Source organism: Leucoraja erinacea, chromosome 1 (assembly GCF_028641065.1).
Source record: "Leucoraja erinacea ecotype New England chromosome 1, Leri_hhj_1, whole genome shotgun sequence".
Classification (NCBI taxonomy): Eukaryota; Metazoa; Chordata; class Chondrichthyes; order Rajiformes; family Rajidae; genus Leucoraja; species Leucoraja erinaceus.
The window spans coordinates 6,956,700-7,028,788 of record NC_073377.1 but is presented as its reverse complement, the minus strand read 5'-3'; the positions used below and the strand labels follow the sequence as shown (position 1 = coordinate 7,028,788).

General features: G+C 45.9%; 1 protein-coding gene across 2 annotated transcripts; it reads left to right on the top strand.

The window, feature by feature from the left end:
- The first annotated feature begins 21,031 nt into the window (after positions 1–21,031).
- On the top strand, positions 21,032–70,143 carry smox (spermine oxidase). Of its 2 annotated transcripts, XR_008724518.1 has the most exons (8): positions 21,032–21,189; positions 29,311–29,545; positions 40,175–40,401; positions 43,824–43,997; positions 52,698–53,415; positions 61,525–61,651; positions 65,356–65,516; positions 69,304–69,443. XR_008724518.1 is itself a non-coding variant. In XM_055645298.1 (7 exons), the coding sequence occupies exons 2-7, from the start codon at positions 29,338–29,340 to the stop codon at positions 69,442–69,444; spliced, it is 1,629 nt and encodes a 542-aa protein (XP_055501273.1). In that variant the 5' UTR covers positions 21,032–21,189; positions 29,311–29,337; the 3' UTR covers positions 69,445–70,143. The 2 variants fall into 2 exon arrangements, 1 of the variants encoding a protein (XP_055501273.1); XM_055645298.1 differs by lacking the exon at positions 61,525–61,651 and having other exon boundaries at positions 69,304–70,143.
- Positions 70,144–72,089: the final 1,946 nt, after the last annotated feature.

The window sequence follows — 72,089 nt, the reverse complement described above, 5'->3', positions numbered from 1 at the left end:
GAGATTCTTGATTAGTACAGGTGCCAGAGGTTATGGGGAGAAGGCAGGAGAATGGGGTTAGGAGGGAGAGATAGATCAGCCACGATTGAATGGTGGAGTTGACTTGTTGGGCCGAATGGCCTAATTCTACTCATATTCCTTATGGCCTTACAATACTAGGTTGGCTCCAGTGGATTTATCTACCTTAGTGCACTTTAAGACCGCCAACTCCTGCTCTTTGGTAATTCGTACGTGGTCCAGGACATCATTACCAATTTGCTGCAATTCCTTTGTTCAGAGTGGAAACGTAAAGTGCAAAGTGGCATACCCAGTAGAGACATTGCCTCATTGATCTAGTGACTCAGGTTCATTCCTGACCACCAATGATGTCAGTGTAGAACTTGCACACTCTCTCTGTTTTGCTCTGCGTACTCTGGTTGTTTTTCCCCACATGATAAAGTTGTGTGGTAACAATGCTGAACTTTTCCTTAGTGAGTCGAGAACTAGATTCAAGGTCATTGACAAAGGAGCCTAAATTTCTGTTGGAACCAGAGTGCATCATTGCTTATGGAAGAGATCTGGACAAGCACTAGAGTCCAAGGGATATTATTGTGGATTTTCTCTATAGTTAGAGATTAGAAATTGTCTCTAATTAGAAACTATCTCTAAATTGTTACTGTAAATTGCCCCGAATGTGTGTGAGTGGATGGTAAAAGTAAGTGGGCTTTGATGTGAATGGAGAGAGAGTAAAATAGGTTGGGGTAAGATACGTATAAGAAAGGATGCTAGAAGATGGGTGCGGACTCGGTGGGCTGAAGGCCTGTTTCTGTGCTGTGTCTCAATCTGACTATGATAAAGGGACGGGTGGAAAGGTGGTGAGCGGAACAGAGACTGAATGACACGTGTCCATAGTCCCTGAAGGAAGAGGATGGTAAAGGCCAGTGAAAAAAAGTGACATATGTGGAGATGGTGTTTGTGGGAGGAAGCAAATAAGATCTGAAATTACAGAGGAAGAAAGTTTTTTTTGCATGGAAACAGGATCTTCGGCCTACTGAATTCATTATTATGGCGACAATAGACAATAGACAATAGACACTAGGTGCAGGAGTAGGCCATTTGGCCCTTCGAGCCAGCACCCCATTCCTGCCTTCTCCCCATATCCCCTGACTCCGTTATTTTTAAGAGCCCTATCTAGCTCTCTCTTGAAAGCATCCAGAGAACCTGCCTCCACCACCCTCTGATGCAGAGAATTCCACAGACTCATCACTCTCTGTGAGAAAAAGTGTTCCCTCGTCTCCGTTCTAAATGGCTTACTCCTTACTGTGGCCCCTGGTTCTGGACTCCCCCAACATCGGGAACATGTTTCCTGCCTCTAACTTTTAAATCTCTTCCCTGCATGGAGACCTGACCTTTTCCCTGTCGGGTCTCCATTGCCGTTGGGGCCTAGCGCCGTGGAGCGGCCTCCGCCGGAATGACCTGGAGGCTCAAGTCACGGAGCCTGTGGACCTGTGGAGCTGTGGAGCTGCGGACCTACCTCAGTGGAGCTGGCCAGCTTTGGAACTTGGAGAGCTGCAGTGGAGTGCTGCTGCGACCTGACTCCGGTGGATGGTGACACCGGGAGCTCGCGGGTCCCCGGTGGGAGACTGCTTCGCGGGGCACCGGCAACGGCGACTTCTCCCGCCCAAATTGCGGGGTTGCGAGTGACCTGGAGCGGGGCCTTACAACGCCCGGCGCGGCTTTGATTTGCCGCGGACTTGCTAGCGCCCGCCGGGGGCTCCAACACCAAGTCCCGGGGCACGGCCTTACATCGCCCGGAGTGGCTTTGAGTGGCCGCGGACTTGCTAGCGCCCGCCGGGGGCTTTGACCTCGACTTCGGGAGAGGAATGGAGAGCAGGGGAGAGACAAGACTTTGCCTTCCATCACAGTGAGGAGGAGATTCACTGTGATAGATGTCTGTGTAAATTGTGTTGGTGTGTGTCTTGGTTCTTTTCTTGTATGGCTGCAGAAACCAAATTTCATTTGAACCTCATGTGAGGTTCAAATGACAAATAAAAGGTATTGTATTGGATTGTATTATTGGGATGTGGAAGGAAACCAATGCACCTGGAGGAAACTCTTGTAGCCATAGAGAGGCATAGAATCATAGAGTGGTACAGTGTGGAAGCAGGCCCTTCGGCCCAACTTGCCCACACTAACCAACATGTCCCAACTACACTAGTCCCACCTGCCAGCATTTTGTCCAAATCCCTACAGACCTGTCTTATTCATGTACCTGTATAACTGTTTCTTAAATGTTGGGATAGGCTCTGCCTCAACCACCTACTCTAGCAGTTTGTTCCATCCTTTGTGTGAAAAGGTTACCACTCCGATTCCTATTAAATCTTTTTCAATTTACCTTAAACCAATGGAACACCATTCACTTTAAGAAAACAGACAGGGTTGGTTGTGGGGATTATAAGGACAACTAGACCAAGTGCAGAGCCATTGGGCTCACTCCCCCAACGCAAAATTCCACCAAACTGCGCATGTGAGACTGCCGCGTTCAAAGTTGTGCCGTTGACGGCTGAAATTAAGTTAATGTTAATAAAGTGAATAGAGGATCCATGGTGGTGTTTGTAAAGTAGAAGGAAACTTACCCGTGCAGCCGTTGGGTCCCCTTTGTGAGGCCAGGCAAGTACACGCAAAAAATAACATAGCGATTAAAAAAATATGAAATCTGAAATCCCATTGTGACATCATTGTGACGTCGAACGCGGCTGATGTGTGGGGCAAATGGAAAAGTGGTTTGAAAAGTGATTTTTATAAAGTTTAAAATGTCAATAACTTGTTAAATATAACATCAATCTGAACAAAAATTGCTACAGCACATCACAGGACAATGCTAGGTAATGTGGGCCAAAAATTGTAGCGCTGTCGTTTACAGTTTTTGCAGAGTTTTGGGATCTCATGCACACACACATATATGTACAAACAAACAAGAAAAGAGTTAAGATGAGAGTTTTAGTAATATATAGATAATTTGATGATGTAACATGAACATAAAACAGTTATAATGGGTGACTTCAATCTACATATAGATTGGGTGAATCAAATTGGCAGGGGTGCTGAGGAAGAGGATTTCTTGGAATGTATGCGGGATAGTTATCTAAATCAACATGTAGAGGAACCAACGAGAGAGCAGGCTATTCTAGACTGGGTATTGTGTAATGAGGAAGGGTTAGTTAGCAGTCTTGTTGTACGTGCCCCCTTGGGCAAGAGTGACCATAATATGATTGAGTTCTTCATTAGGATGGAGAGTAACATTGTTAATTCAGAAACAATGGTTCTGAACTTAAAGAAAGGTAACTTTGAGGGTATGAAGCGTGAATTGGCCAAGATTGACTGGCAATTAATTCTAAAAGGGTTGACCAGTGGATGTGGTGTATCTGGACTTCCAGAAGGCTTTCGACAAGGTCCCACATAAGAGATTAGTATACAAACTTAAAGCACACGGCATTGGGGGTTCAGAGGCTTGGCCATAACGAGATTGTGATGTGGATACCATGATGAACTTCCAGAAGCTGGCACAAAGAGGACACGGCATTGGGGGTTCAGTATTGATGTGGATAGAGAACTGGCTGGCAAACAGGAAGCAAAGAGTAGGAGTAAACGGGTCCTTTTCACAATGACGGGCAGTGACTAGTGGGGTACCGCAAGGCTCAGTGCTGGGACCCCAGCTATTTACAATATGATCTGGATGAGGGAATTGAAGGCAATATCTCCAAGTTTGCGGATGACACTAAGCTGGGGGGCAGTGTTAGCTGTGAGGAGGATGCTAGGAGACTGCAAGGTGACTTGGATAGGCTGGGTGAGTGGGCAAATGTTTGGCAGATGCAGTATAATGTGGATAAATGTGAGGTTATCCATTTTGGTGGCAAAAACAGGAATGCAGACTATTATCTAAATGGTGGCCGACTAGGAAAAGGGGAGATGCAGCGAGACCTGGGTGTCATGGTACACCAGTCATTGAAAGTAGGCATGCAGGTGCAGCAGGCAGTGAAGAAAGTGAATGGTATGTTAGCTTTCATAGCAAAAGGATTTGAGTATAGGAGCAGGGAGGTTCTACTGCAGTTGTACAGGGTCTTGGTGAGACCACACCTGGAGTATTGCGTACAGTTTTGGTCTCCAAATCTGAGGAAGGACATTATTGCCATAGAGGGAGTGCAGAGAAAGTTCACCAGACTGATTCCTGGGATGTCAGGACTGTCTTATGAAGAAAGACTGGATAGACTTGGTTTATACTCTCTAGAATTTAGGAGATTGAGAGGGGATCTTATAGAAATTTACAAAATTCTTAAGGGGTTGGACAGGCTAGATGCAGGAAGATTGTTCCCGATGTTGGGGAAGTCCAGGACAAGGGGTCACAGCTTAAGGATAAGGGGGCAATCCTTTAAAACCGAGATGAGAAGAACTGGAACTCTCTGCCGCAGAGGGTACTCGAGGCCAGTTCATTGGCTATATTTAAGAGGGAGTTAGATGTGGCCCTTGTGGCTAAGGGGTGGATCAGAGGGTATGGAGAGAAGGCAGGTACGGGATACTGAGTTGGATGATCAGCCATGATCATATTGAATGGCGGTGCAGGCTCGAAGGGCCGAATGGCCTACTCCTGCACCTAATTTCTATGTTTCAATGTTTCTATGAACTGGCCATTTGATGTCTTACCTTTGGACTGTGGTGACTCTGTGGCTGTTGGAAAATAATTAACGTCTGGATGAGCCTTCATTTCACTCAGAGTTTATCACCTTCACGTGACATTACACTCATCTGACATTGAAAGTTACACTTTCGAAATGTCACGATTACACCAAATGTATGATGATGGGGAAGTTAGTGATCTTTTCTGTCAGCTAAACATAAAAACCCTTGGATGGGGGAAATGAAACAGAAAGAGGGAAGAGCACATGTTTGGCAGCTTTCAACACTATCAGAGGAACGGTTCAAATTATTGTGGAGTCAATACTTTGACCTGAAACTGCACTAATCGGCAGTAATATCATAGAATCACGGTGAACACGAACCATAAATTGACTGATCGAAAGATAGAGCGTGGAAATACAGAGTCTATGCCAATCATCGATCACCCATTGACACTAGTTAAATGTCATCGACCTTCCGCATCAACTCCCAAAACTATAGGGGCCATTTTAAAAGACCGATTAATCTCCAAACCTGCACATTTTTAGGATGCGGGAGGAAACCAGGGAACCTGCAGGAAACCCACGTGGTCACAAAGTGCAAACTCCACACAGGTCAGGATCGAACCCGGGTCTCTGGTGCTGGGAGCAGAATCAGGCTATTCGGCCCATCGGGTCTACTCCGCCATTCGATCATTGCAGATCTATTTTTCCCTGTCAAACCCCATTCTCCAGCCTTCCCCCAGTATTCTTAGATGCCCTTACTAATCAAGAATCCATCAATCTCCACTTTAAAAATACCCAATGACTTTGTCTCCACAGCAGTTTGTGGCAATTAATTCCACAGATTCACCACCATTTGGTTAAAGAAATTCCTCCACATCTCCATTCTAAATATACGCCTTTAGAATGCAAAGACCACAATTCAATACAAATGGAGATTTTTACGATGAGAAATCTGCTGCTAAAACAGATGGGGAGAAGGGATCCTGATACAATGTTCACTGCCTCAAGATAAACACATGTGCCATCTTGTATGAACGAGCCCTGAACAAACATTTTATAATTACAGCACCTTCCCCTGCAACCATTGAAGGTGGACATTCCTGTCCTCTCTCCTCAGGGAGAGATTTAAAGGCTGCCATTACAGCGCCAAAGACCCGGGTTTGATCCTGATGACGGGTGCATGTCTGTACGCAGTTTTGTATGTTCTCTCAGGGAACAGCCCCCCAGCAGCCCAAGTCAACAGTCCCCCCCCAAAGCAACCCCCCAAAACAGCCAATTACAGTCAACCAAAGCAAGCAGCACAGCCCCCAACAGCACACATCATACCCCAAGTCCCGCCCCCCCCCCCCACACCCCCCCCCCGGAGGAGTCCCAACACACGCCCAGCAAGCACCAAAGCCCACCCCCCCCCCCCCGCCCAAAAATCAAGCCCCTGCACGCAAGCCCAGGCACAACAGCACCAACACCCCCACACAACAAGCAACCACCCCCCACTGCACTACAAAGCAAATCCCCCCCCAGCACCCCCACAACAAAAACGCACCCCCAAGCAGCAGCATACAGCACAATCATCCCACAAGCCAAAGCACAAGCAACCACCCCAAAAGCCCCCAAACAGCAGACTCCGCAACACGCACACGCAAGAGTTAGCATATAGCAGTGAGTTCAACCATTAACAAGCAGACGCAAAAATCAATTCATAACAATGGTTCAGGCTTAAAGCCAAGCAACGCAAAGCACACGAAGCGTGCATTGGCCAAGCTTTACTGGCAATTACTTCATAAAGGGTTGACACATCACATGCAAGTATCTGGACTTCCAGAAGCCTTTCAACAAGGTCCCAAATAAGCAGATTAGTCATACAAACTTAAGCAGCACACATGGCATTGGGGGGTCAGTGATGACTGTGGAATAGATAAGCTGGCATGGCAACAGGAAGCAAAGAAGTAGGAGTAAACGGGCCTTTTCACAATGACGGGCAGTGACTAGTGGGGGTACCGCACAGCTCAGTGCTGGGACCACCAGCTATTTACAATATATTATTAATGATCTGGATGAGAGGGAATTGAAGCAATATCTCCAAGTTTGCGGATGACACTAAGCTGGGGGGCAGTGTTAGCTGTGAGGAGGATGCTAGGAGACTGCAAGGTGACTTGGATAGGCTGGGTGAGTGGGCAAATGTTTGGCAGATGCAGTATAATTGTGGATAAATGTGAGGTTATCCATTTTGGTGGCAAAAACAGGAATGCAGACTATTATCTAAATGGTGGCCGATTAGGAAAAGGGGAGATGCAGCGAGACCTGGGTGTCATGGTACACCAGTCATTGAAAGTAGGCATGCAGGTGCAGCAGGCAGTGAAGAAAGCGAATGGTATGTTAGCTTCATAGCAAAAGGATTTGAGTATAGGAGCAGGGAGGTTCTACTGCAGTTGTACATGGTCTTGGTGAGACCACACCTGGAGTATTGCGTACAGTTTTGGTCTCCAAATCTGAGGAAGGACATTATTGCCATAGAGGGAGTGCAGAGAAAGTTCACCAGACTGATTCCTGGGATGTCAGGACTGTCTTATGAAGAAAGACTGGATAGACTTGGTTTATACTCTCTAGAATTTAGGAGATTGAGAGGGGATCTTATAGAAATTTACAAAATTCTTAAGGGGTTGGACAGGCTAGATGCAGGAAGATTGTTCCCGATGTTGGGGAAGTCCAGGACAAGGGGTCACAGCTTAAGGATAAGGGGGCAATCCTTTAAAACCGAGATGAGAAGAACTGGAACTCTCTGCCGCAGAGGGTACTCGAGGCCAGTTCATTGGCTATATTTAAGAGGGAGTTAGATGGCCCTTGTGGCTAAGGGGATCAGAGGGTATGGAGGAGAAGGCAGGTACGGGATACTGAGTTGGATGATCAGCCATGAGCATATTGAATGGCGGTGCAGGCTCGAAGGGCCGAATGGCCTACTCCTGCAACTAATGTCTTACCTTTGGACTGTGGTGACTCTATGGCTGTTGGAAAATAATTAACGTCTGGATGAGCCTTCATTTCACTCAGAGTTTATCACCTTCACGTGACATGACACTCATCTGACATTGAAAGTTACACTTTCGAAATGTCACGATTACACCAAATGTATGATGATGGGGAAGTTAGTGATCTTTTCTGTCAGCTAAACATAAAAACCCTTAGATGGGGGAAATGAAACAGAAAGAGGGAAGAGCACATGCTTGGCAGCTTTCAACACTATCAGAGGAACGGTTCAAATTATTGTGGAGTCAATACTTTGACCTGAAACTGCACTAATCGGCAGTAATATCATAGAATCACGGTGAACACGCACCATAAATTGACTGATCGAAAGATAGAGCGTGGAAATACCGAGTCTATGCCGATCATCGATCACCCATTGACACTAGTTAAATGTCACCGGCCTTCCGCATCCACTCCCAAAACTATAGCGGCCATTTTAAAAGACCGATTAATCTCCAAACCTGCACATTTTTAAAATGCGGGAGGAAACCAGGGAACCTGCACAGGAAACCCACGTGGTCACAAAGTGCAAACTCCACACAGGTCAGGATCGAACCCGGGTCTCTGGTGCTGGGAGCAGAATCAGGCTATTCGGCCCATTGGGTCTACTCCGCCATTCAATCATTGCAGATCTATTTTTCCCTGTCAAACCCCATTCTCCAGCCTTCTCCCAGTATTCTTAGATGCCCTTACTAATCAAGAATCCATCAATCTCCACTTTAAAAATACCCAATGACTTTGTCTCCACAGCAGTTTGTGGCAATTAATTCCACAGATTCACCACCATTTGGTTAAAGAAATTCCTCCTCATCTCCATTCTAAATATACGCCTTTAGAATGCAAAGACCACAATTCAATACAAATGGAGATTTTTACGATGAGAAATCTGCTGCTAAACAGATGGGGAGAAGGGATCCTGATACAATGTTCACTGCCTCAAGATAAACACATGTGCCATCTTGTATGAACGAGCCCTGAACAAACATTTTAGCATTACAGCACCTTCCCCCTGCAACCATTGAAGGTGACATTCCTGTCCTCTCTCCTCAGGGAGAGATTTAAAGGCTGCCTTACAGCGCCAAAGACCCGGGTTTGATCCTGATGACGGATGCATGTCTGTACGCAGTTTGTATGTTCTCTCAGGGATCTCAGGGCTTTCTCAGGAATCTCTAGTTTCCTTCCACACTCCAAAGATGTACAGGTTTGAGGTTAATTGTCTTGGTAAAATTGTAAAATTGTCCCTAGTGTGTGTAGGATAGTGTTAGTGTGCAGGGCTTGCTGCTCGGCACAAATATGTTGGGACGAAGGGCCTGTTTCTGCGCTGTATTAGAAACATAGAAAATAGGTGCAGGAATAGGCCATTCGTCCCTTCGAGCCAGCACCGCCATTCAATATGATCATGGCTGATGGTTCAGTGACTAGAAGGCATGGATTAAAACATTTGGACAAAAATCCCCCACCCAAGTCACACCAGGTTTTCGTTCTCACCTAGCAAAGGGCTAACAATGGCCTGTTTTGTTTATCTTCGTTACTTTTTTGCATATATTTCATTCATTTGTTCTATATCTCTCTACATCACCATCTATATCGCTTGTTTTCCTTTCCCCTGACTTGCCTACGCCTTGGTTTCATATGTGTGTGTCTAGATTTTATAAGAATAAACTGCTGGTTTATACCAAAGACAGATACAAAATGCTGCAGTAACTCAGCAGGTCAGGCAGCACCTCTGGAGAAAGGTGCCACACGTCAGACTGCTAGGGAGGATGAAACCCCATGGTATTAAAGGAAAGATAATGGCATGGATAGCGGGTTGGCTGGATGGCAGAAGGCAAAGAGTTGCAATAAAAGACGCACTTTTTCAGGTTGGCTGCCAGTGACTAGTGGAGTTCCACAAGGGTCGGTGCTGAGGCTGCTTCTCTTCACATTGTATATTAATGATTTGGATGAGGGGACTGAAAGCTTTGTGGCCAGGTTTGCAGACGATGCTAAGATAAGTGGAGAGGCAGGCAGTGTAGAGGAAGCAAGGACTCTGCAGAAGGACTTGGACAGGTTAGGAGATTAGGCAGAGAAGTGGCAGATGAAATTCAGTGTAGCAAAGTGAGGAGTCATGGATTTTGTTAATAAGAATAATAGTGAATGTTATTTTTTGAATGCAGAGAGAATCCAGAAATCGGAGGTGCAAAGGGACTTTGGAGCGCTGGTGCAGGACTCTCAAAAGGTTAATTTGCAAATTGAATCAGTATGGAGGAAGGCAAATTTAATGCTAGCATTTATATCAAGAGGACTGGAATACAAAAACAGGAATGTAATGCTGAGGCTCTTGACGGCACTGGTCAGGCTGCATTTGGAGTACTGTGACCAAATATGGACCCCATATATGAGGAAGGATGTGTTGGCTCTGGAGAGGGTCCAGAGGAGGTTTACAAGAATGATCCCAGGAATGAGTGGGATAACATATGATGAGCTTTTAACAGCACTGGGCCTCTGTTTAGAAGGTTGAGGGGAGACCTCATTGAAACTTACAGAATAATGAAAGGCATGGATAGTGTGGATGCGGAAAGGATATTTCTACTGGTGGGAGAGTCTAGGACCAGAGGTCATAGCCTCAGAATTAAAGGGCGCTCTTTTAGAAAGGAGGTGAGGAGGAACCTCTTAAGTCAGAGGGTAGTTAATCTGTGGAACTCATTTGCACAAAGGGCTGTCCAACACTGCCCAATGTTATTTATTTTATATATATATTGGGAGTCCTGAAACAGATTTAATTCTGCTGAACTGATCCAGCAAATAGAACTGGGAACATTGGTAATATTGTTGCCCTAATATCCACCAGGGGCGCCAATACTGTTTGTTTGTTTGTTTGTTTGTTTGCGTCTGTTTGTTTTTTAGGTTATTTTTTGTTAATTTTAGTGTGTTTTAAAAGTTAGTGTAAATGTTCTCTGGTTTGTTTTATGTGGGGGTGGGGGAGGGTGTCGGGGGAAAGTTAAAAAAAATCTCTTACCTTGCCAGAGATGCGATTGTTTTCCGGGTCGTATCTCTGGTCGCTCTGTGGCCTAACATCATGTAGCTGGAGGCCTCGCTCAGGCCTGACTTGCCTGGAATCGATGCTCCAACCTGCGGATTTTACATTCAAGGGCTCGCAGTCTCGGGAGAGATCGAGTTGGAAGCTCCTGAAGCAGCACGATGTTCGAGCAGCCCCGACCCGGGGTCGGAATGCTCGGCGGGGGGGGAGCTGAGATTCCCCCCCGATGCAGGAGCTTGATCATCCCCGATGAGGAGGCCCGCCGCTGTCTACGGATGTAAGATTGTCCCGTCAATGGGAGGCTCGAGGCCCACGACTGCTGGCGGGCAAAGAAGGGAAGAGATTGAACTTTTTTTTCTGATTATATTTACTACATATATTTTATATAAAAATTGCTCTCCTACCCTCTGTGTACAAAAAACACGAACAGAAAACAAAAACAGAGTTCGCAGGTGCACATTCTGCGGCGCTCATTGGTTCGAGCCGCCCCGCCATTTAATATTAGCAGTGGCTATCATCCACTCAGTACCCGTACCTGTTCTCATCCATACCTGTTTGATAGTTCTGTCAAAAGCTTCATTGTTTCAGGAGCAAACATGAATGGCATACAACATAGAAGATAAAACAGTACAGCACTGGAATGGGCCCTTCGGTCCACGGTTTATGCAGAACATGCCGGCCTGGATAGAATCAATGTGGGAAAGTCTAGGACCAGAGGTCATAGCTTCAGAATAAAGGGACGTACCTTTAGAAAGGAGATGAGAATGTGTTTATTTAGTCAGAGGATGGTGAATCTGTGGAATTCATTGCCACAGAAGGCTGTGGAAGCCAAGTCAATGGATATTTTTAAGGCAGAGATGAACAGATTCTTGATTAGTAAAGGTGTCAGGGATTATGGGGTGAAGGCAGGAGAATGGGATTGAGAGGGTAATGTAGATCAGCCATGATTGAATGACAGAGTAGTTTTGATGGGCCGAATGGTCTAATTCTGCTCCTAGAACTTATGAACACGAACATGATACTCAGCTGAACAGATATCATATGCCTGCCAGCGATCCAAATCTCTCTGTTCCCTGCAGTTCCATGTGTGTATCTAAACACCTCTTAAACATCACTATCATATCTGCCTTTTTTTTCAGGATGTAACAACTAGAATGGATATGGGAGAGCCAGTGGGTGTGGTGTATCTGGACTTTCAAAAAGACTTTGACAAGGTGCCACACAAGAGATTAATGTGTAAAATTAGAGCACAAGGTATCAGGGGTAGGGTAATTGACATGGATAGAGAACTGGTAGACAGGAAGCAAAGAGTAGGAATTAACAGGTTATTTTCAGAATGGCAGGCAGTGACTAGTGGGGGTGCCGCAAGGTTCGGTGCTGGGACCCAAGTTATTTACAATATATATTAACGATTTAGACGAGGGAATTAAATGTAACATCTCCAAGTTTGCGGATGACACAAAGCTGGGTGGCATTGTGAGCAGCGAGGAGGATGCTATGAGGCTGCCGGGTGACTTGGATAGGTTGGGTGAGTGGGCACATGCATGGCAGATGCTGAATAATGTGGATGAATTTGAGATTATCCACTTTGGTGGCAAGAACAGGAAGGCAGTTTAGTATCTGATTGGTGTCAGATTAGGAAAAGGGTAGGTGCAACGAGACCTGGGTGTGCTTGTGCATCAGTCAAAGTGAGCATGCAGTACAGCAGGCAGTGATGAAAGCTAATGGCATGTTGAGTTCAGGAGGAAGGAGGTCCAACTGCAGGTGTACAGGGCCCTGGTGAGACAACATCAGGAGTATTGTGTGCAATTTTTGTCTCCTAATTTGAGGAAGGACATTATTGCTATTGAGGGAGTGCAGCATAGGTTCCCCAGGTTAATTCCCTGGATTGAGGGACTGTCATATGATGAATGGGTTGACTGGCCTTGTAATTACTGGAATTTAGAAGGATGAGAGGGTATATTATACAAACATATAAAATTATTAAAGGATTGAACAGGTTAGATGCAAATTTTATTTTCCCGGTTTTGGGGGATTCCAGAACCTGGGGTCACAGTTTAAGAATAAGAGGCAGGCCATTTAGGGAAGCACAATCTGCCACAGGCAATGATGGTCCAATTCTATATGGCCATCATAGAGTCTGTCCTCACCTTCTCCATCATGGTCTGGTTTGGCTCAGTCACCAAGCACCACACCTGGAGGCTGCAGCAAATCGTCCGATCAGCTGAGAAGATTGTTGGCTGCAACCTTCGCTCCATTGATGAACTGTACACTGCAAGGGCTAGGAAACGAGCAGGTAAGATCATCTCTGACCCCTCTCACCCTGGCCACAAACTCTTTGAATCACTTCCCTCTGGAAGGCGACTCCGGACTGTCAAAGCCGCCAAAGCCAGACATAAAAACAGCTTTTTTTTTTCACGAGTAGTTGCTCTACTCAACAGCCAAAAATCTGTAGCCTCCTTTTGCTCTGGTATTTTATTTAATTCACATGTTTAATCGATAATGCTTTATTATTAATGGTTAATGTTTTATGTGTCATTCCTAACTGTAGCTGTATGTCATGTTGTCACTTGCAGGCGGAGCACCAAGGCAAATTCCTTGTATGTGAATACTTGGCCAATATACTTACTCATACATTCAATCATTCAATCATTCATTCATTCATACATTCATTCATTCATTCAACATTATTCATTTAGGACTGAGATGAGGAAAAGCGTTTTCACCCAGAGAGTTGTGAATCTGTGGAATTCTCTGCCACAGAAGGCAGTGGAGTCCAATTCACTGGACATTCTCAAGAGAGATTAGATTTAGCTCTTAGGAAATCAAGGGATATAGGGGAAAAACAGGAACGGGGTACTGATTTTAGATGATCAGCCATGTTACAGAGAAAGGTTGAACAAGTTAGGGCTTTATTCTTTGGAGCGCAGAAGGTTAAGGGGGGACTTGATAGAGGTCTTTAAAATGATGAGAGGGATAGACAGAGTTGACGTGAATAAGCTTTTCCCACTGAGAGTAGGGAAGATTCAAACAAGGGGACATGGCTTGAGAATTAAGGGACAGAAGTTTAGGGGTAACATGAGGGGGAACTTCTTTACTCAGAGAGTGGTGGCTGTGTGGAATGAGCTTCCAGTGAAGGTGGTGGAGGCAGGTTAGTTTTTATAATTTAAAAATAAATTGGATAGTTATATGGACGGGAAAGGTATGGAGGGTTATGGTCTGAACGCAGGTGTATGGGACTAGGGGAGAATACGTGTTCGGCACGGACTAGAAGGGTCGAGATGGCCTGTTTCCGTGCTGTAATTGTTATATGGTTATATGGTTATCATATTGAATGGTGGTGCTGGCTCGAAGGGCCGAATGGCCTACTCCTGCACCTATTTTCTATATTTCTAAAAGCTTTTGTTGTGTGCTATTATTGTTAGTGTGCTCGGCCCCCACTAATGTGTGTAAACAAAACTACTTCTTCACATCTCCCTTATATGTTCTCCCTCTCATCTTATAGCTATGCCCTCTAGTGTTGGACATTTCCATGCTGGGAAAAATGGTCTGTCTACCCTATTGATGCCTCTCGTAATTTTATATACTTCTATCAAGTCTCCCCTCAACCTGTGACCCTCCAGAAGAAACAATCCAAGTCATCCAATCTCTCCCTGCAGCAGAAACTCTCCGATCGGACAGCAACCTGGCAAACTTCCTCTGCTCCCTCTCCAAAGCTTCCACATCCTTCCCGTAATGGGGCGACCAGAACTGCTTCCAATATTCCAAATGTGGCCTAACCAAAATCCTATAGAGCTACATCAGGACTTCCTGACCCTTGCATTCAATGACCCCAGCAATGTCGGCAAGCAAACCATCTGCCTTCTTTACCACCCCATCTACTTGTGTTGCCCCCTTCAGTGAATTATGAATGTACTCCAAGGTCCCTCTGCATGTCAATGCTGTTAATGGTTGATAAATTGTCAAAAATGTTGTAAAGTGAATGTATTTAGTTGATTGTATTTATGGTATATATTATGAATAAAGTAGTTCTTTAAATAAATACTCAGCGGGTCAGGCAGCATCTGTGGAGGGAATGGAATCGACGGAATGGAGTCGACGCTTCCAGTTGGGTCCCTTCATCATTCTTTCCACAAATGTTGCCTCTACCATTGAGGTACTCCAGCACTGTGAGTTTTGCTCAATCTTGCAGCATTTGCAGTTCCTTGTGTCTCTTTCAATAGAATTCTTCTTTTTTCAGCAAATCAACTGGAAGTGCTTCACTAGTGTAATCAGACACATGGAATATGATATTTACAAACCAGTTGTGCCACTGCAAGAAAGAATTCCATTGTTCTGTTCTTGGTACATGTGGGTGGCACTGTGGTAGAGTTGCTGTCTTCCAGCGCCGGAGACCTCGGTTCGATCCTGACCTCGGGTGCTGTCTGTATGGAGTTTGTATGTTTTCTCCGTGACCACGTGGATAGTCTCTGGGAGCTCCGATTTCCTCCCATAAGCGAAAGACATGCAGGTTTGTAAATGGATTAGCGTCTATAAATTGTCCCTAGTCTGTAGGATAGAACTAGTGAATAGTGAATATCATTGGGCAGTGTGGACTCGGTTGGCCGGGCCTTTCCATGCTACATACCTAAACTAGATAAACTAAACTATTAAATACTCTTGACTATAAGCGAGTTCAGTATTACAACTGTGCATGCGTCAGTTTATCTCGGTCATGGGTCATTCGGGATAAACATTCTCACCAGCTGAGCTACTGTGTGTATACATTACGATCGATAATTGTTCTGAACTGCGTTTTATACGTAGTTTCCAGTTTTGCTTCTTCGAGGTAAGAAAGTACTGCTTTCAAAACTATTAACTAGGTGTATTTATGGTTCATTTGTACAACACCACGATGATTTTGTGGCTTTATTGTCTTTTCCTTGGTCGCTTGCTGGCCCGCTTCGGTGAGTGAGCGAGATCGTGACGATGAATAACAAACATATTTTATTGTTTTTGTTTTGGAGCGGGGAGAATGAAATGAATTGTATGATTTCTATCATTACCAATAGATATAATGAAAAGTATTTGTGGGGTTTTCACCTCTTACTATACTAGTCCACGGCCATGGACTGAATGCACGTTTGACAATAGACAATAGGTGCAGTAGTAGGCCATTTGGCCCTTTGAGCCAGCACCGCCATTCAATGTGATCATGGCTGATCATCTCCAATCAGTACCCCGTTCCTGCCTTCTCCCCATATCCCCTGACTCCGCTATTTTTAAGAGCCCTATCAAGCTCTCTCTTGAAAGCATCCAGGGAACCTGCCTCCACCGCCCTCTGAGGCAGAACATTCCTCAGACTCACCACTCTCTGTGCGAAAAAGTGTTTCCACGTCTCCGTTCTAAATGGCTTACTGCTTATCCTTAAACTGTGGCCCCTGGTTCTGGACTCCCCCAACATTGGGAACATGTTTCCTGCCTCTAGCGTGTCCAAGCCCTTAACAATCTTACATGTTTCAATGAGATCACCTCTCACCCTTCTAAACTCCAGAGTGTACAAGCCCAGCTGCTCCATTCTCTCAGCATATGGCAGTCCCGCCATCCCGGGAATTAACCTTGTAAACCTACGTGGCACTCCCTCAATAGCAAGAATGTGCTTCCTCACATTAGGGGACCAAAACTGCACACAATAGTTTGTTGACTTCTGAATGAGTTCTGCATGTACATGCATGTATAAGTAAAGTTGCCTAGTACAAAACGTAGTCATGTGTCTTCTGACTAATCAGTTGATTTGCTAGGAGTGGCTTAGGGCTAGTCAAATTGTGGAAGAATATTAGTTGGGCTAATCACTCAGGACTTCTGATTACTACCTACTGGCTGGTGGCTGCTGCAGCAGAGTAAATATTTAACCATGAAGGCAAGCAACCAGTATGAGCTCACAGAGGTGGAGAATTAGCTCAGCTCCCAGAGACTGAACTGCTCCATAAACGTACTGTTTTCTTCCGCTTTTCCACTCTCATGGGAGCCACTTAGACTAAACATAATAGTTATCTCAATATAAAGAGTGTATTTCAGCATCGGCATGTTGGCACAGGCAAAATTTGCGTTGTGTGGAACCCACCTCAGTGGGCGCATCAAAATGTCCTGCAGAGCTGCTGTTTTGTCCAAGTCACAGGTCTCCCCGCTTTGGACCTAGCGACCTGCGTGCAGAGATAGATAGGGTGCTGCATCCCTCCCTCACCCCACAGAGAGCTGTTCACGTTTGCACATGGTTGTGGGGGGTGGTGTTCACAGCCTCTCCGGTGGGGATAGTTGCTGCCTGACTTTGGCTGCGGTGGGGATAGTTGCTGCCAGAGCCAGGCAGCCAGGTGGTTACTCAGTGATCACCTGCAGTGATTTGGCAGACTCGACCCGATTCCCTTCTCCAGGGCCATCGTCTTGAGACCAGACCAGACCAGACCAGACCGATAGGGACAACAACAGCAGGAGATTCTGGTGATTGAGTGAGTGAGTGCTCAGATCTACTTCATTGCAGGGTGGGCTAACAATGTTGAATGTTCAGACTTTGCTACAATTAGCTGCTCAAGTCAACGGATAATTGTGTTCTTGCCCTCACGCCTCAGGGGCCACAGTTTAAGAATAAGGGGGAAGCCATTTAGAACGGAGACGAGGAAACACTTTTTTTCACAGAGAGTGGTGAGTCTGTGGAATTCTGTGCCTCAGAGGCCGGTGGAGGCAGGTTCTCTGGATACTTTCAAGAGAGAGCTAGATAGGGCTCTTAAAGATAGCGGAGTCAGGGGATATGGGGAGAAGGCAGGAACGGGGTACTGATTGGGGATGATCAGCCATGATCACATTGAATGGCGGTGCTGGCTCGAAGGGCCGAATGGCCTACTCCTGCACCTATTGTCTATTGTCTATTGCCTCTGCTGTCTGCGACTTGAGGGAGGCGATCCAGTCTCCATAGTAAACTATTCAGTTTGGAATGGACCCAAGGCCCGCAGTTCACATTATGGTTGCATTAAAAACAAGGGTTGGATTTGGTGAAAGGCATGGAGGTCGGTCTGCCCACTGTGGTATTGGGGCAAGACTCGCCATTTGTGCTACAGCATTAAGGCAGTCGGAGATAACGTGCCTTGCTGTCGGTGGTTGATTGCTTGAATGAATCCAATGCATTCTTTGCTTATCCCAAATGGCCTTTGCCAAATTCCCATGATTCATTGCGCGCGTGAGATACCGACCTCGCTTATTAGAACACAGCTCATCACACATAATGGTGACCAGTGGAGTGCTGAGGTAATGGCAGTGAAATACTGTAGAGTCCTAGAGTGATACAGTGTGGAAACAGGCCCTTAGGCCCAACTTGCCCAAGCCGACCAACTACACTATTCCCACCTGCCTGTGCTTGCCCTCTAAACATGTCCTATCCGTGTATCTGATTCATTTCTTCTTAACTAAAAAAGTCCCTGCCTGATCTACCTCCTCTGGCAGCTCGTTCCATACACCCACCACTCTTTGAGTGAAAAAGTTACCCCTCACGTTTCTATGAATCTAGATCTGCATTTAGATGGACATGGGTTGATTAGGGAGAGTCAGCATAGTTTTGTACGTGGGAGGATGAGTGAAATCTGGAGAATAAATACATGCCAACTCTAGGTACAGCAGGTGCACTTGGAGATCAGGTAAAAACCAGAGCAAGAGGTCAAAGTTGAGGAAGGGTCTCGATCCTTAAGAATAAGGGATAGGCCGTTTAGGACTGAGTTAAGGAAAAATGTCTTCACCCAGAGAGTTGGGAATCTGTGGAATTATCTGCCACAGAAAGGAGAGGAGGCCAATTCACTGGATGTTTTCAAGAGAGTTATATTTAGCACTTAGGGCTAAAGGAGTCGAGGGATATGGTGAAAAAGCAGGAACGGGGTACTGATTTTAGATAATCAGCTTTGATCATATTGAATGGCTGTGCTGGCTCAAAGAGCCGAATGACCGACACCTGCACCTGTTTCTATTCTAAGATCCGAAACATCACTCATTCCTTCTCTCCAGAGATGCTGCCTGGAGTAACTCAGTGAGGCAATGATTTACTAGGAACCGGAGGGGGATTTTAATTTACTCAGGAGGGTGGTGGGTTTATGGAATTAGCTGCCAGAGGTGGTGGTTAATGCAGGAACATCTTAGGCCCTCTTCGGTCGTGGCTGACCATGGGTGTCTCCAGGGTGCTATTCCCTACTGAGTTACTCCAGCTTTTCCAGCTATCGCCAGAGTTTGATAGAGAGAGAAGCTGCAAACGGGGCAAGGGGATGGAATTGAAAACAACCAGTGATATCTAGTGCTAATCTAACAGAGCAGACGACAGTCCCCGAGAGTGGAGACCCACCATCAGGCAGCTTCAAGCTAGGTTTGCAGTGACAGCCCAGGTCCATAGTGGGGCGGTTGGGGAAGCAGCACTGGCCCGAGAGGGTCCCAGTGCACAGAGCAGGAACAGGCCCTTCAGCCCAACTTGTCCATGCCAACCTAAACTCGTTCCGTTTGCCCACCTTTGTCCATATCCCTCAGAACCTTTCCCATCCAAGTGTCTTTTAAATGATAGAAACAAGGACTCCAGCAAGAAATGTGTACAAAGTGCTGGTGTAACTCAGCAGGCCAGGTGGCACCTCTGGAAGAAAAAGGATGGGTGAAGTTTTGGGACGAGACCCTTCTTCAGACTTCAGACAACTCCAGCACTTTGTGTCGTCTTTTAAATGCTGTTATAGTACCTTCTCCGTGGATTGTCACCTTGTCATGGTGGAGAAGCTTGTGCGGTCCTGAGATCCTGAGAGCGATGCTGTCTGGTGCTGTGCTCCTGGTAGGGCCACCCATGGCGGTAAGATCGAGGGAGACGTCTCTGACAAAGAGCAATCCAACCAAGATCTCAACTGTGGAACAGGCGGAGGATGATGGCTGACCTTAGTGGAGCATCACTAAGTGGCTGGGAAGGCGGATGAAGGCTGCATCAGAAAAGGGTCTCCAGTCGTCATGGACTCCATGCCACTGGATCCTGATCCAGATCTGTCTAGACTGTCTGTGCACCAGTCTCCACTCGTTAAACAAAGTCACGCACAGGCGTCCTCCATATAGGGAATAGCACCCTGGAGACACCCATGGTCAGCCACGACCGAAGAGGGCCTAAGATGTTCCTGCATCAACCACCACATCCGGCAGCTAATTCCATAAACCCACCACCCTCCTGAGTGAATTAAAATCCCCCTCCGGTTCCTAGTAAATCATTGCCCCCCCTCAACTTAAGACACAACCGACACACATAACATTCCCCACCCTTCACGAGTCTGAAGAAGGGTCTCGGCCTGAAACGTGACACATCCCTTCTCTCCAGTGATGCTGCCTGTCTTGCGAAGCCACCAGTATTTTGTCCCCTTGCATAGATACTTGAGCTGTCTGAGGAAGGGTCCTGACCCATAAGGTCACCTATCCACAGATGCTGGTTTAAACCGAAGATCGACACAAAAAGCTAGAGTAACTCAGTGGGTCGGGCGGCAATTCTGGCGAGAAGGAATGGGTGACGTTTCGGATCAAGACTGCTGCCTGACCAGCTGAGTCACTCCAGCTCTTTGTGTCTTTGAGTTTATCTTTGGTGTAAACCAGCACTGGCAGTTCCTACCTACATAGAAACATATAAAATAGGTGCAGGAGTAGGCCATTCAGCCCTTCGAGCCTGCACCGCCATTCAATATGATCATGGCTGATCATCCAACTCAGTATCCTGCACCTGCCTTCTCTCCATACCGCCTGATCCCTTTAGCCACAAGGGCCACATCTAACTCCCTCTTAAATATAGGCAATGAACTGGCCTCAATTACCTTCTGTGGCAGAGAATTCCAGAGATTCACTACTCTCTGTGTGAAAAATGTTTTACTCATCTCGGTCCTAAAAGATTTCCCCCTTATCCTTAAACTGTGACCCCTTGTTCTGGACTTCCCCAACATCGGGAACAATCTTCCTGCATCTAGCCTGTCCAACCCCTTAAGAACGTTGTAAGTTTCTATAAGATCGTCCCACAATCTTCTAAATTCTAGCGAGTACAAGCCGAGTCTATCCAGTCTTTCTTGATATGAATGTCCTGACATCCCAGGAATCAGTCTGGTGAACCTTCTCTGTATTTTGTCTTGCCCTCCCTTCCTCCCCCTCCTCCTCCATCTCCCTCCTCTTCTCTCCCCTGCCTCTCCTCCTTCCCCTCCACCTTCCTCCTCCTCCTCTCCCCGCCTCCCTGAGTGCAAACCAAGGATGAGAGAGCTCTGTCATCTGTGGTGCAAACGGATACAGTGGCGGCGGATTGCGCTTGCGCTGGGGCTGTGCGGGGACTGGCTGGCTGACTGGTTACTTCTGTGTGTCCGTGGATCGCGAACAGGCAGACGGAGGGAGAGAGGGAGCGCAGAGGGAGCGCCCGGCGAGCGGACACCACGGCCGCAGGCTCAGCTGGCAGCACACACTTTGGCAAGACGATCGAGCGAGGTAGAAACCTGATTTCCTTTTTTTTTGGGGGGGTTGTTATTTCTTTCTTACCCTTCTCCTTTGCCAAGGCCGACTGGCAATTTATTTATGATCCGTTTCCTCCCCCCCCCCCCCCCCCCCCCCCCCTCTCTCTGTGGGGGTGGAAGGAAACAGCAACAAAAGATCTGTCACAGGAAGGCAGCCGGTGCTTTTAATTCTCGGGCTGGGATCGACTTCACAAAACGGTGTCAGTGTGTCATCCGAGACTCTACCCGGTTGGCGCTGGGGAGGGTTTAAGAAGTGTTGCTCAATACAAAGGATTGAGTAAGGTGCTGTGTTGTACACGGAGAAACCAAGTGCCACAGAATGCTTCTTTGTTCCTCCGTTTAGTACGTGGCAATGGACTGATACATTGCCTGGACCTGTCTGAGCCACCACACCGAGCGGATATTAAGAGGAGGGGGGGAGGGGGGGGGGGGGGGGGAGGAAGGAACCGGGGTATTTTGTTTCTTGTTGATCGTGGAAGCACAACAAACGCGGATTGACGTGAGATTCGCCACTGGCCCTTCGACCGCTTTTAAATCGCCTTGGTCGTCCATCGGGACCTTTACATATAAACATCCCGCACCGGCTTTACACGATATCCTGTTCGGGAAACGAACTTGCCAACAAGATACTGGCAGAAACAAAGCGTCAGAAGAAAGGTCTCGACCCGAATCGTCGCCTACCCGGGTTCTCCAGAGACCTGGGACCTGCTGCGTTACTCCAGCATTCTGTGTGTCCCTTTTACACAGATACTTCTGAAGAAGGATACCAACCCAAAACTTCGCCTATCCACAGCATATCCTCCAGTATAACTCCAGCCTGATCCGCTGAGTTACTCCAGCACTTTGTGGCTCTTTTCTTGCTCAAGATGGCAGGATCTGCAGTGTGTTTACATAAATATTTCCAAGATCACCCAGTAGCGGCGATCGATTACACTCACATACTACCTCCCACAGGCCGCCTGCGTCGTTCAGATTTCCTGATCCTTTTCGAAGTATTCAGACGCGAGGTTGGTTTCAATGTAGCGACTGTGTTGTTTGGAGAGACGACGTTGGTTGTATTGTACACCTGTTGGATAGCGGTGGGATTGCGGGGCCCGGGCCAGTGGTTGGTACAGTTAAGCTTCGGAGAAGGGGTGTTAGGAACTGGGCTAAAGTTCGCAGATAGGCACAACATGCTCGAGTTACTCAGCGGGACAGGCAGCATCTCTGGATAGAAGGAATGGGTGATATTTCGGGTAGAGACCCCCCCTATTCAGAAAGTTTGCAGTATCTTCGCCGAAATAGTTGCCGGCGCCCACGGTCCACTCTAATCTTTAGTTAATCGTTTATAAAAAAAAATGTTTGAAGAAGGGCTCCGACCCCAGTGCATCTGTTGCCTTACAAAAGAAGACACAGCGTGCTGGAGTATTTCAACGGGCCAGGCAGCATCTCTGGAGAACAAGCATAGGTGACATTTCATATCGGGACCCTTCTTCCGACAGGTCCCCTATCTCGAAACGTCCCCTATCCATGTTCTCCAGCGATACTGTCTGACCCGCTGAGTTACTCCAGCACTTCGTGGGGTTTTTTTTTTGCTACAAGAACCCGGCATCTGCGGTTCCTTGTGTCTACTTGTAAAACATATGTTACACTGGTTTACGTTTGAAGTGAGGAATGTGAACGCGTAGGTGGCGAATGTTATTCGGATTGAAAGGCGAGGCGGTTCACGTGGTTATCGATAAGATCCGTAGTGAAGAGGCGGCTTGGGCAGGCAGAAAGATGGACACAAAATGTTGGAGTAACTCAGCGAGACAGGCAGCATCTCTGGAGAGAAGGAATGGGTGTCGTTTCGAGTCGAGACCCTTCTTCAGACTGAGAGTCAGGGGAGAGGGAAACAAGATACATGGCCTGACTCTCAGTCCTTGGAAAGGTCTGGTCCCGAAACGTAGCCGATGCATAAGTTCATGTCGAGGGAGCAGAGTTAGGTCATCAATCATCCCTCTCAACCCCATTGTCCTGCCTTCTCCCCATAACCCATGACACTATTACTAATCAAGAACCTATTATTCTCCACCTTATAAAATATCAATTGACTTGGCCTCCAGGCCTTCTGTGGCAATGAATGCCACAAATTCACCATCTTTTATTCCCTTGCTCCAGAGATGCTGCCTGACCCTCTGAGTTACTCCAGCATTTTGTGTCCATCTTCGGTGCAACCCAGCATCTGCAGTTCCTACCCACACCGAGAATGACATTCAGAATGTCAGTGGCGATGGGGGAGAAGGCAGGAGAATGAGGTTGGGAGGGAAAGATAGATCAGGCATGATCATATTGAATGGCGGTGCAGGCTCGAAGGGCCGAATGGCCTACTCCTGCACCTATTGTCTATGTTTTTATGATTGATTGCGGAGTAGACTTGATGGGGCGAATGGCCTATTTCTGCTCCTATCACTCATTTGCACTGTACCGCTTCCGTCATTGTGTGTGATCAGTCTCTGGATAACAAAGGGACTGCGCTCCTTCCCTCCCCTGCCTCTCAGGCGACTGCTGGAACTGCGTCCCTCAATGTAACACATCTGCAAACCCTTGTTCCCCGTGACAGAACGGCTAGAAAGGAGGTGAGCAAAACTGTGAGAGCTGGACTAACTCAGCAGGTCAGGCAGCTTCTGTGGAGGGGAAATGGACAGGCGACGTTTCGGGTCGGGACCCTTCTTCAGGATCGACTCCCAAGTGAGCTTGTATGTTGAAACAAAGGGGAGATCTGTAGGAATGTTGGTCGTGAAATTACACTGGAAATGCGGTTGCACATAAGACATCTTGCGTCGAGACCCTTCTTCAGGCACTTCTCTCCAGAGATGCCGCCTGACCCGCTGAGTTACTCCAGCATTTTGTGTCTATCTGCGGCGTAAACCAGCATCTGCAGTTCCTTCCTGTACATGAGGTGGATCAGATCCACCCGAAATTCCTCTCCGCTGCCCGAATTAAACCCTTCTCCTCGGTGCTGAAGAATTTTCAGGCAATTGCTTTGAGATATTTAGATCTCAGGATGCAATCCCAGCCCCCCGGCTGCGGATGCTGAGTGTGTTTAACAAGACATTGGTAGATTGCGTTTCGGAACCAACGGGTTGTGAGCGGGCCCCAGTGAAGCAGCAGTGACTAGTGGCTGTAGAATTGACACAAGTCTCCGGGTCACAGCACCACTTCATTCACACGGGTTGTTGCTGTGCAAAAAATTCAGCGCTGCTCACGGCTTGTTCTAGCCCGAAGGGTTACAACTGATAGACACAAAAAGCTGGAGTAACTCAGCGGGTCAGGCAGCATCTTTGGAGAAAAGGAATGGGTGACGTTTTGGGTCAAGACATTTTCAGTTTAGTTTAGAGATACAGCGGGGAAACAGGCCCTTCGGCCCAGCTAGTCCACGCCGACCAGCGATCCCCGCACACTAACACTATGTTACATACACCAGGGACAATTTTACATTAACACCAAGCCAATTAACATTCAAACCTGTACCTCTTTGGAGTGTGGGAGGAAACCGAAGCTCCCGGGGAAACCGCACACAGGTCATGGGGAGAATGTACAAACTCCGTACAGCCAACCACCCGTAGTCAGGACGGAACGCAGGCCACTGGAGCTGTGAGGCGGCAACTCTACTGAGTGTCTTTCTCTTAGACAAAAGGAAATGGTGGCATTTCGGGTGGAGACGGAGAGTCAGGAGAGAGAGAGAGAAAAATTAGAGAAATGAAAAGGTACAGAGAACAAACGTCTGAAAGGTTTGAAAAGAACAAATCAAAGCCAGCACCGATGATTAAGGAAAGGTGGAGCCCACAATGGTCCATTGTTGGCTGTGGGGAAAGTGATAACAAGGGGTTCTGAACAGTGAAACTACACAGGACTAGTATGACGACTATGGTGGGGGAGGGATGGAATGAGAGGGAATGCAGGAGTTATATGAAATTGGAGAAATCAAAATTCATACCGCTGGGTTGTAAAATTGCCCATGTGAACTGTAAGCTGTACCATCCGATTTATAGACAGGCCGTCATTTGACTCTGTGCTGGACTGAGAGAACAAAGATAATGCAAAAACTCTAACATTATGAAATATAACATTTTAATAAGTCAATTGGACTGGCGCATGGACAGGGAAAGTTTAGAGGAATTGGTCCTGCCATATTCTCCCACTAACTGCATTCCCTCGGCTAGGAATAAACATAACCCCACAATGGCTGGTCACCTGACATCTTAGTCATCGTATTTTACAGCATGGAAACAGGCCCTTCGGCCCAACTTGCCCACACTAACCAACATGTCCCATCTACACTAGTCGCTCCTAACTGCATTTGGCCCCTACCCCTCTATGCCTGTCCTATACATGTTTCTTAAATGTTGCAATAGTCCTTGGCTCAACTATCTCCTCTGGCAGCTTGTTCCATACACACGCCACCCTTTGTGTGTAAACGTTGCCCCTCAGATTCCTATTAAATCTTTCCCCCTTCACCTTAAACCTATGTTCTCGATTCTCCTACCCTGGGCAAGAGCCTGTGCACCTTCCCGATCTATTCCTCTTATGATTTTATACACCTCTATAAGATCATCCCTCATCTTCCCGCGCTTCAAGGAATAGTCCCAGGCTGCTCAACCTCTCCCTGTAGCTCACACCCTCTCGTCCTGACAACGTCCTCATCTTGTCATGGGTAGAAACCAGGATCTGCAGATTCTAGTTTACAAATGTAGACTAATAATGAGTAATGAGTAACTTGTTGTCAGACAGCATTTGTGGAAAACATGAATAGGCGACATTTCAGACTGAATCCCTCCTCCAGAAGCCTGAAGAACGGACGTGTCTCGAAACATCTCCTATCCATGTTCTACAGCGATGCTGCCTGACAATTAGTTACTCCAGCACTCCGAGTCCTGTCATCGGATGTGCAGTAGTGGGGGGGACATAGGTAGGAAAAGGAAAGCAGTGGAGGATCAATGTGTGTGATCATTGAGAGGGGATTGTCAGTGAGTGTGGTCCCATTGAAGATAGAATAGTACAGCACTGTAACAGGCCCTTCAGCCCACAATTACATTTTGTTAAACGTGTGAAACTTGTTTGCCTCACTAACAGTCTGTCTCGTCCTTTTCTTCTTTTGTTGTTTTGAGTCTGTTGTTAAATGTATATTTTAGTGTATCTCTAGTTTTGGAATTTTTTCCTGACAGAGATGCGACTTTTCTGTATCGTATATCTGTCCGCACTGAGGACTTAACGTCATGGAGCTCATGGTCCCTTGGTTCAGATTCAGATTCAGATTCAATTTTAATTGTCATTGTCAGTGTACAGTACAGAGACAACGAAATGCATTTGTGCATTGTGCATGGTTAGGGATCAACTTCAGGAGCTCCGGCCGCAGAGGCTTCGACCGCCCGGATCGCAGGGGCTTCGATCACCCAGACGTGGGAGCTTCGATCGCTCCAACTGTGGATGGTTCGACTGCCCAGACCACGGGAGAAAAGGAGGGAAGAAGATAATATGATATTTTATTGCCTTGTGCGCTGTGGTGAATGTTTATGTTAATTTTTATGTAGTTGTGTGTCTTGTTGCTTTTTTGGCATGACTGTATGGCAAATCAAATTCCTTGTAAGTTTTTACATGCTAATACATTAATCATGATGATGATGATGAAAGGTTATTGCTCATCACTTTATGTGGAATCTGTGGAATTATTTTGCACCGAATGCTGTGGAGGCAAAGTCAGTGGATATATTTAAAGCAGAGATAGATAGATTATTGATTAATACAGGAGTCAAAGGCAGGGGAATGGGGTTAGGAGGGAGATAGATCAACCATGATTGAATGGCGGAGTAGACTTGATGGGTCGTATGGCCTAATTCTGCTCCTATCACATGATCTCATATGCTAAAGAGTAGCCGTGTGAATTTAAGAGTGATGGGTGCAGCATATCTTACAGGAATTGGTATATGAGGACTATTTTTCTGTTTGTATACGTATAAATGCATTGATCTCATAGTGGATCATATGCACACAGGAGAGATTAGTTTCTCTTTACATTATGTTCAGCACAGATGGCGTGGTGGCATAGCGGTAGAGCTTACTGCCTTACAGAGTCAGAGACCCAGATTTGATCCTGACTACTGGTGCTTGTCCGTACGGAGTTTGCACGTTCACCCCGCGACTGCATGGGTTTTCTCCGAGATTCTTGGTTTCCTACCACACTCCAAAGACGTACGGGTTTGTAGGGAAATTGGCTTGGTATAAGTGTAGATCTTCCTTTGTGTGTGTGTTAGGTTAGTGTTAACGTGCGGGGATCACTGGTGGGTGTCGAAAGGCCTGTTTCCGCGCTGTAATTCTAAACTAAAAAATTACATTGTGGGTTAAAGAGCCTGTCCCTGTGCTGTAATTTTCTATGCCCCATGTTCTATAATAGTAAGCATTTGTCCCATTGTTAAGAAAGATTTATCAGAGCTAATCAAACATAGAAACATAGAAACATAGAAATTAGGTGCAGGAGTAGGCCATTCGGCCCTTCGAGCCTGCACCGCCATACAATATGATCATGGCTGATCATCCAACTCAGTATCCTGTACCTGCCTTCTTTCCATACCCTCCGATCCCCACAAGCAGTCACAAGGGCCACATCTAACTCCCTCTTAGATATAGCCAATGAACTGGCCTCAACTACCTTCTGTGGCAGAGAGTTTCCCAGATTCACCACTCTCTGTGTGTGAAAAAAAAGTTCTTCTCATCTCGGTTTTAAAGGATTTGCCCCTTATCCTTAAGCTGTGACCCCTTGTCCTGGACTTCCCCAAACATCGGGAGCAATCTTCCTGCATCTAGCCTGTCCAACCCCTTAAGAATTTTGTAAGTTTCTATAAGATCCCCTCTCAATCTCCTAAATTCTAAAGAGTATAAACCAAGTGTATCCAGTCTTTCTTCATAAGACAGTCCTGACATCCCAGGAATCAGTCTGGTGAATCTTCTTTGCACTCCCTCTAATGCTCCCTCTATGGCAGTAAGACAATGATCCCAAACATACTGCTAAAGTGACAAAGGAGTTTTTCAAAGCTAGAAAATGGTCAATTCTTGAGTGTTCAAGTCAATCACCCAATCTGAACCCAATTGCGCATGCCTTTTATATGCTGAAGAGAAAACTGAAGAGGACTAGCCCCCAATACAAGCATAAGCTAAAGATGGCTGCAATACAGGCCTGGCAGAGCATCACCAGAGAGGACACCCAGCAACTGGTGATGTCAATGAAGCACAGACCTCAAGCAGTCATTGCACGCAGAGGATATGCAACAAAATACTAAACATGACTACTTTTGTTTACATGACATTGCTGTGTCCCAAACATTATGGTGCCCTGAAATGGGGGAACTATGTATAAACTGTGATTTCTACATTGTGAAACCAAAATGTATAAAAATGGCCAGTATTAAAATCTGACAATGTGCAGTTTAACCACATGTGATTTTTTTCAATTACAAATCCCAAATTGTGGAGTACAGAGGCAAATAAATAAATGATGGGTCTTTGTCCTTAACATTATGGAGGGCAATGTATATTCTGAACTCTGTATATTCCTCTGCTTTACCAACTTGAGTTTGGCTTGATTGTATTTATGTACAGTATTTCAGATTTAGACCTTTTAGACTTCAGAGATACAGTGCAGAAACGGGCCTTTCAGTCAACCGAGTCTGAACGGACCAACGATCACCTCGTACACTAGCACTATCCTGCACATTAGGGATAATTTACAATTTTTCCAACGCCATTTACAATACAAACCTGTACTTCATTGGAGTCTGGGAGGAAACCGGAGCACCCGGAGCAAAACCCCTGCAGGTTCACAGGGAGAATGTACGCACTCCGTACAGACAGCATCCGTGGTCAGGTTTGAACCCTGGTCTCTGGCGCTGTAAGGCAGCAACTCTACCGCTGCACCACTGTGCCGCCCTGATTGGATTGGACAGCGGACGAAACAAAGCTGTACCTCAAACCACACAACGACAATAAACTTAAACTCCACTCAATCAGTCACTCTTTCACCCGTTTCTTATTCTTATTTTCATGTGATGAATCCTGACCTCTGTGTCGTTCTTCTCCGCAGTTTTCCTAGAAGAAGAGCTTGGGCGGTATGCAAAGTTGTGAAATATCTTCAGACAGTGCAGATGATCCTCTCAGTCGTGGCACACTGACAAAGCGACAACCTCGTATAGTCGTCATCGGTGCTGGTCTCGCTGGACTCTCTGCGGCAAGACTCCTCCTAGCCAGTGGATTCACAGACATCACTGTTCTAGAGGCATCAGAGCGAATTGGGGGCAGAGTCCAAAGCATTAAACTTGGTAAGCCTGCTTCTTTGCAATGCAAAAATTTCACTGTGAATGAATGAATGAATTAATTAATGTTGAATTAATGAATGAATGAATGATTATTGTCACCTGTGAATTCACTCTGTGAATAGCTCGAATGTAATCATGTATTGTCTTTCCGCCGGCTGGTTAGCACGCAACAAAGCTTTGGTACACGTGAAAATAAGCTAAGCTAAATTAAACATGTACCTAGAATACCTAGGTGCAATGAAAGCTTTGTTTTGCATGCAGGCGAGGCAGCAGTTTAGGAGGAAACCGGAGCATCCGGAGAAAACCCACGCAATTCACGGGGAGAACGTACAAACTCCGTACAATCAGGACCTGTGGTCAGGTTCGAATCCCGGTCTCTGGCGCTGGACGGCAGCAGCTCTACCGCTGGGCCAGTGTGCACAAGTGTCGCAATGTACAGTATTTGGCGCTGACAACGTTACAGAGTACTGAACAATCCTATCTACTGCCTGCCAATGCACGTGGCAGCAGCCCCCTCCCCCCCCACCCCCCCGCATGTGGGATGAGCATGCGGAATCACCCGGTGTCATTAGCAGACACATCTACCCACTTAGACGAACAGGTGGTGTGCAATGCATATGTGAGGAAGGACATTCTTGTTAATGAGGGAGTGCAGCGTAGGTTCACCAGGTTAACTCCCGGGAGGCGGGACTATCATATGATGAAAGAATGGATCGAATGGGCTTGCATTCACTGGAATTTAGAAGGATGAGAGGGAAATCTTATAAAAACATATACAAGTCTCAAGGGATTGGACAGGGTAGATGCAGGAAAAATGTTATCTTGAATTAGGTCATGATATGTTCCTTGATATGAATAATTGAATGGTGCCATTACTTTAATGTCCTGTTACATTTCATTCTGATCTCTGCTTTTGGAGGTGTTCCAATTCAATGAGTCTATAACCGGACCATAGGTCTTTCACTCTGTTTGTCTCTCACACCCTCCGCCACATCTTAAGTAGCTAATCTGGGGCGGCACGGTGGTGCAGCTGTAGGGTTGCTGCCTCTCAGAGCCACAGACCCGGGTTTGATCCTGTCTGTGGGTGCTGGCTGTACAGAGTTCATACATTCTCCCTGTGACCACGTGGGTTTTCCCCAGGTGCTCCGGTTTCCTCCCACACTCCAAAGATGTATAGGTTTGGCTTTGGTAAAAATTGTAAATTGTCCCTCGTGTGTATGGTAGTGCTGGAGTATGGGGTGATCGCTGGTTGGCGTGGACCAAAGGGCTTGTTTCTCCACTGTATCTCTGAACTATACTAAACTAATCCAAGCTTTTGAGAGTGTCACAGAAGATGGACAGAAGAGTAACTCAGCAGCATTTCTGGAGAACAGGAATAGGTGACGTTACGGTTCGAGACCCTTCTTCAGACTTTTGAGAGAGTCATCGGCTAACTAGGAATATGTCATAGAATCATGGGGTTGTACAGCATAGAAACAGGCCCTTTGGCCCAACTCATCCATACTGACTAGGATGCATAACTTTATTAAACTTATTTGGTCCACATCCAGCTATTCCTTTCCTTTTCTGGTGCCTTTCCAAATGCTTTTTAAATGCTCCAATTGTATTTGTCTCTTCCACCTCTGCTGATGACTCATTCTACATAACCATCTTACTCCTTTTTAATTTTGTGTATTATTGTCACGCACCGAAGTTCAGTGAAAAGCTTTTGTTTGTGTGTTAGCCAGACAAAAAAACATGAATACAATCAAGGTGTCCACAGTGTATAGATCTCTTGAAGGGGAATCAAGAAATTCAGGGCATAGATTTATGATGAGAGGGGAGGAGATTTGATAGGTACCCGAGAACAACATTTTTGCACCCAGGGTGGGTGGGAATATGGGACGAGCTGCCAGAGGAAGTAGTTGCAGCAGGTACAACAACCATTTTTTTTTAATTTTAATTTTTTTTTAAATATAGTAAAGAATAGAGCAAAGTCTAATGTGTGTGAATAAAAAGGAGGAAAAAGGGAGGGTGAGGAAAATAAATAAGCAAGAAAAGAAAGCAGGAGGGAGATTATCAAATCGCCGCAAGGAGATGAGTTTTTATATTCTAGATCATCTTTCACCCATACCTGAAACTTTTAATTTTTACGATACTGTTGCACCACATGAATCCAAGAAATCAATAAATGGAGACCAACTCGTTAAGAATTGGTCTTGTTTATCTATTAGGAGGAGTCTCATTTCTTCCAAGTGTGCTGTGTCCAACATATTACTAATCCACATTTTAAGCGTTGGTATAGTAGCATTTTTTCAGAATTCAAGTATGAGTTTTTTTGCTGTAATTAACCCATAATTAAAGAATGAATTTTGGGGTATGTTTAATTTGTTCAATTACAACAACCATTTAAAAGACATTTGGACAGCTACATGGAAAGGAAAGGAAAGGTTCAGAGAGATATGGGACAAACAAGGGCAAATGGTACTAGATTAGCGAGGGAATCTTGGTCAGGATAGAGAAGTAGGGCTGAAAGGCCTGTTTCCTTGCTGTATGACTGTGACTTCCTGCATTAAATTCCTCCCCACTCACCTTAAAGCTCTGCTTTATTGTCCTAGCCTCCCTTGCCCTGGGAAACAGAAACATAGAAAATAGGTGTAGGAGTAGGCCTTTCGGCCTTTCACCCTTTCGAACCGGCACCGTCATTCAATATGATCATGGCTGATCATCCAAAATCAGTACCCCGTTCTTGGTTTTTCCCCATATCCCTCGATTCCGTTAGACCTAAGAACTAAATCTAACTCTCTCTTGAAAACATCTAGTGAATTGGCTTCCACCGCCTTTCCATGGCAGTGAATTCCACAGATTCACAACCCTCTGGGTAAAAAAGTATTTCCTCATCTCAGTCCAAAATGGCCTACCTCTTATTCTCAAACTGTGACGCCTGGTTCTGGACTCCCCCAACATCGGGAACATGTTTACTGCACCTGGGAAAGGTCTCTATCTATTCTGTCGATGTCCCCCAAAGTCTTGTATTGTCATCAGACAGCCTCCTATGTTCCTGTGAAAATAACCCAGTCTGTCTAATCTTTCCTCATAAGAAAATCCTTCCTTTCTATGCATCGTCCTGGTAAATTGATCCTGCACTTTTTTAAAATGTCACCACATCATTCCAGTTGTGTAGGAAGCAGTAGACACATTACTCCAGTGTGGCCGAAAACTAAGATTTGGTTTTGTTTACAGATACAGCATGGGAACAGATCCTTCGGCCCATCAAGGCCATATGGACCACCAATCCCCCCCAAACACTACTATTCTATACACTAGGAACCATTTACAATTTTACCGAAGCCAATTAACCTGTACATCTTTGGATTGTGGGAGGAAACTGGAGCACCAGGAAAAAACCCATGCAGTTCACGGGGAAAATGTACAAACTTCATACAGACCGTAGTCAGGATCGAATCGGGGTCTCTGGCGCTGTGAGACAGCAACTTTTTAAGAAAGGCGGGAGAGAGAAAACAGTGAATTATATAGACCAGTTAGCCTGACATCGGTGGTGGGGAAGATGCTGGAGTCAATTATAAAAGATTAAATAGCCACACATTTGAATAGCAGTAACAGGATCGGCCCGAGTCAGCATGGATTTACGAAGGGGAAACCGTGCTTGACTAATCTTCTGGAATTTTTTGAGGATGTAACGAGGAAATGGACAAGGGAGAGCCAGTGGATGTAGTGTACCTGGACTTTCAGATAGCATTTGATAAGGTCCCACAGGAGATTAGTGGGCAAAATTTGGGCACATGGTATTGGGGGTAGAGTGCTGACATGGATAGAGAATTGGTTGGCAGACAGGAAACAAAGAGTAGGGAATAACGGGTCCCTTTCAAAATGGCAGGCAGTGACTGGTGGGGTACCGCAAGGCTCGGTGCTGGGACTGCAGCTATTTACAATATACATCAATGATTTGGATGAAGGGATTCAAAGTAACATTAGCAAATTTGTAGATTACACAAAGCTGGGTGGCAATGTGAACTGTGAGGAGGATGCTATGAGAATGCAGGGTGACTTGAACAGGTTGGGGAGTGGACAGATGCATGGCAGATGAAGTTTAATGTGGATAAATGTGAGGTTATCCACTTTGGTATAAAAAAAGAAAAGCAGATTACTATCCAAATGGCGTCAAGTTGGGAAAAGGGGAAGTACAACGGGATCTGGGGGTCCTTGTTCATCAGTCTATGAAAGTAAGCATGCTGGTATAGCAGGGAGTGAAGAAAGCGAATGGCATGTTGGCCTTTATAATAAAAGGAGTCGAGAAAAGGAGCAAAGAGGTCCTTCTGCAGTTGTACAGGGCCCTAGTGAGACCACACTTGGAGTATTGTGTGCAGTTTTGGTCCCCTAATTTGAGGAAGGACATTCTTGCTGTTGAGGGAGTGCAGCGTAGGTTTGCAAGGTTAATTCCCGTGTTGGCGGGACTGTCATATGCTGAGAGAATGGAGCAGCTGGGCTTGTACACTCTGGAGTTTAGAAGGATGAGAGGACATCAAATTAAAATATATAAGATTGTTAAGGGTTTGGACACACTAGAGGCAGGAAACATGTTCCCGATGTTGGGGGAGTCCAGAACCAGGGCCCACAGTAAGCCATTTAGAACGGAGACGAGGAAACACGTTTTCTCACAGAGAGTTGTGAGTGTGGAATTCTCTGTCTCAGAGGGCGGTGGAGGCCGGTTCTCTGGATACTTTCCAGAGAGAGCTAGATAGAGCTCTTAAAGATAGTGGAGTCAGGGGATATGGGGAGAAGGCAGGAAGGGGTTACAGTTTGGGGATGATCAGCCATGATCACATTGAATGGCGGTGCTGGCTCGAAGGGCCGAATGGCCTACTCATGCACCTATTGTCTATTGTCAACTCTACCGCTGTGCCACCGTGCTGCTCTGTGGGAATACCCCTCACCCTCCTGCGGTGCAAGGAGTAAAGTGCTTGTTTATTGTTAGATTTTATTGTTAAATTTTTGCAGTGACTTCGGGAGCCTATATGTGTAGTGTTGCAATGTGTAGACAGTTGTAATGCCGGAAGTACATTAGCCCATATTTAATCTGGCACATGCATCATACTGTGAGGTAACTGTTCCGCACAATCTGTTCCTTTGATTGTGTTGGTCGGGATACCGAGAAGGACTCTCCTGTTCATTTTAAAACAGCGCCATCCATTCTTTCAGATGTAGCTGAGAGAGCAGACTAAGGGTCTGTGTACCACAGATTAAGAAAAAGGGTTAGGCCATTTAGAACGGAGATGAGTAAACACTCTCTCACACAGAGTTGTGATTCTGTGGAATTCTCTGCCTCAGAAGGCAGTGGAGTGCAATTCTTTGGATGTTTTCAAGAGAGAGTTGGACAGAGTTCTTAAAGAGAGCGGAGTCAAGGGATATGGGGAGAAGGCAGGAACGGGGTACTGATTATGGATGATCAGCCATGATTACAGTGAATGGCGGTGCTGGCTCGAAGGGCCGAATGGCCTCCTCCTGCACCTATTGTCTATCCATGACAAGGCGGCACTCCTTCTGCATTTCCTGGAGGTGCTGCTCTGAATGAGGTGATTGAGTTTCTGGCTGAGCAAGTCCATGGGTCCGACATACTGATCCTGTCTCTTCATAAACTCATAAGTTCATATGTTGTAGGAGCAGAGGGTGGCCTGGTGACGCAGCACTAGAGTCGTTGCTTTACAGGATCAGAGACCCGGCTTTGATCCTGACCATGGGTGCTATCAAGAATCAAGGGTCAAGAGTGTTTTATTGTTATGTGTCCGAGATAGAACAATGAAATTCTGTGTGGGGTTTGTACGTTCCTTCAGTAACCTGCGTGGTTTTTCTCCGGGTTGTCCAGTTTCCTCCCACACTCCAAAGACGTACAAGTTTGTAGGGTAATTGGCATTGGTAAAAATGTAAATTGTAGGATAGTGTTAGTGTGTGTGGATCGCTGGTTGGCACAGACTCAGTGAGACAAAGTGCCTGTTTCCACGCCGCATCTCTAAACTAAACTAAATTAGGCCGTTTGGCCCATCAAGCCTACCCTGCCATTCAATCATGGCTGATCTATCTTTCCCTCTCAACCCAATTCTCCTGCCTTCTCCCCATTACTCTTGACACCCGTACTAATCAAGAACCTTTCAGTCTCCACCTTAAAAATATCCATTGAAGGCCTCCACAGCCGCCTGAGGCAATGAATCCCACAGATTCACCACTCTCTGGCTAAAGAAATTCCACCTCATCTCCTTTCTAAAGGCACGTCCTTTTATTTTGAGGTTATGGCCTCTGGTCCTAGACTCTCCCACTAGTGGAAACATCCTCTCTACATCCACTCTCTCCGGCCTTTTCACTATTCGGTAAGTTGCAATGAGATCCCCTCATCCTTCTAAGCTTCAGTGAGTACAGGCCCAGTGCAGTCAACCTGTCATCATATGTTAACCAACTCATCCCTGGGATCATTTTCGTAAACCTCCTCTGGACTTGCTCGAATGCCAGCACATCCTTCCTCAGATATGGGGCCCAAAACTGCTCGCAATACTCAAATGCGGTCTTCAAACTTACAAACTCGCAATATTACAATTGCAATGACTCTAGGGGATTGTTTCACCATAAGGTCATTTTGTAAGGTTTACAGTAAGTGTGCTTTTTTCCCCAACTCTGCAAGGAGTTACATCACAGTATGATGCATGTGAGAAAAATGTTCCCCACGCTGCAATTTTTCAGAGTTCTCAGACTTTTGTGTTAGACAATAATGGCACAATTCTGAGTCATGTCATTTCCAAACTAGTCTAGTTTAGTTTATTGTCACTTGTACTGAGGTGCGGTGAAAAGCATTTTTGTGTGCTAACCAGTTAGTGGAAAGACAATACATGATTACAATCGAACCATCCATGGAAACATGATACATGCAAATAATGTCTAGTGCAACTTATAGTCCAGTAAAGTCTGATCAAAGATGGTCCCAGGGTCTTACATTAAGTTTGATAGTAGATCAGGACTGCTCTCTGGCTGTTGGTAGGATGGTCCAGTTGCCTGATAACACCTGGAAAGAAACTCCCTGAATCTGGAGGTGTTTTCACACTTCTGTCCATTTTGCCTGATGGGGGGAGGGGAGAAGAGGGAGTGGCCAGGGTGTAATTCGTCAAGGCAGCGTAAAGTGTAGATGGAGTCAGTGGAAGAGAGGTTGGTTTGTGTGATGACCAGGGCTGCATCCAAGCATCCAAATTGTTCCCAAGGAACGACAACCCAAAGTGTAGCTGTTGGAGCACAAGAAAACAGGAGTAGGAGTAGCCAAGTCTGCTCCTCCATTAAAATAACCACGGCTGATCTACCCCGGGTTACACAGTGGCATAACTCTCAGTGCCAGAGACCCAAGGTTAATCCTGACCTCGGGTACTGTCCGCTCACCATTTGCACGTTCTCCCTGTGACTGCGTGGGTTTTCTTCGGGTGCACCGGTTTCCTCCCACATCTCAACCACATCCAAATTTATAGGTTAATTGCCCTCCGTAAAACTTCCCGTAATGTGTAAGGTGGATGAGAAAGAGGGATAGTATTGAACTGGTGTCAAAGGGTGGTCGGCATTGACTCCATAGGCCAAAGCGCTGTACATCTAAACTAAAGTATATTCCACCTTCTGTATCATTGCCCATGGTCTCCATGTATCATAAAACAGTATTTATCTGGCACTTTAGCCCACATTGTCCATGCTGAACATGATACCAAGTGAAACTACTGGTGTACACCAGCAAGCCCTTTGTCTATACCCTCCACATGGTCTGGCGATGCAGGTGTTGGTGTGGCTCACATTGTAGGCCGTGGCGATAGTGATTTCTTCAGGCAGTCGCCACCGTGCTCTGTCACCAGGGGGCTCCCTCCTCTCCCACCTGCTGCTGCTTCCACGGTGGCGTAAGTCAGCAATTCCGAGGGGGAGGGGATGGTCTCGGTGGGGGGGGGGGGGGGGGGGAGAGGCCGAGTGGACAGAGGAACAGAAGAAGGAGGAGGCGGCAGTGGCTGTCGAGTGGGGACTAGAAAAAAACGCGGTCTACAGAAAGAAGCAGGTGGGAGGGGAGGGAGCCCCATGGTGACCAATTACATCCTGTCTCACAAGTTATAGTAGCAATGTTACAAAATTTTGAGATTTAAAAAATCAAGTCTGCAATTTATCCCATCAGATAAAGCATAAAAATAAGTTTAATTTGACACCTAATTCACTTTCATATCTCAAGTATTTAAAATGTTATGGCCATTTTCATACTCGGAAATTAGCATCTTGTTCCCTATTGATTTTCTATGGACATAACAAAAAAGCTGTGATCATGGACAGTCAAAAGGCCATAACCTTCTTAAGAATTAAGAGAACTGAATGAAATTTTCAGTTATCGTAGATTGAACCATTCTGAAACAAACATAAAATAATCTAACTTGGATGACCTGAAATTAAAGCATATAATTAGTTAGTTACCCAAGTGTAGCAAATTTCAAACATCAATTACTAGATCTAAACATCTATCCATTTCTTAATAAATGATTAACATTTTTAAATAGCCCAAGTGTCCAAATAATATTCATAAATAATTCACAATAAAACATGATTTTTAAATCTCATTTACATCAATTTATAGGCCAAATGGAAGGAATTTAGTGTTCAATTGCTGTAAATTAAAGTCAAATTTAAATCGGCTTTCTAGTGGGTTCCTGTGAACGTGCTGGTTTAGAACGTTCACATTGCGCTGGATTTGTGCCCACAAATGCCCAGAAAAATACTGCGGGATATAAAGAGCCCAAAATGAGCTACTCGCTATAGAAAACTTTATAGACAGGGTTCTTAACAAGCCTCTTTTAATGTAAAAATAAGGTACATACCTTTAATTGTTTGTTTGCTTTATAAAACCCTGGGGCTGCGAGAGGTCGCGGGTTTAGAGAGTGATTTATAAACTACCATAACTATTATACAAGGCCATAAAAACTAATAATACCTTTTGCGACGGGGTCTTTCAGCGATTTTCCGTTAATGATTTACTAGGCTGAACATTTTCGATTGCAACAGCCTAGTAAAAATCGCGTTTTAAACCCGCCCCCTCTAAACAGCGCCAAAATCACGCACACGTGGTGGGGCAGATTCTCAGACACGATTCAGGTAGGTTTTGTAACATACCTAGTTATAGGAGTAGGGTTAGGCCATCGAGTCTACGCCATTCAATCATGGCTGATCTCTGCCACCTAATCCCAATTTCCTGCCTTCTCCCCATAACACTTGATACCCGTTCTAATCAAGAACTTGTCTATCTCTGCCTTAAAAATATCCCCTGACTTGGCCTCCACAGCCCTCTGTGGCAATGAGTTCCACAGATTAACTACCCTCTGACTAAAGAAAGCATTGTTCCCAGGGGCTACGATGTTAGCCGCGACAACAGCCGATTCAGCCAGACCGTGCTGAGGGCTCGTTGGTGCATCGTGCGAGTCGGGGGTGGCATCAGAAGCTGGAGCTCGGGAGGCAGTGGCCAGGGAGGCAGTGCGAGCTGGGGTTGACTTTGACAGGTCCGTCCACTATAACCAAACACCATCACATTGGGGTTTGTTAAACCGAGGGTTTACTGTAATTCCAGTGATCAGGCTTCCCACATGCTTATGGGATGGAAGCATGCAGAGATTCACCTGCCTTTGCAAGGAGTTGTTCTGATGCACGTCTGTTTTAAGTGGCAGCTCCCATATTTAGTTTAGTTTTGCTTATTTTAGAGATAACGTACGGAAAGAGGCCTTTGGCCCACTGGATAAAATACGGAAAGAGGCCCTTCGGCCCACCAAGTCCGCACCAGCCAGTGAACCCCGTACGCCAGCACTATCCTACACACTAGGGGCAATTTTTTTTTACCAAAGCCAAAATAACCAACAAACCAGTACGTCTTTGGATTGTGGGAGGAAACTGAAGCACACGGAGAAAACCCACTCGGGGGTCACAGGGAGAACATAGATACATAGAAAATAGGTGCAGGAGTAGGCCATTCGGCCCTTCGAGCCTGCACCACCATTCAATATGATCATGGCTGATCATCCAACTCAGTATCCCGTACCTGCCTTCTCTCCATACCCCCTGAACCCTTTAGCCACAAGGGCCACATCTAACTCCCTCTTAAATATAGCCAATGAACTGGCCTCAACTACCTTCTGCGGCAGAAAATTCCACAGATTCACCACTCTCTTTGTGAAAAATGTTTTTCTCATCTCGGTCTTAAAGGATTTCCCCCTTATCCTTAAGCTGTGACCCCTAGTCCTGGACTTCCCCAACATCGGGAACAATCTTCCTGCATCTAGCCTGTCCAACCCCTTAAGAATTTTGTAAGTTTCTATAAGATCCCCCCTCAATCTCCTAAATTCAAGCAAGTATAAGCCAAGTCTATCCAGTCTTTCTTCATATGAAAGTCCTGACATTCCAGGAATCAGTCTGGTGAACCTTCTCTGCACTCCCTCTATGGCAATAATGTCCTTCCTCAGATTTGGAGAGCAAAACTGTACGCAATACTCCAGGTGTGGTCTCACCAAGACCCTGTACAACTGCAGTAGAACCTCCCTGCTCCTATACTCAAATAAAGGCTGTAATTAATGAATGTGAAAATTGTGGTTTCAGGCTGCGCCACCTTTGACCTTGGGGCTACTTGGATCCACGGAGCTGATGGGAACCCAGTGTATCAGCTAGCAGAAGACCATGGTCTCCTTGAAGAAACTACAGATGGAGAACGCAGCACTGGCCGCATCAGCCTCTACTCCAAGAATGGGGTGGCCCACTACTATACCAGTGGTGGCCAGAGAATACCTAAGGATGTCATTGAAGAATTCAGCGATGTATACAACGAGGTGAGACCGTCCCCCCCACCCCAATCTGCACAGCACTAATCAGGGCCGGATTTACCTATAAACTAGACAAGCTTAAGCTTAGGGCCTAGAGGTCTAGGGGGGCCTCACAGAGCCGGATTTACCACTAGGCCTCATAGGCTGAAGCCTGGGGCCTCGAAATCTAGGGGGCCTCCGGCCAGGGCAGGACACCTACCGTTCAACTCTGGGCAGGGCCCCCCTCTATCTCTCTCTCTCTCCATCTCCCCCCGCTATCTGTGTCCGGGCTGCCGGGCACCGCTCGCTCCTCATCCTGCAGTCTGTACTTGCACATCCTGCCTCGCACTGCAGTCCGCCTTGCACATGCGCATTGCTGCGGCCTGCACATCCTCCCCCCTGCACATGTGCACAACCACGGCCAGCACATCATCGGCCGCCCTGCGCATGCGCACTGCAACGGCAACTGGTCGGCGCTGGGCACTTTCTCCCTCGCTTTGAATTGTGGGAGATTTGGCCGCCATGGCTGTAAACCAACGCGGAGGGGGCCTCACAAGTGGAACAGCTTAGGGCCTCTCTTGATCTAAATCCGGCCTTGGCACTAATGTTATCTTTTCTCATTTGAACAAATGTCAGAAGCAGCTGAGGCATTGCCCATTGCAGCTGAGGCACTGCCCATTGTAATGTTCTGTTTGAGAACCTCCATACTGTATAAAGAAATATCCCCAAAAAGTCCTTTCCCCAAATGTGTTATCAGAAAAAAAACTAAAAATGCAGCTCTTCAAATTGAACAGTGACACCTGCTGGCAGGCTCCCTGCCAAGTTTATGCCAGAGACCAGAGGGCGTAGCTGTAAGGGGAGAGGCACAATACTCTAAGGAAATGTGCTGGACAAGTTTTCGGTGCTTGGAATGTGCTGCAGGGGTGATGATAGAGGCAAATATGATCGTTGTGTTTAGGAGGCTTTTAGATAGACACATGGGTATACAGGGACTGGTGTGATCGGGATCCTGGGCAGGCTGAATAGATTAGTTCACCCTGACATCATTTTATCATGGACATTCTGTACCGAAGGGCCTGTTACTGTGCTGTCCTGTTCTATGATCTTTTTTGCGAGGACATCGAGACAGTGGGTTTGATTTTGGTTTATTCTTGTCTACTGAGATACAGCGAAAAACTTTGTCTTAAGGTTCAAGGTGAAGGGGGAAAGATTGAACAGGAATGCTGGCTCGAAGGGCCGAATGGCCTACTCCTGCACCTATTGTCTATTGAATCCGAGGGATAACTTTTTCACGCAAAGTGTGGTGGGTGTATGGAACCAGGTGCCAGAGGAGGACTAAACGTTGCCTTCGCTCCATAGATGCTGCTGCACCCGCTGAGTTACTCCAGCTTTTTTGTGTACCTTTAAGAAACAGTTAGACAGGCACATGGATGGGACAGGTTTGGAGGGATACGGACCAAACGCAGGCAGATGGGACTAGTATAGATGGGACATGTTGGCCGGTGTGGGCAAGTTAGGCTGAAGGGCCTGTTTCCACACTGTATCACTCTATGATTCTATGAATGCTATCCAGCCGAGTCATACTATTGATGAGAACATCAAGCCATGGACAGGTACAATAGGTAGTGCGAAGATGAAAATAAATATGAGTGAAGCTAGAGTTACAGCTAGAGAGAAAATGAGGGCTGGAATGTGAGGCTGGAGGAGTGAGACTTTTTGTCTGATTTTTTTTTTCTCCCTGTTGTTCACCATTTTAACTACTTTTACCATTCCCACACTGATCTTCCTGTCCTGGGGCATCCTCCATTGCCAGTGGGTGGCCAGTAGGCAAACTGGAGGAACAGTACCACATGTTCCACTTGGGTAGCTTACAACGCAACGGTATGGACACTGAATTCTCCATTTTAACTAGTAGTCCCCCTACCCCCTTTCCCTTTCCTGTGCCCCCTGGCCTCTACATGTCTCCAGACCACTGTGGTCCACTCCTGTCTCATGTCTTATCGGAGAATGGGGTTGAGAGGAAAAAATAGATCACACATGAGTAAATGAACGATGGGCCAAATGGCCTAAATCTGCTCCAGTTTTATGGTCTTACAGACTTTTTAATGCTTGCTGAAATGTCCTGGCAAGCTAAATCAAAGGTAATTAAAGCTAGGCTATGTGCTAAACATATCTTGGGCTTAACAAATGCCTTTGAGGTCCACCAAGTTATCAGTGAGATTGTGGTCAGGTCTCACTATTTGTTTTAGAGGTACAGCACGGAAACAGGTCTTTTGGCCCTCAAGTCCATGCTGACTAGCGATCGCCCCATACACTAACACATTACACACTAGGGACAATTTACAATTTAGCTAAAGCTAATTAACCTACAAACCTGTATATCTTTGGGGTGTGGATGGAAACCAGAGCACCCGGAGAAAACCTCCACGATCACAGGGAGAATGTACAAACCCTGTAGAAATAGCACCGAGGTCAGGATCGAACCCGGGTCTCTGCCACTGTGAGTTTAGTTTAGTTCAGTTTGGTTTTTTTGTCACGTGTACCGAGGCACAGTGAAAAGCTTTTGTTGCGTGCTATCCAGTCAGCGGAAAGACAGTACAGGATTTTGCAATCAAGCCATTCACAGTGCACAGATACATAATAAGGTAGATATAGTTAAAGCAAGAAGGATAGACACACAAAACTGGAGTAACTCAGCAGGACAGGCAGTATCTCGAGAGAGAAGGAATGGGTGATGTTTTGGGTTGAGTTCCTTCTTCAGGCTGGATAGGGATAAGGAAAACGAGAGATATAGACGATGATGTAGAGAGATAAAGAACAATAAATGAAAGATATGCAAAAAAGGCAGGAACCATGTTCCCAATGTTGGGGAAGTCCAGAACCAGGGGTTTTAAGAATGAGGGGTAAGCCATTTAGAACGGAGATGAGGAAAATCTTTTTCACACAGCGTTGTGAGTGTGTGGAACTCTCTGCCTCAGAGGGTGGTTCTCTGGATGCTGTCAAGAGAGAGTTAGATAGAACTCTTAGGGATAGCGGAGTTAATGGATATGGAGAGAAGGCAGGAACGGGGTAGTGATTGTGGATGATCAGCCATGATCACATTGAATGGCGATGCTGGCTCGAAAGGCTGAATGGCCTACTCCTGCACCTATTGTCTATTGTCTAGTATGACTTGGGTGAGGGAGGGATAGAGAGAGAGGGAATGCCGGGGCTACCTGAAGTTAGAGAAATCAATATTCAAACCACTGGGCTGTAAGCTGCTCAAGCAATGTTGCTGTAGGAGTAGAGATTTAAATGTGTGGAGTGACTGTAATACATGATTGTAGATCTGCTTCTGTGGCCAGCATGCAAATTGTCACCTGGGTTGAGCGCCCCCTTCAGTTACACAGAAGTTCTACCGCTGTGCCACCGCTGCCACCCACTAACTTTTACCCAACTCCCTTTGATAGGTCTATAACCTGACACAGGAGTTCTTCCAACGGGGAAGGCCCGTTGGCGCAGAAAGCCAAAACAGCGTTGGCATTTTCACAAGAAATGTGGTGCGTAAGCGCCTCAAGGCAAACCGCGAGGACTCTGGCATCAGCAAGAAGTTGAAGTTGGCGATGCTCCAGCAGTTCTTGAAGGTACGACTTAGCTTGAAGCAGGAAACGTGTCGGCTGCGGGAAGCACCCCTGGGGGAACCAAGGTGGGCGGGCGAGGAGAGGGACGTCAGTTCACAGTGTCGACCCGCGTGTCCAAGAGATGGTGACGGCTGGAGGCCCCTCAGTAGTCTGGGGCTCGCCTGGAACGGGCTCCACTCATAACATTTAGACCAAGGCCTGGACTCTGAAAATGGCGCCAAAATATAGCGCCTCTTGCACGCGCGATCAGTTGACTATTTCTGTACAATTTGCTAATCGGGGATGAGCTTAGGTTTAGTTTAATTGATTGTTACGTGTAACAAGGTACAGTGAAAATCTTTTGTTGCGTGCTAACCAGTCGGTGGCAAGACAATACATGATTACAATTGAGCCATCCACAGTGTACAGATACATGATAAGGGAATAACGTTTAGTGCAAGATAAAGCCAGTAAAGTCATATAAAAGATGGTCGAGGGTAACCAATGAGGTAGATAGTAGCTCAGGACTGCTCTCTAGTTGTTGACAGGATGGTTCAGTTGCCTGATAACATCTGAGAAGAAACTGTCCCTGAATCTGGAGGTGTGCGTTTTCACATTTAGGTAAGGTATAATTTCACTGTGCGTTTGCACTTCGTACAGGGGACAACAAAAGCAGCATTGGCCCATTATCATACTTGGGAAAGGACATCATCTGCCTCGTCGTGTCTTCCCACATCAGGAGGACGGACATATTAACTCACTTCCCTGCTCTCCCAGAGGGCAAGTGGGACTTGCTTGGATGGGCATCTTGGTCAGCATGTATAGATAGAGTGGATGTGGAGAGGATGTTTTCACTAGTGGGAGAGTCTAGGACCAGAGGCCATAGCCTCAGAATAAAAGTCTGTACCTTTAGGAAGGAGATGAGGAGGAATTTCTTCATTCAGAGGGTGGTGAATCTGTGGAACTCATTGTCACGTAAGGCTGCGGAGGCCAAGTCAATGGATATTTTTAAGGCAGAGATTGAAAGATTCTTGATCAGTGCGGGTGTCAGGGATTATGGGGAGAAGGCAGGAGAATGGGGCTGAGAGGGAAAGATAGATCAGCCATAATTGAATGGCAGAGTAGACTAGATGGGCCGAATGGCCTAATCCTGTTCCTATCACGTATAAGTCTATGGGCAGTGATGATTTGGGCCGAATGGCCTGTTTCCATGTTCTATGACTCTCCCTAGCAGCTCCAGTAAATTATTACTATACATAGGGACAATCCCAGCTTAAATACAAAGTGTATAGAAATAGCTCATTAAATGGCCAGGCGTTGGCGCCATTTTCAAAGTCCAAGCTTCAGCTGAACATAAAGGCCCGTTGCAGATGTCACCTCGATCCTGTGAGCTGTTGTTCCTCAGTTACCGTTCAGCCTTCGTTCCCCGGGGAAGCCTCCCGCGGCTGCCCTTGAGGGCTCGGAAGGTAATGCCTCGGTTCTTCTTCCCGGCTCTTTGTTCTTTCGTCTGCCGTCGCCGATTCCTTCCACCTCCTCTCCGGTTCTCTGGTCGTCAGGGGCCGGCAGGTCCCGTGACAGGTGAGCCACGCCTGCTGCCAGGGGTTAGACAATAGACAATAGGTGCAGGAGCAGGCCATTCGGTCCTTCAAGCCAACACCGCCATTCAATGTGATCATGGCTGATCATCCCCAATCAGTACCCCGTTCCTGCCTTTTCCCCATATCCCCTGACTCCGCTATTTTTAAGAGCCCTATCTAGCTCTCTCTTGAAAGCTTCCAGAGAACCTGCCTCTGAGGCAGAGAATTCCACAGACTCACCACTCGCTAGTCATGGCAGAAGGACTGCTACGGCTACCCCCTTTATAATAATAATAATAATACATTTTATTTATGGGCGCCTTTCAAGAGTCTCAAGGCCACCTTACAAAGATTTAGCAGGTAGAGAAAAAACATGTAAGGGGAATGAAATAAATAGTAGAGACATGACTAGTACACAAAGTAAAGACAGAATACAATTCAAAACACAATATGAGGCAATTAATGCACAGATGAAAAGGGAGGGGGACGTGGGGCCAAGGATAGGCAGAGGTGAAGAGATGGGTCTTGAGGCGGGACTGGAAGATGGTGAGGGACACGGAATTGCGGATCAGTTGGGGGAGGGAGTTCCAGAGCCTGGGAGCTGCCCTGGAGAAGGCTCTGTCCCCAAAACTGCGGAGGTTGGACTTGTGGATGGAGAGGAGACCGGCTGATGTGGATCTGAGGGACCGTGAGGGTTGGTAGGGGGAGGAGAGGAGGTCAGTGAGATATGGGGGGGGGGGGGGGCAGATGGTGGAGGGCTTTGTAGGTGAGGATCAGGAATTTGTAGGTGATCCGTTGGGAGATGGGAAGCCAGTGGAGTTGTTTGAGGACTGGAGTGATGAGATGCCAGGATTTGGTGTGGGTGATGAGTCGGGCGGCTGCGTTCTGGACCAGTTTGAGTCGGTTGATGTAGGTGGAGCTGATGCCAAGGAGAAGTGAGTTGCAATAGTCCAGTCGGGAGGAGACTGGACTATTGACTGCATAATGACAGTCGTTCTGTGGCTTGGCACCACGTTCCTTAGGAATAGGTCATTAGTGTCCAATCAACTGTGATCGTATTGAATGGTGAATTATGCCAGCAGCATTATCAAGCACGGCTCTCACCCCGGCCACTCCCTCTTCTCACCCTCTCCCATCGGTACAAAAGTGTGAAAGCGCACATCACCGGATTCAGGGACAGTTTCTTCCCAGCTGTCATTAGGAAGTGCAAGCATCCAACAACAACAAGAGAGCAGTCCTGAACTATTATCTACCTCATTGGAGACCTTCGGACCATCTTTGATCAGTCTTTACTGGACTTTATCTTGCGCTAAACCTTATTCATGTTATTCCCTCTATCACGTATCTGTACACTGTGGACGGCTCAATAGTAATCACGTATTGTCTTTCCGCTGACTGGTTAGTACGCAATAAAAGCTTCTCACTGTACCTCGGTACACGTGACAATAAACTAAACTAAACTAAACTAAAGTGGCCTGCCCCTGCTCCTAAACTGTACATCCTTATTTACTTTGTTCTTGAAAGTCAGTCGCTGATCTATTTTCACTTCTCCTCTGGATAATTCTTCCCAAATCTCAAAGCATATAAATGACCTTTTATCTCTTGTGTGTAATCTGCGATTACTGAGCCTCCCACCAATGAAAACACTTTAGATTAGTTCAGGTTGGTTTAGTTTTGAGTTGCATTGAGGAAGCAAGCCCTTCGGCCCACCATGTCCACACTGACCAGCGATCCCCGTACACTATCACTATTCTACACATTAGGGGCAATTAATCTACAACCCTGTACGTCTTTGATATGTGGGATTAAACCAGAGCACCCGGATTAAATCCACACAGGTCACGGGGAGAACGTGTAGACTTGGTACAGAGAGCAACCATAGTCAGGAACAAATCCAGGTCTCTAGCGCTGTAAGGAAGCAACTCTACCGTTGCACTGCGCTGCTGTGCTGCTCTTGTCTGTCTAAACCCTTCATCACTCTGGACGTGGCAAATCTCACGTTATTTACAGAGGAGAAGTTCGGGCCTAAAAAAGCAAGCCTAAAAAAAAGCGATTAATCTACTTTACACCAGAAGTAAGTTGATTTTGGCCTGTGCGTGAAGATTGAAAGACTTTTTACAGGAAAATTATTTTGGCTGCACTTCGAGAGATAGCTGTAAAAAAAAAATGGCCTTTTTCCTGAATGATGTCAATGCTAAACATAGAAGCTCCTAAAGATCCACATTAGTGGAAGATGTGAAAACTATTTTTAAATCAGCTCTAACATCTTACTTAATAAACACCAGGAAGGGAAACATATTTGATCCTATTCTGTGTAATTCGCTCAAATTGTGTGTGGCAGAGTATTAGTTGTGCGGTCTCCATTCCCATCGTCTGGGGAATATCTAGATTGCAAAACTTTTCATAAGTTCATCGAACAGTACAGCACTGGAACAGGCTCTTCAGCCCACAAATAAATACAACCCCAAGTTGCGATTACGTGATGTAGTTCAGGCTTTAACAATTCCCTGCTCTGTACCTTAGTTGGTTAAGTGACAATAAACATGAACGTGAACACTTACAAAGATAATTTTGAGATTAGGTTGACCAATTGCTGGCTCTCTGAGTAACTTTACAAAGGCAAAGAGCAGCAGGTTGAACAGTTAAAAAGAGTTTTGTTCAGCTTATTATTGTCACGTGCACTGCGGTAGAGTGAAAAGCTTTTGTTGCATACTATCCAGTCAAAGAAGAGACTATACATGATTACTATCGAGCCATCCAAAATGTACTATATTTAGTGGAGGATAAAGTCTGGAATTTAGTGCAAGAAACAGCCCTGTGTTGTATAGTTTAATCTATCCGATTACAGTGTGCAAATGTAGAGTTTCCCACATCGCAGAAAAAGACCCTTTGGTCCATGTCCATGGTGATCATATTGGGAACCATATATAAGGCAGGATGTGCTGGCTCTGGAGGAGGTTTTCAAGACTTATCCCAGGAATGAGTAGGTTAACCAATGGTGAGTGTTTGTCAGCACTGGGCCTGCACTCACTGGGGTTTAGAAGAATGAGGGGGGATCTCAATGAAACAAAATCGTGAAAGGCTTGAATAGACTGGGTGTGGAGAGGATGTTTCCACCAGTGGGGCAGTCTAGGACTAGAGATTATAGCCTCAGAATTAAAGGATGTTCTTTTAGGAAGGAGATGAGGAAGAATTTCTTTAATCTGTGAAATTCTTTGCCCCAGAGGTCTGTGGAGACCGTCAGTGGATATATTTAAGGCAGAGATAGAAAGATTATTGATTAGTAGGGGTGTTATGGGGAGAAGGCAGGAGAATGGGGTTAGGAAGGAGAGATAGATCAGCCATGATTGAATGGCGGAGTAGACTTGATGAGCCGAATGGACTAATTCTGCTCCTATCACATCAGAAGTTATCATCTTATGGCCATTGCACCCATCTATACTAATCCATTTAACTACATTAGGTGCATAGCCTTCTATATATTGACATGGAAGTATTGGGAATTGGCAAGCATTGCCGTAGATCAAGCTCTCAAATAGTGATAATATCACCAGCAATTTGAACTGGCCATTGAAGGCTGATGAAATTCTGCATGGCCCCAACAATCCTCACCAACCTCCACCGATACGCCAGAGAAAGCATTTTATCAGGCTGCATCACAGCATGGTTTGGGAACAGCTCCGTCCAAGACCGCAAAAAATTGCAGAGCATTGTGGACACAGCCCAGACCAGCACGTAAACCAACTCCCCTTCATTCGATTTCATCTACACTTCATGCTGCCTCAGCAAGGAGGCCAGCATTATCAAGGACCAGTCTCACCCTGGACTCTCCCTCTTCTTTCCTCTCCCATCGGGCAAGAGGTACAGAAGTATGAATACGCACACCTCCAGATTTAGGGATAGATTCTTCCCAGCTATTATCAGGCAACTGAATCATCCACCAGCCAACTAGAGAGCAGTCCTCACCTGCCATCTACCTCATCAGGGACCTACAAACTATCTTTAATTGGACTTTACTGGCTTTATCTTGCACTAAATATTGTTCCCTCTATAAGGTAGCAATGTTACAAAATTTAGAGATTTAAAAAATCAAGTCTGCAATTTATCCCATCAGATAAAGCATAACAATAAGTTTAATTTGACACCTAATTCACTTTCATATCTCAAGTAATAAAAAGGTTATGGCCATTTTCATACTCGGAAATTAGCATCTTGTTCCCTATTGATTTTGTATGGACATAACAAAAAAGCTGTGATCATGGACAGTCAAAAGCCCATAACCTTCTTAAAAATTAAGAGAACTGAATGAAATCTTCAGTTATCATAGATTGAAGCATTCTGAAACAAATATAAAATAATCTTACTTGGATGACCTGAAATTAAAGCATATAATTAGTTAGTTACCCAATTGTAGCTAATTTCAAACTTCAATTACTAGATCTAAACATCTATCCATTTCTTAATAAATGATTAACATTTTTAAATAGCCTGTGTCCAAATAATATTCACAAATAATTCACAATAAAACATGATTTTTAAATCTCATTCACATCAATTTTTAGGCCAAATGGAAGGAATTTAGTGTTCAATTGCTGTAAATTAAAGTCAATTTAAATCGGCTTTCTAGTGGGTACCTGTGAACGCGCTGGTTTAGAACGTTCACATTGCGCTGGATTTGTGCCCTCAAATGCCCAGAAAAATACTGCGGGATATAAAGAGCCCAAAATGAGCTACTCGCTATAGAAAACCTTATATACAGGGTTCTTAAGAAGCCCTTTTTAATGTAAAAATAAGGTACATACCTTTAATTGTTTGCTTTATAAAACTCTGGGGCTGCGAGAGGTCGCGGGTTTAGAGAGTGATTTTTAAACTACTATAGTTATTTTACAAGGCCATAAACACTAATAATACCTTTTGCGACGGGGTCTTTCAGCGATTTTCCGTTAATGATTTACTAGGCTGAACATTTTCGATTGCAACAGCCTAGTAAAAATTGCGTTTTAAACCCGCCCCCTCTAAACAGCGCCAAAATCACGTACACGGGGTGGGGCAGATTCTCATCGAAGATTCAGGTAGGTTTTGTAACATACCTATCTATATAAGGTAGATGGAAAATGCGGGAGAAACTCAGCGGGTGAGGCAGCATCTATGGAGAGGAGGAATAGGCGACGTATCGTGTCGAGACCCTTTTTCAGACTCCGTAGATGCTGCCTCGCCCGCTGAGTTTATCCAGCATTTTTTGTCTACCATCGATTGTTCCAGCATCTGTAGTTCTTTCTTAGACATTGTTCCTTCTATACGGCATCTGTACACTGTGGACGGCATGATTGTAATCATGTGTAGTCTTTATGCCGACTGGATAGCACACAAGAAAAAAACTCACTGAACCTCGGTGCAGGTGACAATAATAAACTAAACTAAATTAGGAGAGGCTAGGCCCACAATAAGGGAGTTGTGTAAAGTGGGTGAACTGTTCCTCATTTGTCAATCTCTCCTGTTAATTTGAAGTGCTATGGTCTAGCCGTGTTGGCTGGGGCCCTCTCACAGCCGTGTCACTGTAATTCCCACAACTTCAAACTTGCAAATCTCTAACCCCCCCCCCCCCCCCCCCCCCCCCGCCCCCCCCTCTGACCCCCCCCCCCCCCCCCCACCACCCCCCCCCCCAGACCCGGCCCCCCCCACCCCCCCCCCAGGGGGGGGGGGGCCCCCCCCCCCCCCCCCCCCCGGCTCCCCCCCCCCCCCCCCCCCCCCCCCCCGCCACCCCCCCCCCGCCTCAAGCTCATCCACTTTATTTCTTATACTTTGCGCATTCATATACAACACTTTGAACTCCGTATTCACCTCCCCTCTCACACCGGTCACTATTGGCCCCTGACCTTACTCTCTTATGCCTTCTCGAACTTCCCTTCTCATTTATTCGGAAGTCTTTTGTAATGTTTCCTGTACTCACTTCCCCTTTAACTCCATCTTTATACTCCCAATTTGCCAACTGCTCCCCCCCCCCCGCTATTTAGTTTAAACCCACATGTGTAGCCCTAGCAAACCTGCCTGGCAGAACGTTGGTCCCCCTCCAGTTAAGGTGTAACCCGTCCGTTTTGTACAGGTCACCCTATCCCAGAAGAGATCCCAGTGGTCTATAAAGCTAAATCCTTGCTCCCTGCAACAGCCCCTCAGCTACACATTCAGACCTCCTATCTCCCTGTTCCTGCCCTCACCAGCACGAGGTACTGGAAGCAATCCAGAGATAACCACCCCAGAAGTCTTACTTTTCATTCTGCTGCCTAACTCTCTAAACTCACTTTGCAGAACCTCCTTCCTCTTCTTCCTGACGTTGTTGGTGTCCACGTGCACGACTACTTCCGGCTGTTCATCTTCCCTCTTGAGGATGTTTTGAAGTTGGTCCAAGACATCTTGAGCCCTGGCACCAGGGAGGCAACACACCATCCTCGGGTCTCGCCTGCCACCACAGAATCTCCTGTCCGCATCTTGGACAATGGAGTCACCCACCACTATGGCTCTGCCCAACATCGGTCTCGCCAGTCGAGTCTCACCTACAAATCTGTACGTCTTTGGAGTGTGGGAGAAAGTGGAGCTCCGGGATAAAACCCACACGGTTAGGGGGGGGAGAACGTACAAACTCCGTACAGACAGCACTGATAGTCAGGATAGATCAGACGGCAGGATAACATGCAGCACGGTGGCGTAGCAGTAGAGCTACTGTCTTGCAGCGCCAGAAATCCTGACTACGGGTTTGTACGTTCTCCCCGTACGTGGGGTTTGTCCAAGATCTTCGGTTTCCTCCCACACTCCAAAGATTTGGTCCAATTGGCTTGGTATATTTGTATAAAATGTAGAATTGGCCCCAGCGTGTGTAGGGTAATGTTAATGTGCGGGGATCGCTGGTCGGTGCGGACGTGGTGGTCCGAAGGATCTCTTTTGCGCTGAATCACTAAACTAAACTATGATCCCGGGTCTCTGGTGCTGTGAGGCAGCAACTCTACTGCATGCTCCCTTCCTGCGCTGTCGAAACCCTTCATCACTCTGCACGTGGCAAATCCCACCTTGATTACGGAGGAGGGAAATTTAAGCCGATGGTTTAATCATTAATTCCCCGACGGCATTAATCGTTTCTGGTTCTGGTCACCAGGTTGAAAGCTGTGAGAGCAGTTGTCACAGCATGGACGAGGTGTCCCTCAGTGAGTTTGGCGAGTGGACGGAGATCCCCGGGGCTCACCATGTCATCCCGAGCGGCTTCATCAACATCGTGGAGATCCTGGCACGGGACATCCCCAAGTCGGTCATCCAGCTGAACAAGGTGGTGAAGAGCATCCACTGGAACCGCTCGTTCAGCGAGGAGATCCACTACATCCAGCGGACCTTCGCCGACCACAATGTGGAGGGGCAGGAGGAGGAGGAGGAGTTGGGCTACCGGGTGCGGGTGGAGTGCGAGGACTGCGAGTTCATCCTGGCTGACCACGTGATCGTCACCATGTCACTGGGCGTGCTGAAGAAGTACCACGAGACCATGTTCCACCCCCACCTGCCCGAGGAGAAGGTCTCGGCCATCCGCATGCTGGGGATCAGCACCACGGATAAGATCTTCCTGGAGTTCGAGGAGCCCTTCTGGAGCCCCGAGTGCAACAGCATCCGTTTTGTGTGGGAAGACGATGCGGAGAGCGAGAGCCCGGCCTACCCGCAGGAGCTGTGGTACAAGAAGATCTGCGGCTTCGATGTGCTCTACCCGTCCGAGCGCTACGGCCATGTGCTGAGCGGGTGGATCTGCGGGGAGGAAGCCATCATCATGGAGCGTTACGATGACGAGACGGTGGCGCAGACGTGCACCGAGCTGCTGCGGAAGTTCACAGGTAGGCTGTTGCCGCTCTCCCCCAAACTCTGCTTGCGAGCCATAACTCACGGTCCCCGCACCGGTCCTTGTACTGCACTGTATCAGCAGCAGCTCTGGAGAATAGGTGCTGAAATGAATAGGTGACGTTTTGGAAGGTAGACAAAAATGCTGGAGAAACGGGTGCGGCAGCATCTATGGAGCGAAGGATATAGGCAACGTTTTGGGTCGAGATCCTTCTTCAGACCGTTTCGACCTGAAACGTCACCTATTCGTTTTCCCCAGAGACACTGCCTGACCCGCTGCCTTAAGGGGCTGTCCCACTGCGGCAACCAAATCTGCGAGTTTAGAAGAGTTTGCCCTTGATTCAAACTCGCAGCATGGTTGACACGTGGTCCTAGGAGGTCCTATGAGGTCACTGGAACTCTCCTGCATGCTCGATGGAAGTTCCCGCATACTCGCGGCCTCAGCTGGGTTGTGGAAATTTTTTTTAGCACATTGAAAAATTTTCGGAGAGAAAAATTTGGTCGGCATGGATCTTTTGAACTCGTAGTGCAGTGGAGTGGGATCGCTATTTAGTTACAGGCAGTCGAGGGCAGCCGTAGGCAATCTCCTTCGCTGACCGGGCATTTTAATTGGCTCATTGGAATTTTCAGGACCAACGAAAACCGACCGGTAGGTAAAATGCCCGCTAAACTTTATTAAACGTTGTCTGACTTCATAAAAGTGTCTCCACTCCTTCTCCACTCCTTCTCCCCCACTTCTCCTCTACCTCGCCCCCTTCTCCTCCCTTTCTCCTCCCCTTCTCCTCCCCTTCTCTCCCCCTTCTCTCCCCCTTCTCCCCTCTCTCTCTCCCCCCTCTCTCTCCTTCTCTCTCCCCTCCCCCCCCGCACTCTCTAAAGGACTTACCATACACTGTGCAGCCGTATTTTACCTTCCTCTTCATCGCGTGTGTGAATTTCAGACAGCGTTCCCCGCATCTCCGTGGCCCCCGCCTTCGCGATGTGTGTGTGTGTGTGTGTGTGTGTGTGTGTGTGCGTGTGCGTGTGTGTGTGCGTGTGTGTGTGTGTGTGTGTGTGCGGTCGATCGATCCAGCTCGCGATTTCATCGCTGACGGTCGATCCAGCTTGAGGTTTTCCAGGACAGTGCCCTCAAGCTTGAAGGTCGAAGACACTCTTCTGAACTCGCGGATTAGGTCGCCGCAGTGGGACAGCCCCTTTACTCCATTTTTAGTGTCTATCTTTGGTTTAAACCAGCATCTGCAGTTCCTTCCTACACTGTACCAGCTGCCCCGTTCTGTGCTGAGATTCTGGTGGAGGAACCCTTCACCCTCAACGAATGAATGATGAATGTATGAATGAAGGAATGATGAATGAATGAATGAATTAATTAATTAAAGGTACTTAATTGTCAGGTGACAGTGATACTCTTTGTTTTACATAACCAAGGTATGCAAAGAGTCACCACATAAAGGGGGTTGATAAAGTTCCAAAAGTATTCCATGTTCCACAAACCACTTTAAACATATTCCATTTGTGGCCCCCCTTAGTTCTCGGTAGTTCCCCCACACCGGGTCCTCCTTGTCCACCCCCGCCCCTTCACTGGGGTTCCCCCACATCGAGTCCTCCTTTTTGTTTGTAACATGTTGGTAACTTGTATGAATATTGATTTCTCTAACTACAAGTAATCTTGGCATCCCCTCTCACACCGTCCCTCCTCCACCCTAGTCGTCGTTCTAGTTTCACTGTTGTCCTGTTGAGTTTCGCTGTCTCTATCACTCGTTATCGCGTACCCTTCACAGCCAACAATAGACCATTGTGGGCTCCACCTTTTCTTGATCATTGTTGCTTTTTGCATATCTTTCATTCATTTGTTTGATGTACCTTTTATGCTCATGTTTCCATTTCCCCTGACTCTCAGCTAGAAGAAGGGTCTCGACCTGAAAAGTCACCTGTTCCTTTTCTCTAGCGAAGCTGTGTGACCCGTTGAGTTACTCCAGCTTTTTGTGACTATCTTTGGTGTGAACCAGCATCTGCAGTTCCATCCTACACATCATCATCATATCATATTTAGTTCATATTGGGTTATTCTACTGGTGGCTGGAGGCGCGGATGAGCAGGAGGAAATAATTTACTCATTCAATATGGTTCAATGGTACTTTATTGTCATGAGTTTAGTTTAGTTTAGTTTATTGTCACCTGTACTGAGTTGAGGTATAATAAAAAGCTTGTTTTTTGTTTCGTGCTATCCAGTCAGTGGAAATAGAAACATAGAAATTAGGTGCAGGAGTAGGCCATTCGGCTCTACGAGCCAGCACTGCCATTCAATATGATCATGACTGATCATCCAACTCAGTATCCCGTACCTGCCTTCTCTCCATACCCCCTGATCCCTTTAGCCACAAGGGCCACATCTAACCCCCTCTTAAATATAGCCAATGAACTGGCCTCAACTACCTTCTGTGGCAGAGAATTCCACAGATTCACCACTCTCTGTGTGAAAAATGTTTTCCTCATCTCGGTCCTAAAAGATTTCCCCCTTATCCTTAAACTGTGACCCCTTGTTCTAGACTTCCCCAACATTGGGAAAAACCTTCCTGCATCTAGCCTGTCCAACCCCTTAAGAATTAAGAAACACTATATATGACTATAATTGAGCCGTCCACAGTGTACAGATTAACGTTCAGACCAAGATAAAGTCCAGTAAAGTTTGTTTAAAGATAGTCCGAGGGGGTCTCCAATGAGCTAGATGGTGGGTCAGGACAGCTCTCTAGTTGGTGATAGGATGTTTCAGGTGCCTGGTAACAGCTGGGATGAAGCTGTCCGTGAATCTGGAGGTGTGTGTCTTCACACTTCTGTAACACGTGCCTGAAGGAAGGCGGGAGAAGAGGGAGTGTCCGGGGTGAGACACGTCCTTGATTATGCTGATTGATGAGGCAGCGTGAAGTGAAATTATTACTTTTTGCATACAGTTCAGTAACGCAGTAAAGTTCAGTATACTTTAGGGGCTGTTCTACAAATACAAGAATGCAAGAACAGTAGATTACACTAAATGTGTTTCACTGTAGCTGGTACTCGTGACAATAAAGAAACCTTTGAACCGTTCAGGCAGTACACAAGAGTCACCGTGTTACCAATATACATTAGATTAGATTCCTTTATTGTCATTCAGACCTTTCAGTTTGAACGAATTTCGTTGCCTGCAGTCATGCATATATTAATAAATAACAAAACACACTATAAACACAAATTAACATCCACCACAGTGAGTTCACCAGGCGCCTCCTCACTGTGATGGAGGCAAAAGTCTTAAAGTCTCTGATGATTTAGATGAAGGGATTAAAAGTAATATTAGCAAATTTGCAGATGACACAAAGCTGGGTGGCAGTGTGAACTGTGAGGACCATTATATAAATATATACACACATGAATAAATAAACTGATAAAGTGCAAATAAACAGATAATGGTCTATTAATATTCAGTTTTGTTTCAGTTGAGTTTATTAGCCTGATGGCTGTGGGGAAGCAGCTTTTCCTGAACCTGGAGGTTGCAGTCTTCAGGCTCCTGTGCCTTCTGCCTGAAGGTAGCGGGGAGATGAGTGTGTGGCCAGGATGGTGTGGATCCTTGAAGATGCTGCCAGCCTTTTTGAGGCAGTGACTGCGAAAGATCCCCTCGATGGTAGGGAGGCCAGAGCCAATGATGGACTGGGCAGTGTTTACTACTTTTTGTAGTCTTTTCCGCTCCTGGGCGCTCAAGTTGCCGAACCAAGACACGATGCAATCGGTCAGCATGCTCTCTACTGTGCACCTGTAGAAGTTAGCGAGAGTCCTTCTTGACATACCGACTCTCCGTAATCTTCTCAGGAAGTAGAGGTGTTGATGTGCTTTCTTTATAATTGCATCAGTGTGCTGGGACCAGGAAAGATCTTTAGAAATGTGCACGCCCAGGAATTTGAAGCTCTTGAACCTCTCCATCATCGACCCATTGATATAAACAGGACTGTGGGTCTCCATCCTACCCCTTCCAAAGTCCACAATCAATTCCTTGGTTTTGTTGGTGTTGAGGGCCAGGTTATTGTGCTGGCACCATTTGGTCAGTCAGTTGATCGCTCTTCTATACTATGTCTCGTCCCCATCAGTGATACGTCCCACAACAGTGGTGTCGTCAGCGAACTTGATGATAGAGTTTGCACTATGACCGGATACGCAGTCATGAGTATAGAGTGAGTACAGCAGGGGGCTGAGCTCGCCCCCTGCTATGTTGGCCTTCATAACAAGAGGAGTTGAGTATTGGAGCAAAGAGGTCCTTCTGCAGTTGTACAGGCCTTGAGTGAGACCACACCTGCAGTATTGTGTGCAGTTTTGGTCTCCAAATTTGAGTAAGGATATTCTTGCTATTGAGGGAGTGCAGCCTAGGTTCACGAGGTTAATTCCCGGGATGGCTGGACTGTCATATGTTGATAGAATGGAGCAGCTGGGCTTGTATACTATGGAATTTAGAAGGATGAGAGGGGATCTTATTAAAGCATATAAGATTATTAAGGGATTTGACACGTTAGACGAGGAAAAACTTTTTCACCCAGAGAGTTGTGAATCTGTGGAATTCTTTGCCTCAGAAGGCAGTGGAGGCCAATTCTCTGGATGCTTTCACAAGAGAGTTAGATAGAGCTCTTAAAGATAGTGGAGTCAGGGGACATGGTGAGAAGGCAGGAACGAGGCACTGATTATGGATGATCAGCTATGATCACAGTGAATGGCGGTGCTGGCTCGAAGGGCCAATTGGCCTACTCTTGCAACTATTGTCTAATGTCTATCTTTTACCGTGAAACCCCTAGATTATTGTAAAACCCATTTGATTTACTGCCTTTCAGGGAAGGATATTGGCATTCCTCACATGGAAAACCTTGATGTGACTGCATAGGCCCTGGATATGGGTGACTTTGAAATTCCCAACAACTGCCTCACAATTCAAAAGATAGACATAAAATCCTGGAGTAACTCATTGGGACAGGCTGGATGGTAGGAATGGGTGAAATTTTGGGTGTGAAGAAGGGTCTCGACCAGCATCTGCAGTTGCTTCCTACATGCCCCACAATTCAGAATATGTAATAACTACTGAACTGGCTGTGAAGTGCAAATAAATGCTGAATTTCATTCAGAAGAGATGAAATTAGGCAAAGAGGTATCTCTGTAGCAAAACCTATGGTGGATGACATTCGAGGAGTAGAAGGCATTGCTTCTGAGATGATTGATCTGAAACCTTAATTCTGCCTCTCCCTCCGCAGATGCTGCCTGACCTGATGAGTATCTCCAGCATTTTCCGATTATATTTCAGATTTGCGGCATCGGAGGATTTTTGCTTTTTGCCTTTTCCCGTTCGTTTCTTAGGTACGTTTGCAATTCAGGCTTGTGGTTTATCAGTGAATCACAGGAGGCTTGACAAATAATTTCCTGGTAAGACAAAAAGCTCGAGGGGAAAGGACATTTTCCTTGCCATGGATGGTTGGGCCTGTCTAGAATGGCGGAGTAGACTTGATGGGCCGAATGGTCCAATTCTGCTCCTGTCATTTATGAATGTTTATGAATTATGGAAGATCCTCAAGCACTTTGAACATGGTGGGTTAAATAAGACGGATCAACTGGTAAAAGGCTGGCCGTGCACCAAAAGCCACAAAAGGAAAATGAGTCAAAATTGTTGGGGTTGACATCTGAACTGTTGTATTTCCTCCGGCGTTACATTTCCTGCGTCTATACCAGTTCAGTCACAGCCTGTTCCTTGCTCTCCCAAAAGAAAACATCAGTGTTTATTTTGGAAAAAAAAAGCTTTTTAGTGGCTGGTATTTGGATTTAACAAGTATGAAATGTCTGATTTTGAGTGGCTCTTTGTCAAGCTTTTAACTTCTAAAGTGGGGAAAAAAAAAGCTTGTCTTAATTTAGCTTAGCAATGTGATGTTACGGACCATTACCATGTACGAGCCAGGGATGTTCAAACAAACAACAAAGTGCTGGAGGAACTCAGCGGGTGAGACAGCATCTATGGAATTTAAGGACAGATGACGTTTGGGGTTGGGAGCATTCTTCAGATTGCTCGAATGCAGCACTTTGGGTTCTCAGTTTAGTTTATTGTCACGTGTACCGAGGTACAGTGAAAAGCATTTGTTGTGTGCATGATTACATGATTACAATCGAGCCATTTACACTGTATAGATATATGATAAGGGAATAACGATTAGTGCAAGATAAAAGTCCGATCAAAGATAATCCGAGGGTCACCAATGAGGTAGATGGTAGTTCAGCACTGCTCTCTAGTTGTGGTAGGATGAGTCAGTTGCCTGATAACAGCTGGGAAGAAACTGTCCCTGAATCTGGAGGTGCGCCTTTTCACACTTTTATATGTTTTGCCTGATGGGAGAGGGGAGAAGAGGGAGTGGCCAGGGTGCGACTTGTCCTCGATTATGCTGCTGGCCTTGCCGAAGCAGCGTGAGGTATAAATTGAGTCAATGGAGGCGAGTTTGGTTTGTGTGATGTTCTGGGTTGCATCCACAATTTGCTCAAGATTCCAGCATCTGGCGTTTCTATGCTTCCCTGTTAGATCCAGGATTTGTCAAACTCAGGGAGCTGTTGTGAGTTTGGTGTGGGAGTTGCACACATTAGACACTCTGATTTAGAGTCATAAAGTCATAAAGTATGGAAACAGGGCCTTTTGTCCAACTTGCCCATACTGACCAAAATGCCCCATCTATAGTAGTCCCCCCACCCCACCCCACTCCCTCCTCATTATCTTATACACCTCTATAGGATCACCCTTCATCCTCCTGCACTCTAAGGAACAAAGTCCAAGCCTGCTCAACACTCCCGATAGCTCAGGCCTCCAAGTGCTCGCAATATACTCGTAAATCTTCTCTGTGATTCTTCCAGCTTGATAACATCTTTCCCATAGCAGGGTGACCAAAGCTGAACACAATACTCCACAGCAACTTCAACAACTATTATCCTGTTTTTTGGTTATAATCAGAAAACTATCAGGGGTTTTGGTCCACTCACATAATCTAATGGTACATGCATACTATATATATATATATGCATTTGTATATGTGTATATACCTCTATTTTCTCTATCTCTATCTCTCAATCTCTCTATATTATCACTCTCTATCTCTATATCTCTCTATCAATATCTCTCAATGTCCAGGTTTGTAGGTTAATTGGCTCCAGTAAAAGATTGTAACTGTTCCCTGGTGTGTAGGATAATGCTAGTATACATGCATCGCTGGTCATCGCAGACACGGTGGGCTAAAGAGCCTGTTTCTGCACCGTAAACAGAAACATAGAAATTAGGTGCAGGAGTAGGACTTCCCCAACATCGGGAACAATCTTCCTGCATCTAGCCTGTCCAACCCCTTAAGAATTTTGTAAGTTTCTATAAGATCCCCCCTCAGGAGATTGAGTACAAGCCGAGTCTATCCAGTCTTTCTTCATATGAAAGTCCTGACATCCCAGGAATCAGTCTGGTGAACCTTCTCTGTATTCCCTCTATGGCAAGAATGTATTTTCTCAGATTAGGAGACCAAAACGATACGCAATGCTCCAGGTGTGGTCTCACCAAGACCCTGTACAACTGTAATAGAACCTCCCTGCTCCTATACTCAAATCCTTTGGCTATGAATGCTAACATACCATTCGCTTTCTTCACTGCCTGCTGCACCTGCATGCCTACTTTCAATGACTGGTGTACCATGACACCCAGGTCTCGTTGCATCTCCCCTTTTCCTAATCGGCCACCATTCAGATAATAATCTACTTTCCTGTTTTTGCCACCAAAGTGGATAACCTCACATTTATCCACATTATACTGCATCTGCCATGCATTTGCCCACTCACCCAGCCTATCCAAGTCACCTTGCAGCTTCCTAGCATCCTCCTCACAGCTAACACTGCCCCCCAGCTTCGTATCATCCGTGTTCGTTAATCCATGTTCAAGTATTTCCTCGTTGACAATCATGCAAGTCTACAAATGCCCATGGTGGTCAACAAAGAGCTGTCAGGATGCCCAGTGTAGTTTCGGAGGTAAGTGCAGTGCTGCTGATAGTTGCTTTCTTCGTTATAACCCTGTCTTCTTTCTACCTTTGCAGGCACCCCTCGGGTATCAGGACCCAGTGCGTGCTCAGACTCCTCAGCAGGTGACACCACACCCATCCGCACAGTAACCCAGGGGCACTCAGCTCAGCGGTGGCTTAGATGCAATCAGCTAGGGCGATGGTGAGGCACAGAACAGGAGCACACGGGGCCCTCAGTGCCATGTTGTCTCATGACAACGAGTCGTTAGCAGCAGTTAACACCACTGTAGTCCACATCTTGAGGCAGTTTGACCATCTCAGTGAAAGGTCTGTGACAGGCCTTCGGCCAGCAGCATAATCAAAGACCAGTCGCACCCTGGCCACTCCCTCCTCTCCCCTCCCCTCCCCCATCACGCAAAAGGTATAGAAGTGTGAAAATGCACACCTCCAGATTCAGGGACTTTCTTCCCAGCTGTTTTCAGGCGACTGAATCTTCCTACCAACAACTAGAGAGCAGTCCCGAACTACTATCTACCTCATTGGTGACCCTCGGACTGTCTTTATTCGGACTTTACTGACTTGACCTTGCACTAAAGTTATTCCCTTATCATGTATCTATACACTGTAAATGGCTCTATTGAAATCATGTATTGTCTTTCTGCTGACTGGTTAGAACGCAACAAAAGCTTTTTACTGTACCTCATTAACGTGTGACAATAAACTAAACTAAAGGTGTTTCCAAGTGCTGTTGCGTTTGCCGTGCGTTTGGGAGTTGCTGTCACAGTAGCACAGCGCAAGTAATCAATATTTAGGCTGGTGGACAGCTACAATTACATGGCTGCTTAGACATTTTTGCAAAGTAATTAAAAAGAAATAACTGAATTATCACATTTACACAAGTATTCAGACCCTTTGTTGAGGCACATTTGGCAGTGATTACAGCCTCAAGTCTTCTTGGGTGTGATGCTACAAGCTTGGCACACCTGTATTTCGGTAATTTCTCCCATTCTTCTCTGCAGATCCTCTCAAGTTCTGTCAGGTTTGATGGGGAGCGTCAATGCACAGCTATTTACAGGTCCCTCCAGAGTTGTTCGATTGGGTTCAAGTCCGGGCTCTGGCTGGGCCACTCAAGGACATTCACAGACTTGTTACAAAGCCACTCCTTCATGGTATTGGCTGTGTGCTTAGGGTCGTTGTCCTGTTGGAAGGTGAACCTCCGCCCCAGTCTGAGGTCCTGAACGCTCTGGAGCAGGTTTTCATCAGGGACCTCTCTGTACTTTGCTCCATTCATCTTTCCCTCGATCCTGACTAGTCTCCCAGTTCCTGCTGCTGAAAAAACATCCCCACATCATGATGCTGCCACCACCATGCTTCACCGTAGGTATGGTATTGGCCAGGTGATGAGCGGTGCCTGGTTTCCTCCAGACGTGACGCTTGGCATTCAGGCCAAAGAGTTCAATCTTGGTTTCATCAGACCAGAGAATCTTCATTTTCATGCCTTTTGGAAAACTCCAAGTGGGCTGTCATGTGCCTTTTACTGAGATGTGGCTTCCATCTGGCCACTCTACCATAAAAGCCTGATTGGTGGAGTGCTGCAGATATAGTTGTCCTTCTGGAAGGTTCTCCCATCTCCACAGAGGAACTCTGGAGCTCTTTTAGAGTGACCATCGGGTTCTTGGTCAACTCCCTGACCAAGGCCCTTCTCCCCTGATTGCTCAGTTCGGCCGGGAGGCCAGCTCTATGAAGAGCCCTGGTGGTTCCAAAGTTCTTCCTTTCAAGAATGACGGAGGTCACTGTGCTCCTCGGGACCTGCAATGCTGCAGAAATTGTTTTATACCCTTCCATATATCTGTGTCTTGACACAATCCTGTCCCGGAGCTCCACGGCCAATTCCTTTGTCTTCATGGCTTGGTTTTTGCTCTGACGTGCACTGTCAACTGCGGGACCTTATATAGACAGGTGTGTGCCTTTCCAAATCATGTCCAATCAATTTAATTTACCACAGGTGGACTCCAATCAAGTTGTAGAAACATCTCGAGGATAAGCAGTGGAAACAGGCTCAATTTTGAGTGTCATAGCAAAGGGTCTGAATACATATGAAAATGTGATATTTCAGTTATTTCTTTTTAATTACATAGCAAAAAATTTTAAACACCTGTTTTCACTTCTTCATTCTGGGGTATTGTGTGTAGATTGATGATAAAAAATTGAATTTAATCCATTTTAAAATAAGGCTGTAATGTAACAAAATGTGGAAAAGGTGAAGAGGTCTGAATACTTTCGGAATGCACTTTATGACCTATTTGCCTGACTAGGACTGTATTATTTTCTGCCTTAGTGACAACTCCGCAAAACAAATGGCGCAAAGGACGAGGCGATTATCAATTGGATACCTTGTTAATGAAAGCAATTTTAATCTAATCCACTCGATTAATCTAAGCAACAATTATTTGCTTCTGTCAAATTTTACCCCTTAATTCATAAATTGCTACCCTGCATCTTGATATCACATGGAATGAAGCAAATCGGTTGACAAGTTCCATGTCACTTGGGATCTCAGGAGAAAGCCCTGCAGGATCATCCGCTCGGTACCTCTGGCTGGCCAATGGGCACTTTCTAAGCTCTGGATAATTTCTAGTTGTAGCAACAAGAAATGCCTTGTGCACTGTAACAATGGCCCAGGGTAGATATATCGTGTGCCTTTTTTAAATGAGTCACAGACAGTTCATATATTGCACAATATGTACTGTTGCCATAGCTCAAAACTGCTTTGAAGGATTTTTGTATTTACAGCAACTGCTTATTTAACAGTGTGACTCTTGGGCCACAATCCACCAATAGTTGGCATCTTGCCATCGTGCAAAGCCAAACGACTGGGCAAAAGTACAACTCAAACGCATTGTCTTGTGCCTCGGTGATGGATGGTACGAGGAACAAGCTGTAACAACCCTTGAGCTGTGAAACTCCGTGAGGATGAGAAGCGTTACTCCTGATACTTGCACGACTCCGTGTGGCTTGGTTACAAATTGCCACAGGTTCATAGAGTCAGCGTGATACAGTGTGGGAAACAGGCACTTCAGCCCAACTTGCCCACACCAGCCAACACGTCCCACCTGCCAGCATTGGGTCCATATCCCTCTAAACCTGTCCTACCCATGTACCTGTCTAACTGCTTCTTATATGTTGGGATAGTCCCAGCCTCAATTACCTCCTCTGGCAGCTTGTTCCATATACCCATCACCCTTTGTGAGAAAACGTTATCCCTCAGATTCCTATTAAATCTCACCTTAAACCTATGTCCTCTGGTCTTCAATTCACCTACTCTGGCAAGAGACTCTGTGCATCTACCCGATCTATACCTCTCATAATTTTATATACCTCTATAATATCACCCCTCATCCTCCTGCACTCCAAGGCATAGTCCCAGCCCACTGTGTGTGTTCGTAGAAGTCTGTGTTGTATGACTGCTTATCAGTACATTGTCCTGTCTGTATGTTGAGCCACGTCAAAGAAGATTTTCTGTTATGACAGACAATAAAGTTTTCTGAATCTGAATCTGAATCTGAATCTCAACTTCTGCCTCTAACTTAGACACTGTGGTCCTGGCATCTTTCTCACAAATCTTCTCTGTACCCAGCTTGACAACGTCTTTCCTACAACCGGATCCTATAACATGTCATGACGTCCCCACAATAGGAAGTTGTTAAAATTGCCTCTTGTCAGATCATTTGCGACTTATACCTTGGTAACCGAACCCAGTCTGAAGAAGGATCTTAACCCGAAACGTCACCCATCCCTTCTCTCCAGAGATGCTGCCTGTCCCGCTGAGTTACTCCAGCTTTTTATGTCTATCGTCCATATATTGGCGTACAAGGACTTAGCCCTTTCTTGGAATCTCTCTTGCAGGCAATCCACACATTCCGAAACCCCGGAGGATCCTGAGGTCCGGATGGGGCAGTAACCCGTACATCCGTGGCTCGTACTCCTACACGCGAGTCGGATCGACAGGAGCAGACGTCGAGAAACTTGCAAAGCCACTACCTTATCCAAACAGCACAAAAGCAGCTGTAAGTAGCACGCCCAACTCTTTACACAGGTTGAGGACAAATTGCCCTTGGTTATCTCAGTTAATATTATATTCAAAGAATATTACAAATGGAATCGTAGAGTCTTGGAAGCAGGCCCTTTAACCCAGTTCATCCATGCAGACCAAGGTGACGGCACGGTGGCACAGCAGTAGAGTTGCCACCATACAACGCCAGAGACCCGGAATCAATCCTGACCTTGGGTGCTGTCTGTAAGGAATTTGTACGTTTTCCCCATGCCCTGCGTGGGTTTTCTCCGGGGTATCTAATTTCCTTCCACACTACAAATATGTACGGGTTTGTAGGCAAATTGGCTTGGTAAATTCGTAAATTCTCCTTAGTGTTTGTAGGATAGTGTTAATGAGCGGGGATCGCTGGTCGGCATCGACTCGGTTGGCTGTAGGGCCTGTTTCCGCACTGTATCTCTAACCTAAACTAAACTAAATAATGACTGATCTAAGCTGGATGAGAGCACAGTGATGCGAATGTACCTTGGAAAGACAAGTTGACCTGAGACTTTTGTTAGTGGATTTTATATGTAAACCATCTTCACTCGGTGAAGGAATTCAGCTCAGCCTCCAAATGTGTGTCTATGCAAAGGTCATCTGTATACTGCTACTCAGTACATGAGATTGGAGTTATAGAGTCTTACAGCATGGTGTTGAAGGTGAGAGGGGAATGGTTTAATAGGCACCTGAGGAGTAACTTTTTCACTCAGAGGGTGGTGGGTGTATGGAACGTGCTGCTAGAGGAGGTATTTGAGGCAGCTGCTACATCAACATGTGAAAGCCATGTGGACAGGCGCATGGATGGGAAAGGTTCAAAGGGATATGGGCTAAACGCAGGCAGGTGGGGCTAGCTTAGAAGGGCATCTTGGGATGAAGGGCCTGTTTCAGCGATGTATGGCTGTAAACCTTTTGGAAAAAATAACAAGTGAGTGTAAAATGGATAGAAATCTATCAGATACTTGCCGCCACCATGCAGAAAATGAGCATTGTGCATTGTTCTATGTTTCTACGATTCCATTCTATTTGAGTAACAATTAACACAAGTGATCATGGGCAAATTTCCAACTTGACAACATCATGCATTATTCATTGAACACTGGAAATGTCAGCACAGTAAAGGGCCTGTCCCATTTTTACAACCTGGTTCATGGCCTCTGCCAAGTTTGCCCTTGACTCATACTCGCAGCATGGTCGTCCCGAGGTCTTAGGTAGGCCGTAGTAGGCCGTGATGCTAGTCGTAGGTACTCGAGGCTTCAAGGCGTGTTTTCTAGCATGATGAAAAAATGTCCACAAGTAAAAAAGGTTGTGAATTAGGTCGTGAAAGTGGGAAAGGGATATTGACAGTCCTTTGGCCCACAATGTGCCGAAAATGAGCAACTAAGTTACAGAGAAAGGTTGAACAAGTTAGGGCTTTATTCTTTGGAGCGCAGAAGGTTAAGGGGGGACTTGATAGAGGTCTTTAAAATGATGAGAGGGATAGACAGAGTTGACGTGGATAAGCTTTTCCCACTGAGAGTAGGGAAGATTCAAACAAGGGGACATTTGAGAATTAAGGGACAGAAGTTTAGGGGTAACATGAGGGGGAACTTCTTTACTCAGAGAGTGGTGGCTGTGTGGAATGAACTTCCAGTGAAGGTGGTGGAGGCAGGTTCGTTTTTATCATTTAAAAATAAATTGGATAGTTATATGGACGGGAAAGGTATGGAGGGTTATGGTCTGAACGCAGGTGTATGGGACTAGGGGAGAATATGTGTTCGGCACGGACTAGAAGGGTCGAGATGGCCTGTTTCCGTGCTGTAATTGTTATATGGTTATTATATGGTTATATGATGTCAAGATAAGCTAATCTCAACTGTCAGCACATCTCCTTTAAACTTTGCCCCTGCTACCTTAAAGCTATGCCCAATAGTCTTTGATATTTTCACTGTGGGTAAAAGGTTCTTACTGTCCTCCTATGATGGCCTCTTATGATTTTATATATTTCTATATCACGTTTCAAGTCCCTTAACCTCCTGTGTCCCAGAAGAAACAATCCAAATTTGTCCAACCTCTCCGTGTAGCTAACATCACCGAATCAGAGAGCATTTGATAAGGTCCCACATAGGAGATTAGTGGGAAAAATTAGGGCACATGGTATTGGAGGTAGAGTGCTGACATGGATAGAAAATCGGTTGGCTGACAGGAAATAAAGAGTAGGGATAAACGGCTCCCTTTCAGAATGGCAGGCAGTGACTAGTGGGGTACCGCAAAGCTCGATGCTGGGACCGCAGCTATGTATAATATACCTCAATGATTTAGATGAAGTGATTCAAAGTAACATTAGCAAATTTGCAGATGGCACGAAGCTGGGTGGCAGTGTGAACTATGAGGAGGATGCTATGAGAATGCAGGGTGACTTGGAGAGGTTGGGGGAGTGGGCAGATGCTTGGCAGATGCAGTTTAATGTGGATAAATGTGAGGTTATCCACTTTGGTAGCAAAAACAGGAAGTCTGATTATTATCTAAACGGTGTCAAATTGGGAAAAGGGGAAGTACAACAGGATCTGGGGGTCCTTGTTCATCAGCCAATGAAAGTAAGCATGCAGGCATAACAGGCAGTGAAGAAAGCGAATGACATGTTAGCCTTCATAACAAGAGAGTTGAGTATAGGGGCAGTTGTACAGGGTCCTAGTGAGACCACACCTGGATTATTGTGTGCAGTTTTGGTCCCCGAATTTGAGGAAGGATATTCTTGGTATTGAGGGAGTGCAGTCTAGGTTTACAAGGTTATTTCCCGGGATGGCGGGATTGTCATATGCTGAGAGAATGGAGCGGCTGGGCTGTCACACTCTGGAATTTGGAAGGATTTTATTGAAACATATAAGATTATTAATGGTTTGGACACGCTAGAGGCAGGAAACATGTTCCCGATGTTGGGGGAGTCCAGAACCAGGGGCCACAGTTTAAGACGAAGGGGTAAGCCATTTTGAACGGAGTTGAGGAAACACTTTTTCACACAGAGAGTAGTGAGTCTGTGTAATTCTCTGCCTCGGAGGGTGGTGGAGGCTGGCTCTCTGGATACTTTCAAGAGAGAGCTAGATAGGGCTCTTAAAGATAGCAGAATCAGGGGATATGGGGAGAAGGCAGGAACAGGGTACTGATTGGGGATGATCTGCCATGATCACATTGAATGGCGGTGCTGGCTCGAAGGGCCGAATGGCCTCCTCCTGCACCTATTGTCTGTTGTCTATTGTCTAATCCAGTTATCATTCTGGTAAAACGTCTTCTGTACCCATTCTAACGTTTCCACATCCTTTCTGCAACGGAGCAACCAGAACTGTTTGTGTTGCACCAAATGTGGTCAAACCATGTCTTGGAGAGCTCCATCATGACTTTCTGACTCTTAAGCAAGCCACAAAATGCTGGAGTAGCTCAGTGAGAGATATTAAGCATCTCTGGAGAAAAGGAATGGGTGACATTTCGGGTCGAGACCTTTCTTCAGGCTGAGAGTTGGGGGTGAGAGAGAGTCAGTGACATGACCAATGAAGGCAATCATACCATATGCCTGCTTTACCACTCTAACTACTGGTCATTTTCGAAGAGCGATCTATGCACTTGGTCCCCAACATCTCTCCACACATCAATGCTGTTAAGGATCTTGCCATCAACCCTGCAGCTTTGCCTTACATTCAACCTCCCAAAGTGCAGCACCTCACACTTGCTCGGGTTAAATTCCACCTGCCATTTCTCTGCTCACTTCAGTGTGTATTTCTTCCCGACAGCCTTTGCAGATTTTGTTTGCGGGAGAAGCAACTCACAGGAAGTACTACTCTACCACCCACGGTGCTTTACTTTCTGGTGAGCGCGAGGCTGGACGTCTCATAGAAATGTATCAAGACGTCTACCACGGCAAAGATGAGTGAGACCCTGCACAGAATGGATGAAAAGCACGTGGTTAATATACCATTTCTTGAGGAAGGAGTGTTATAGTCTAATAAGGGTATTTTCAAATCGTGTTTTAACTGGATATATACAAGATTAACACATTCTGGTAATGGTTTGGTATACGAATGTTTACACTTGCATAATATTTTAAATTTTTAATTAATGCACTTCTAACCTCAATTTGATTTTCTGTAAATTGAGTGCCTTCCTGTATAAGACAGTCCATTACAATGCTTTTGGATACCACATTACTGAGGGTGTTGTTTTTTTAATGAGATTTTAAGCTGAGGTCCTCTCAATACCACGCATTTTATTGAATTAGATTTAAATGGATATGTGCTCAAATGACTACAATATGATGTGTGACACTGCCCGAGGATTTATGGACGCAGAAAGTATTTGTGAGGTCAAGCAGAATCTGTTGAGAGTTCTGTGACCTCAGTTTTTCTTGATATTTGTAGATTATTTGGATGAGCCTAGTTTTGGTTCAGGCTAGTTTAGAGATGTAACGGAAGGCTTGGTATTCAAAGGGAACAAAGCTGTTTTAAAATTTATATAAAGCACGGGCTATATCCAATTAGAGTTTTATGCCTAGTTCTGAGCCTTGGAGAGTTTGCCAAATTGATTCAATTTGATTACATCAGGACGAACAGGTTTGAATCATGAACACTCGTGGTATAGAACCCTTGAAATAGCAAGGCAATATGTGACTGGTTCCAGTTTAAAGATGATTATTGGAGTCAAAAGGGTGGGGTCAGAGAGAGATGGTTCCTCTGATGGCCAGAGCAAGAGGACATGTTACAAATTAAATCTATATCAATCTGCAGAGGGGAAATGCTACTTCACATAAGTGACGGTGTAAATCGGGAATTCTCTAAATGGCTAATAAGCCAAAGGCAAATACCAAGACGAAGCTTGATGGAATTTTGGAAGGTGGGCAAGTGGACTCATGACTGGAAAATAGACCCAAGTTACAGATCACAAAGTCATTAGTGGTGGATCAGGTCTTAATGGCTGAACTGTTTGCACCTATTCCATGATATTCCACCTCGGCCATAAGGTCATAAGTGATAGGAGTAGAATTAAGCATTTTGGCCCATCAAGTCTACTATGCCATTAAATCATGGCTGATCTATCTCTCCCTCCTAACCCCATATTCCTGCCTTCTCCCCATAACTTTTGACACCTGTACTAATCAAGAATCTATCTATCTCTGCCTTAAAAATATCCACTGACGGCCTCCACAGCCTTCAGTGGCAAATAATTCCACAGGCTCACCACCCTCTAGATGAGGAGATGAAATTTCTCCTCATCTCTTTCCTAAAACAATGTTGTTTAATTCTGAGGCTATGACCTCTAGTCTTCGACTCTCCCACTAGTGGAATCATCCTCTCCACATCCACTCTATCCAAGCCTTTCATTATACTGTATGTATCAATGAGGTCCCCCCCCTAATATTTTTAAACTCCAGCGAGTACAGGCCCAATAAAAAACGCAGCACAACGCACTTACTCATTCCTGGGATCATTCTAGTAAACCTCCTCTGGATCCTCTCCAGAGCCAGCACATCCTCAGATATGGTGCCCGAAATTGCACACAATATTCCAAATGCGGCCTTACCAGCGCCTTTTAGAGCCTCACCATTGCATCCCTGTCCTGGCTAACATTTACCCCTCAAGGAAAGACACTTTACAAAAGTTACCATAATTATATGTCGGATTTTGCTGTGGGCAGATCGATTACTGCACTTCCAACACTATAAGATTAACTGTGATTCAATCGATACTTAATAGGCTTTGGGACATAAACTGCTGAAGATAGATAAAGCTCCATCATATTTGCATGATTTTTTTGTTGTATCCTCTTTAGCTAAATCTTCAGTTGGCTGCGAACATCGAAAAATGGATGGGTTTATAATGGAGCAAAAAATGTTGTGGAGTTTATATTCCACACTAGCTGATCCAATTTTCCAATAACGTTTGGCTGTCTAATTAAGTGTGGTGTAATGCCAAATCTACTCCCCCTGCAGATTCTGATGCAAAGGTGGATGTGAATGGTCACCAGTTTTATGGCAATAGAAGGGAGAGGCATACCTGCATTTTTTATTTTGTATTAAAAGTCATCATTTATCTGCCTTTTCATCTCAGTCTGCCTGTAATGAACTGACTACAATTTTGATTCATTGATTGATACTTCATTGTCACATGTACTTGGTCCAGTGAAATTCTTTGTTTTGCCTACAATACACAAGTATGCAAAGAGTCGCCACATAAAGGACGGCAACAAAGTTACAACATGTTCAATATAGTCCCTCTTCCTTCTCCCCATTCCTCTTTGCTCTTGGCAGCCCCCCTCACACCAGGCCCCCCTTTGGTCACAGTGGCCCCCCACCTTGAACCAGCAAGGCAATATGTGAACTAGTTTCAGTTTTAAGATGATTAAAGGAGTCAAAATGGTGGCCAGAGAGAGATGGTTACTCTGATGGCCAAATTAAATCTACTGTGTATCAATCTGCAGAGAGGAAGTACTACTTCACATGTCCCTCTTTGCTTTTGGCAGCCCCCCCACGCCGTGTCCCCTTTTGTTCTCTGCAGCCCCGCCCCCCCACATCGGATCCCCCTTA

Coding starts and splice junctions, on each gene's coding strand:
- smox (XM_055645298.1), top strand. CDS start 29,338: ATGCAAAGTTGTGAAATATCTTCAGACAGTGCAGATGATCCTCTCAGT. Junction 40,402..43,823: donor TCAGCGATGTATACAACGAG/GTGAGACCGTCC, acceptor TCCCTTTGATAG/GTCTATAACCTGACACAGGA. Junction 53,416..65,355: donor GCTGCTGCGGAAGTTCACAG/GTAGGCTGTTGC, acceptor TCTCTCTTGCAG/GCAATCCACACATTCCGAAA.